At 38.1% G+C, this 71618-nt stretch overlaps 5 protein-coding genes and 1 long non-coding RNA gene across 12 annotated transcripts; 4 read left to right on the top strand and 2 right to left on the bottom strand.

Moving 5' to 3' along the window:
- The first annotated feature begins 20316 nt into the window (after positions 1-20316).
- Positions 20317-22795, top strand: LOC126778567 (uncharacterized). 2 transcript variants are annotated; one of them, XM_050502237.1, is made up of 4 exons: positions 20317-20451; positions 20948-21067; positions 21577-21950; positions 22284-22793. In XM_050502237.1, exons 2-4 carry the CDS (start codon positions 20998-21000, stop codon positions 22557-22559), a joined length of 720 nt encoding a protein of 239 aa, XP_050358194.1. In that variant the 5' UTR covers positions 20317-20451; positions 20948-20997; the 3' UTR covers positions 22560-22793. The 2 variants fall into 2 exon arrangements, with proteins under 2 accessions (XP_050358194.1, XP_050358195.1); XM_050502238.1 differs by having other exon boundaries at positions 20319-20451; positions 21011-21067; positions 22284-22795.
- Positions 22796-24017: 1222 nt separating this feature from the next.
- On the top strand, positions 24018-26483 carry LOC126778531 (uncharacterized). Its single transcript, XM_050502171.1, has 3 exons — positions 24018-24148; positions 24234-24991; positions 25183-26483. Exons 1-3 carry the CDS (start codon positions 24067-24069, stop codon positions 25363-25365), a joined length of 1023 nt encoding a protein of 340 aa, XP_050358128.1. The 5' UTR covers positions 24018-24066; the 3' UTR covers positions 25366-26483.
- On the bottom strand, positions 25807-39151 carry LOC126778438 (RNA-binding protein 25). 5 transcript variants are annotated; one of them, XR_007670141.1, is made up of 21 exons: positions 38835-39151; positions 37057-37234; positions 35724-35948; positions 35470-35631; positions 35297-35403; positions 33401-33738; positions 33208-33330; positions 33072-33131; positions 32164-32235; positions 30690-30914; positions 30434-30595; positions 30074-30356; positions 29880-29977; positions 29373-29571; positions 29245-29295; positions 29080-29176; positions 28827-28874; positions 28350-28555; positions 27957-28112; positions 26577-27878; positions 25807-26541 (listed from the first exon to the last, which is right to left on the bottom strand). XR_007670141.1 is itself a non-coding variant. In XM_050501974.1 (20 exons), exons 1-20 carry the CDS (start codon positions 38910-38912, stop codon positions 27786-27788), a joined length of 2961 nt encoding a protein of 986 aa, XP_050357931.1. In that variant the 5' UTR covers positions 38913-39151; the 3' UTR covers positions 25807-27785. The 5 variants fall into 5 exon arrangements, 4 of the variants coding, with proteins under 4 accessions (XP_050357931.1, XP_050357933.1, XP_050357932.1 ...); XM_050501974.1 differs by having other exon boundaries at positions 25807-27878; XM_050501976.1 differs by having other exon boundaries at positions 25807-27878; positions 32164-32232.
- On the top strand, positions 34262-34688 carry LOC126778630 (uncharacterized). Its single transcript, XR_007670178.1, has 2 exons — positions 34262-34388; positions 34485-34688. It is a non-coding gene; the product is annotated as an uncharacterized LOC126778630 (long non-coding RNA).
- Positions 39152-47180: 8029 nt separating the features above from the next.
- Positions 47181-54023, bottom strand: LOC126778545 (uncharacterized). 2 transcript variants are annotated; one of them, XM_050502209.1, is made up of 7 exons: positions 53732-54022; positions 51787-51982; positions 51331-51393; positions 50384-50508; positions 49581-49703; positions 48982-49061; positions 47181-48915 (listed from the first exon to the last, which is right to left on the bottom strand). In XM_050502209.1, exons 1-7 carry the CDS (start codon positions 53849-53851, stop codon positions 48711-48713), a joined length of 912 nt encoding a protein of 303 aa, XP_050358166.1. In that variant the 5' UTR covers positions 53852-54022; the 3' UTR covers positions 47181-48710. The 2 variants fall into 2 exon arrangements, with proteins under 2 accessions (XP_050358166.1, XP_050358167.1); XM_050502210.1 differs by lacking the exon at positions 51331-51393 and having other exon boundaries at positions 53732-54023.
- Positions 54024-54617: 594 nt separating this feature from the next.
- Positions 54618-60690, top strand: LOC126778463 (IWS1-like protein). Its single transcript, XM_050502034.1, has 12 exons — positions 54618-54805; positions 55561-55592; positions 55705-56614; positions 58371-58436; positions 58575-58716; positions 58961-59001; positions 59094-59223; positions 59289-59658; positions 59743-59905; positions 59991-60093; positions 60159-60270; positions 60339-60690. Exons 1-12 carry the CDS (start codon positions 54790-54792, stop codon positions 60462-60464), a joined length of 2211 nt encoding a protein of 736 aa, XP_050357991.1. The 5' UTR covers positions 54618-54789; the 3' UTR covers positions 60465-60690.
- Positions 60691-71618: the final 10928 nt, after the last annotated feature.

Genomic DNA, 71618 nt, shown 5'->3' with positions numbered 1-71618 from the left:
ACGCACAATAGGAGCAACAATGCTGTGAGAATTTCCCTTAAATCGCATTCTTTCGGGCGAAAAACATGACGAAATCTTTTCCGGTGCCTGTCATTTGTGAACACCTAATGGTATTTTAAAATAAATTTACTGTATCTCATATGATATATTACTATTTAAGCTTAGAACCAGCGAACGTGGTGTAAGCTCATTGAAAATCATTGACAATGGCTGACAGCGCGAGCTGGACAATGAAGCGATCTATAATACATCAGCGTTCGTATTGTTGCGAATAATTAACTGTTAACATCCCTAACGTTATGGCGTCTTACACTCTCGAACTGAGTTGGTACCTATGTAATGTCATCTTTATTAATGTTATTTAATAGAGCCAAAATGTTACACAGGTATAGTGGGTAGGAGGATACGTAGCTCTGAACATACGGCCAAAGATTCAGATTCAAATATACACCATAACTTTCAAATAGATACTCAATTCACCGATTAGAACCGAGTGTTTAAAACACAACCCAAGACTTCAAAACCATTGTATTTTCATAACAGGGACATGAAAATACAATGTACAAGATTAGTGTAATGTTCATTCTTCTTACAACCAATAACGCAATAAACAAGATTTAATTTTATCTTTTATTCGACCAAAATTTTTATATCAGTTACAAATATTAAGAAACGTTAAAATATTATTTCTACTTCAATACATTTTCTCACAAAACCTCATTGGATTTTTACTCACGTTATATAATATTTCTGTTGAAATACAGAAATCGCCAATCTTCGAACCAATCTCGGTCTTTGTTTCAAAACGTATCAAACGATTAAAAATAAGTTAAAAAAAGAAAAAGGTTCCGGCGTCTTCTGTCTCGCTCGTGCGCACTCGTCCGATAGTTTCAATTCCACGGAAATATTCTACTGCACTTCCTCCTCCATTTTCATCACGGGTTAATTAATCTGTTTTCACATAAAGTGTTAATCTGTACTTAATATTATGAACAGAGCCGAGATGTTCCAAGGCCTAGAACATGTGAATATTAATCGAAAAACGCTTTAAATTACCGTGCGCTAAATTTGTTTTTATAATTCATCTCGTCTATAGCAGTGAAGGAAAACGTCGTGAAAAAACTTGTATGTGCCGAATTAAACTTCTCTGCGCCAATCGAAATATAATATAAATCAGCTTTGGCTTTAACTCATTTCTGTGGATGATTGTACGAGTAGGCTTTGTAATTTCGTGTTACCCTAGCGAGCGAAAAAGTAACAATAATGTTGCGAACTGTAGACAAAGTGACAACAACGACACGTGACAGGCGTGTGATTAATGTGAATGATTAACATCACACTTGATTATGAGATTTTATTTTATCGCACACATATTTGTTTTGCAACAAAAAACAAATTTACATACCTATTTATATTATACCTAACAAATATTATTTGTTATATTCAGCAACGATTGATTTTAATTCGTGATAATAACGCCGTTCCATAATTTGGATCTGGTAGTGACTGCTATTAGTGAGGCCCAACCGCCGGTCACTTCGGCTCACACAAAACATAAATAACTTTAATACAAATGAATGGTAACGGAAGTTTAATGATCTCGTTGAGTCTGTTCTCCTATAAAATGGAATATCTGACCTTAATAACTGCAGGTCGAAAGACAATAAGTCTTTGTTCGGAGCTGGAAGTTTAGACTCGCAGACAATGAAATAGTTTAAAGACGAAACAACTATTTCTGCGAGATGTCCAGAGAATGCATGCTCGTGTATGTGTGCCCCGTACGAGTATAACACAGAGACTATCCTGAGCGTGTCTGTGTGTGTGTGTGTGTGTTTTCGCTGAACTTTCCACACATCTACACAATTCCAATTAATACTCGTAACTTACCAGAAATATCTTTAATTTTGTCAATCATAAAAAAGTCAATATAAGGAGAAAAATATTTTTTCAATTAATTATATTCAAAAGTTCGGCTCCGAAGCACATGCCTACCACATTAAAAGTAATTCCTTATTCAGGGGATAGTGAAAAACTTCGCGACGTTTAACGTTAAATAATATTATAAAGTGTTCTAAAAATATATTTAAAGTGGATTTATTTGATAGATCAAATCATAAAATATTTCGTGCTGTATCTTCGTGAGCTTCGAAACGTTATTTCCGATTTCAAAAGATCGTTCTCAATTTAGTTTTAATTTTAAGTCAGTTACGATACGAATCAATCGGAAATAGCTTTCGTATCCGAAGCTACTCGTAACAATTCATCAATAATTCTTACAACAATATCAAGTCAGCTAAGTGAGACTGTACACACTCTTATATATTTTTTAAATACTATATTTTATAATAAACACAATTATACAAATATTGAACATAAACATTTATGAATAAATATTTATATAATAATCCTTTCTAATATATAAATGCGAAAGTAAGTTTGTTTATTTGTTACGCTTTCGCGTCTTAACTACTCAAACTAATTGTTAGTTTATTTAAAAAAAAAATATTTTTTTGCATGTTTTTCTTTTTCATATTGTGTTAATAAAGAAAGCATAATCGATATACATATCAAAAGTTGATTTTTTCTCTTGGGATGTTATGTATGCCACCATTTAATATGCATATTGTTAGTCTTGCTATTAAATTAATAAATAAATACTAATTAATCAAATAAATATAAAATTTGGCATACACGTTATCAGGGGCACAGAACGATATAGAATACCTAATACCCCAGGGTTTTACATTACTCTAAACATTTTAGTAAAACATGATTATATCTGCAATACGCCAATGGTCGAGTTTCTGCCCCAACTCCAAAATATACGCGGCAGTTTTGATTTGATGTTGTTTTCGTTTCTAATTAAATCAAATATAATAGATTATACTTTGTTGTACAACAAAAGCGTAAAAATTAATTACAAATTAAAAACAAATACGAGTACATAAGCTGGTAAGGTAAAGGTAAGTAATATTTACAATTCTGCTAAAGGCTCAACAAATATAGTTCAATAAGTGTAATTTATGAATAACTACATCACTGCTTATTAATCTTTTCGTTAATTTACGTTTTTTATTTTCTCCGGTTGTCTGTAGTTGACTTTATATCCGTTTCCGGGAAGCCCCTATATTTGAACTGACAACAACGGACAACGCGATCTGAGCACTAATATTTAAAGTTTTATATTTAAAATTAGGATCACATTTTTTTGCAATCTGTTTAAATCCTTTTAAGAAATCAAAGTTGAACTGTTCTTTATTTGAATAGTTATTTTACGATGTTAAATTAAATGCACATCATTTGAAATTTTAATTTTATGAGATATTCAGAGTTACAACGTTCAAGTTGTTCCATCAACTAGTTCCAACGTTTAGTTGCATAGCTCGTTCAAATGTATCGTGACGTGAATAAATAAACTTTAAACTTCATTTTATTCTAATTATCATCACTTCCATAATTCAGCCTCTTTATTCTTAAATCGGAAAGATTGGGACGTGACAGTTGTTCTAAGGGAAACACCCAAATAACAGAGGTATTTAATTTAAGGCGATGTGACTTTGAATAGCAATGCGATGATATAAAGAGTTTTATATTATAACTTTCACGGACATGAATGAACTCGATGATCTCAATTGAAGGTCAGGGGTTGAAATCGAAGCAAGCATCACTAAGTTTCACGTGCTTCTCGACATTACGAGAAAACTTGCATATTGTTCCATTCTTCTATTGTTCCTATCAATCAGCATTAGGTTAAGTCAGGGAGGTGTGGTGATAGGCAAAAAAAAGATAAATCGTTTTTTGTTTTTTTAAACACATTTTACTTTCACAATTTTCGGTCAATTTGAAATGACCATTTAGTAAAGTTCAAACCTTTATTCAAATTTAAAATAAATTCTGCGTTGGTTTGTAGCGTGGAGTCAGGGAATTTTAAAATAACAGAGCATTACCTAAGTCAAACACTAGAGAGGTTAGCCAGTTAACCGCCCGCGCCGCTGTATAAATACTTTTAGTACCTTCGAATTGGATCTCATTAGCATACTTGTTATAGCTCATCTCTGTTTTTTCACTGCGACTATTCCACACAACCACGGATATATGACAGCTGGGTGCTGGCGGCTGATGAACGTGTTCTTATAAAATAAAATAACCTTTTGTTTCCAATCACAATTTCGTCTTCAGAGACCGTGAGCACCACATATAACGTGAGCGAAACGCGTAAACGCATTTTTCTAGCGAGAAAAGCATAAAAAGGAGTTACACTGGCTCATTCCCCCTACCAACCGGATCACAATAATACTAAGTTTGGCTATTGTTTACTTATTTCTTTTACAAAAACATTCACTAAATTCGATCTTGGTGTATTTTTAAGAATTATTTCCGAAGTGGACATTAAAATAAAATCCGCTCGCTCTGTGTAAATCTCACGGTCCTCTCGAACGGTTCAGGCGCGATGGGGAACCCCTTTATATATACCTAGCGTTGTAGCGACAGAAGGACGTGATCACTATCGTTATAAAATCCAATAACAAGCAACATTGTTTTATCTGAACCGATTAAATAAGTTGATATTTATTTTCATTCCCATTAAAGTCGTTGAAAACTATTAAACATATATTGTCTCAGTATATTTAATTATCTAATTATTAATTAAATTATCTCTTTTACTCGTGGAGATCAAGTTGTGATAATATATTATCTAGTAACAGCTATGTATGTATGTCATAATCTTTAGTGTAAATAGCTGTCAGTAAGTAGCTTGTCTGCCGTCCTAAAATAAATAAACCTTAGTTTAATTTGTGAACTAAAAAAAACATCGAACATTTCTAAAATTTGGTGTGAAATAGTTCGTAAGTAGTATGCAGCGAGTGAGAGCGGTGAGCGGCGAGCGCCGACCCCGCGTCGGCTCCGTATAAATACATACATATTGTTCCTTCGGAGCCGCACCTCTATTACCATATTATTACATTTGCTGTTTTTCCACGGCCTGCGAGCTCTGATTTGATTACCATAGTGTTGCACTCTTATGAATATTAAACTTGCGAAATCTGCAACGTATTATCACAGCGGAGTCAAAGTGAATACGAAATCAACAGATACGAGGCAAGGGAGAAATGAATTAAATTCGACTGTTTTTTAATCGTGTTTGCGATTTTCACCTCCGGAGGGACGAAGGTTTTATCCGATTGTGATCTGAATCTGGAATCCATTACATTAGTATGATTTTATGGTAATGAAAAGCGATCCGGTGTCTGCAAACCGTATAGTTTGCTGCGCCATTCAATGCACTAAACTATTTCATTGAACCTCACTGAAAATTTTCTTTTTATCTTGATTTATGACTTCCATCGGGCTGGAAATATACATCCAACATCTCCATTATCTACAAGCGTTCACTTGCGTTATCCTGCGTAGGCGTAGACCTTTTACAGCGCAGCTGTGAGGAGCGAGCACGTTCAGAAACTGAGCTACATCTACATTGATAATCTCATCATATTAAAAGCTAACAATGTAAAATTTTTAATATAAAAAAATATATAAATAATATAAATCGTGTAATATAAAATAGTTGCGACCATTAAAAAATATAATAATAAAATGAAGTTTATGTATTTAGCAACTCTGTTCAGATCAAGTGCCTTAACGTTTAGTCTGTGGAGATTAATGTAATTATTATAAAAATATAAATATAAATAGCTGCACCAAAGCTCACGTGCGCACCGCACCTCCCTAGTTCAGTCAGATAATGACACCTTTTTCAGATCGTTGTTCCACCTGGCTAGAGGAGGCCGCAGCGCTTGCGGCTCTGCAGTCTGCGTTCTCCTCTCTCACGATCCAGTGATCGTGTTCTCTAACGGTCTTTGGTCCTTCATTATACAAAACCACCAACGCTTACACTTTTTTATTAATTGTCATTAATGTCCTCTTCCTCGGAATGAAATTTATTTCACGAAAATAATATTTTTGATTGTATGTAGTATACAATCAAAATTATCACATATTTAAGAGAATTATATTAATATTATAATTTTATTAACAATATCAACGGATCTTTATTATGAATATGAACTGTCTGCATGAATAAAAACACCACTCGTGTCTGAATAGCGATGGAAACTATATTAACTCTTGAAGTTAAAGTAATAAAGTTCAAATTAAAACACACAGTTTTTTCACAATCGTAATCAGTCTTGATAATTGTATTAGAAGTAAAGCTAAGAAAACAAAGCACGTTTTTTATAATATTAACTTATCAAATAATGTTTTTCCGTAGTTGTACAAATTGTCTGACTTACTTTAAATAACATAAGGGTTAATAGATTTATTTTTTCTTTGCTGACGGTACAAACATCTGAGGGTTTTACTACACTTTTTCCTTCAAATTACTTACGTGCGTTCGTGGACCAGCACATGACCGCTGTGTTCAACTTCACGTGCGACACGAGATTCGTTGTACATTTAACATTTATTAGAGTTTCCTGAAGTTAAACTTCCACGTTTCTAAATGTAACGTTAAAAATAATACGTTTCAAGCAAAATTAAACATAAACACGTTTGATTTCTGTCACTATCAGTTATCGAGTTGGCGAGCGGTTCTTAGAAGCTCCCATTAATCGATATAACTGTGTTGATGAAACGAAATAGTATTTACTAGCGTATACAAAAGTAAAGTTCACAGAACGTATCGTACGCCGTAACCGTAACGGATGAAATGGACCCGCGCCGCGTTTACGCTCCGCGGGCTAGCCTAACGACTCTCACCTAAGCGAGCCGTAAATGGTAAAACTATTGCCCGCCTTCTTGCCCCTTTGCGAGCCGCTCGAGCTTGCCAAATTAAAACATTCAAATATTTGATAGAAACCAAAGTAATGTATATTTTTCAAGTCCCCTCGGTGCTGTTCGCGACGCGAACTTAAAACATTTTAATAAGTACATACATTATTTTACAAAAACTAAATACTTCAAATCCTTATTTCTATTTATTTTTTTATTTTAGAAATGTATTTTGTTTGTGTTATTACTTTAGATTTTAATTTACATGAAAAATTTGTTGAGCTTTTTATTACGTCGTTTTTTAATATTATAACATTAAATGTAAAGCGACCACCGGCTCGGAATGAACTCGGAAATTTTACCGAGAAGAGTCGGCAAGAAACTCGATACATCCCAATTTAATTACATAAGTACATTAATTACATACAATTAAATTATTATATCTCCTGTGTGATCAATGAATACTAACTTCACGCTTTTTGTAACGTATATATTGCTTTGTTCATTAATGTTATTTTTTAATATTAGATTGATATTTATTAATAGGTAAAGCTCTTTATTAAGAAGCTTAATTTACTTAATATGTCTTCTTCCAAATCACAATTTGTTTATGACGATAATAAAAATATTTATATGTAATACAAATATTTATATATGTACATTTATTTCCCTGAAGAGCGTTGTGTCCAATTACACAATTATACGATGTAGTGCAGGAGGGTTTTATAGGCACTCCTATTAATAATATGTTTGTTGATGTTAAGTTTTAGATAGAAAGAAAAGATAATTTTTTTTTAATAAAGTAATATAACGGTAATATTTGCAGTACAGTAACAGCCTGTTAATGTTCCACTGCTGGGCTGAGGCCTCCTCTCCATTTTGAGGAGAAGGTTTGGAGCTTATTCCACCACGCTGCTCCAATGCGGGTTGGTATATTACACATTTGGCAGAATTTCAATGAAATTAGACACAAGCAGGTTTCCTCACGAAATTAAGCACATGAATATTCAGTGGTGCTTGCCCGGGCTTGAACCCACGATCATTGATTAAGATTCACGCGTTCTTACCACTAGGCCATCTCGACGACACTGCGAAGTTCATAGCTGTGCTGCAGTTGTCAACGTCTAGCGGTCAATGCATGTCTGAGTTACCCTACGAGGGATTCCATTAGCAAACAACAATGTCACAAACAACACTAACAACACTAGTTTGACAAATTAAGTAAGCCAGTGTAATTACACGCTTCACATATGACCACTCTTTGGTAAATAATGTCCTCCGCACTGGTTTTGGCCTCGGCGACCAATCTCAAGAGATTAGCCAATTGCGCAGGAGATATATCTAGCCACTAGACCAGCGAGACAGTCAGTCGGTATCTCATTGATAATATAATACTTAAAATCGTATCATGAATTCCTTCTTCAATCGCCATCATGCTAGAATACTATCAATTACCGTAATATTCTTATGAAGCCGCCAACAAAAACAGAACACGCCCGTACTTACACAGAGTTCTTGTATAATTAACCCAAGGGTCAAAACGACCTTCAAGATAATATCATCCCTCGTGTACAAGTCCGGATATCTTAAGATATAACAACCAACCCCCAAGCAAAACCAACCCCAAAGTAATAAACATTATGTATTAATCCTTACGTAGTGAATTTTTATCATTCTTTATTAATATATAATTATTATTATTATATTCTCTATTTTTATTACATTAGAATCATATTCAGAAATTGTATGAACTCGTATATATACAAAATATTTTCCTAAGTAACAAATATCGTTTAAAATTTTCAATTGACTCTTGAAACACTTATTTTCCGAGATTTAAAAGCAATTTCTTTAGCATTTCCACATTCTAGTAAAACAAATAAAAGTATGAAAGTATACGTGTGGCGCGTGTGATCGCGGGCGGCGGACGTAATGGCGGTTTAATGACTGCATGTCGTGTGGTACAAGGCGAGGCGGCTAGCGGACGTTTTTTTTATAATTTGAGTTTCCTGAAGTTTAGTTCGGTTTCAGGGCGGATAACGAAAAAATCTTTATTAACTAGCCTGTGATAACACTGATAAAATAGCACGTAACGTGAAGAACTTAGTATTTATATAAGTCACGTTCATGTGTATTTTATGTACACTTAATTGTTAACAAAAAACTATAAAAAAAAATTATTGCTTAGATGGCCGAGTGGCTAGAACAGATGAAACGAAACCAAAGAGTCAGGTTTGAAGTCCGGATAAGTACCACTGAGTTTTAATATGCTTAATTTGTGTTTATAACTCAATTTAAATTCTGTCAAATCCACCTACCTACCCGTATTCTAGTAGAGTAGTGGAAAAAGTTAAAAATCTTTTCCTCGAGTTAAGAGAACTCCTTAACCCAGCTGTGGGAAATTTACGGCTGTTACTTTATTTAATTTTTTTAATTAAAAAAAATTGAAAATATTTCTGTTCGTTCGTGACTCGGCCCGCAAACCCTGAGGTGTTTCTTAGAACACTTCAATGTAACGATCAAAAGTTTTTGCGCCGACAACTTCTATTACATTTGGCTTTACCTACGATTACTTATCATATTTAATGGTTGAATAAAAAAAAGGCGACTGACTGAACTAACACACTCGGAAATCATGGTTTTTATATATATTATAATCAAACGATCAGCCATCGCGTGGTTGGACGTCATCGACGGGTCGCCGTTAATATTAATTACGTTTAAATTACAAAATGTCTCCACTAATGTGCCGATTACCGATACGATCCATATTAAAACTGTAAGAGTGAAGAGTCGGTATTATTCTATTTAGCAGATGTTTGCGGGCGGGTAAATAGGCATTTGCAGTGTAAAAATACCCAACGTACTGTAGAGTACATATTACCACCCACTGATTAGATATTCTGCCGCTAAGCAGCAATACCAAGTATTGTTGCGTTTCAGTTTGAAGGGTGGGTAAGCCCGTGTAACTACAGGAACAAGGGAAATAACATCTGCTCCCAAGGTTGGTGGCGCTTACCTCGTCAATGACTATTGGCGGTGGTTATCACTTACCATCAGGTGGCCTTTTTGCTCGTCCGCCTACCTATAACATAAAAAAAATGTAAAGTTTAGGAGGAATCAAATGTAACGAAATATCTTACCACAAGATCGCTTATTAATTTAGAAGTATAACGCCTATCGGAATCATTTTATTGCCATTATTTAGAGGATAGAAGCCATTACTCGATATTGCATATATCGCGGCTTATATGGCGCTGTAGACGTGCGCAGCACGATACAAGCGGAACTAAGTTCACTGTCGCGCGCTGTGTTTATTTAGGTATTACTCAGCAGTACATTGATCGATTCGAGGACTGATCGCGTTGGAAACTTGGCAGAGCTGTGAAACATAAACATCATACTTATGACCGATAGAAGTTATAGAACTTAAAAAAATAACGGCTGCTGTAATATAACGCTACCAGATCGCAAGGGAAAGAGACTCCGGCCATAGACGACCTGCTTCCACCTCGGCGTGTTTGTCTGAACAGAGTTACAAAGATACTGCATCTACGAGTGTGGCTGAAGCGACGTAACCCAGTTTGCAATGGAAGCAGAGAATGAGACCAGCTCATCGATATCCACCTGCAGGCGCCTGGCTACACCCGACAGTAATAAGACATGGCCATAGTTGGAGTAGATTACACGTGTGCCTGATTTCAGCGTCTTGCAATTTCTAGCGGCAGCGTTTCCTGGCGGCGAACTTTTAACCCAGCTGTATCTGCTTGGCCACATCTACTTAAATAGTAAATTATAATAAATAATATTATCATGATCATTACATAGGATTTGATTTAAATTTACATTATTAATTTTTATTATTTTAGTCAAATTTTAAAATAGTCCCTCCCGATTCCCACCCGACGCAAAGCTGCCCATAATGCAGGCCGCATTTCCGCGCAGTACGGCAAAAAAAAAAGGAAATTATTAATATATTTAAAACTAGTTTAAAGAAACTGTAACGTAACGTTACGTTTGTATTTGATTATATTTATATCTGAGCTTGTACCGAGTATTCTCAGTATAACACAATATTTAGCACGCATAAGACGTTCTAAGTAATCCCTATTCCATTTCTTCGGGACGAAGAAATGGAATAGCGATTACGAGTGAAATGGGTCACCGGAGGCACTCTCCTTACACGTCATCACACTCCGCGATCTCTCTTTTTCGCAGAAGGAGGTCATCTCTGATTCAAGCACCTCTCGCTACTGAACATGGTGTTTATCACACTCAGCATCGATAGGTCTCTGCCTACGATGGCCGTCAAGGATTGACGCTGAGGCCCCCATGCGGCACACTTCGCCTGGATGTGACGCTGTGTTACGGCTGCGACCTTGATACAACCACCCGAGGTTGTTTTGTTATAAGAACAGGAAGGCAAACGTTAACGTTATTGGACCGATTGCTGGTAAGTGACTACTTTTGCTCATTCGTAATGTATCATATATGAACCAATCTGGATAACGCAAATTCGAAACCTACCATGGAATCTGAGATACCATGTTCCTCGAACCTGTAATCACACTGGCTCCAGTTTGTGACTGTATGTATGTTGGTGTTTCACTGTAGTGCTACTTATTGCCTTTGTACTATTGTAGTAGTTTCTGATTGATAAACGATAACGTTCTGTCTTTTTGCAAAGCTTAATATGGTGCACACAGCGCCGGCTGAATGTATTTAATGTAATGCTTAACCAATATTTAGAAAAAAGTATTTTAGCTATATCGAATACAATGCTAGTTATATTTCATAAATATAATGTAACGCAAACTACGCAATAGTGCTCGCATAATAGGACACGTGACACGCAGTGACTCTGGCGACACAGGAACGCTCTCTGTACGAGTACGTCGCGGCGTCTCTACATCACGTCTGTGACAACTCGCGATACGTCTCGCGAGGTTTGATTCTCAAACTATAACCTGTATTTCAAATATAAATCAAAACATTCAGGTAATTTAAAATAAATTTGTTTTAAATCCAATTGTATCGATTTTTTTAAAATACATATGAACCTAAAGTGTATTGTACCAAGAAAAGTAAACAAAGAATGTTTAAGATAAAGTTTAATTAGGTGGTAGAGCTTTGTGCAAGGCAGTCTGGGTAGGTACCATCTAGTAACAGCCTGTTAATATCCCACTGCTGGGCCAAGGCCTCCTCTCTCCCTTTTGAGGAGAAGGTTTGGAGCTTATTCCACCACGCTGCTCCAATGCGGGTTGGTAGAATACACATGTGGCAGAATTTCGATGAAATTAGACACATGCAGGTTTCCTTACGATGTTTTCCTTCACCGTCAAGCACGAGATGAATTATAAACTCAAATTAAGCACATGAAAATTCAGTGGTGCTTGCCCGGGTTTGAACCCACGATCGTCGGTACTTAGGTACCATCTACTCATCAGATATTCTACCGGTAAACAGTTCGTATCTCTTCCAACGCTGATCGCTTTATGCGCTGGTGACGTATTATATGTGTTTTTTTTTTTTTTTTCATTACGCAAGCATCGTCTCTAATTTCAAATAGTGCAAAAACCGTTATAAGTTATTAACTGTATAGTATCACCGATAATAATTATTCGATATCACCGTAACATAAAACCGAAGTCGCAAGTACTCGACACTCGCGGAGCGATTCAAGAAGGAACACTTATTTACATAAGTTATTAGAACAATTATGTCGTACTTCAGGGAGCTGGAAATCACTTGAATATTGAAATTGGCTCAATAAATATTCAAGTGGAGTGCGTTGAAACGTTTTTAATCATCTTAATCGCTGTCCCAGAGGCTTATTCGGATAAGGTCAGGTATAGACGAGGCGAAACAATGTGAGCCAACTTCAAAATATAATATAAAAAATGTCCAAGTGATAATTTCCTTTTGACGTAATTCAGCCACGCCAACCATTCTCAGAGAGTTTAACCAACATTGAAAAAATGACTGTCCTCTCTATTCTCTCACTCTTCGATGCGATCCGATGGGACAACAAATCCGATACAAGCAAGAGCAAAACCAACGGCTTTACCTGTGTTTTCCAAATAAAACAGCGGTCGTAACAGCCAAATAGAAGACAACTGCGATCAACTGCTTTAAAATTAATCTTGTTTCATACTTGACCTTCTATGACGAATCCTGTTCATCTCTTATTCACAAATAAATATATATTATTTAAGAAAAGAATAAAATTGCACTTCAATACCTTTGAAACAATTTTCAAACGTAATGACATATCGATTTCTAAGAGCTGAGTAATAAAAGCGATCGCCCGATTTCGAAGAAACGAACCAATGGTTTATTTGCATTCATTAGTGCTCGCTCGTACGTGCTCGCCCAGTCTCTCCGTCTACGCTCGGCGCGGTGGAGCTAATGATTTGAGTGCCCCCTTCCCCGCCGCGGTAAAATCATTTATTGTTATTGGGGAAGGTTTGGAGCGATGGCAATTTGGTAAATGTCCCCATTCAGTGATCAACCGCAGTTTGTTACGAGCCAGCATTCAAATTAGAACCGTGTTTTGCCGCCGTTACATTAGCTTTGATTACGTTTTTTAACACGTCTCATTAATTACAGCCTCTGAAGCGCATCGGTTATCTTTGCTAATATTTTAGTAATAGACTAAATCAAACTGTTCGCTGTTCGAGTACGCTCGTATAAAAACTTAGAATCGTAATTTAACAAGATTTAATTAAGTGTAGAGATACGTTCCGGTATGTAGATTTTACTGAGGAAATCGTCATTTATTCATTTATAAGTGTGAATGGTCCGTACACAAAATATATCCTCATTCTTCCGTACCGTACCGTAACCGTAACAGCCTGTGAATGTCCCACTGCTGGGCTAAAGGCCTCCTCTCCTCTTTTTGAGGAGAAGGTTTGGAGCTTATTCCACCACGCTGCTCCAATGCGGGTTGGTAGATCTCTTTTTTCCATAGCATATTTAATTAAAAAAATATATCTATAATTAAAATAATTTCCTTTATTTAATATCAATTTTAAGATTAGATCTGCTAGATTCAAAAACGCTTTATTGTAAAGCTTATTGGAATAAAAACATTTGATTTGATTCGAATACTTACATTATATAATTGTATTTATTCATAATACAATTCAAATATTATTTCCAAAAAATGAACTAAAAAATGAACGAGGCGTCTCACGGCACTCAGAACTGCCGATATCGGGATGGATAATACGCTTTGACATGCAAAGTAATTTCTTAAACAGGTACGGTACGGTATCGTTATCGCGTCGCCACGTCGCCGTCTCGTCCGCGCCGCGCCGACTTATAACGCGTTCCTATTAGGGTCCGTTCACACAGACCGGCTCGGAGAGGAGAGCAGATTTTTATCACGTTGGAAACAGTGTTTTGAGTGATTGTAGTAAAGTTTATTTTTGCATTTGCACCTTTTTTGTCATTAAAAATGCCTGAACGCGCTTCGTGTGAAGTAATAAAAGGAGCCGACCGGCTCCGCTTGCGTGCTCTTTCTCGCTCGCACCCGCTTTCAGATCTCTTCCAGCCGGTCGATGTGAAATAGTTGGCGGCTCCGCTCCGGCCAATTCCAAGCGTATACGACCCGGTCTGTGTGAAAAGAAAAAAGCAGGCCGATGCTCTCCGAGCCGGTCTGTGTGAACGGACCCTTAGACTGATCGCTTAAGACATATTTATAGGCGGTAAAACACGGGCATCACAGCCGGAATTCATTCTCCTTTAATATAGACATCATTTTCCAGCAATAGAGCATTTACAAGAAGTTACTTTTACAAGATTTAAAGGCCTGCAACGCACCTACAGGCTCTCCGGTGTTACGGGTGGTCATAGGCGGTTGTAATCACTTTCTATTAGATGAGTCTCCTGCCCGGTTTCCCCCTCTTACCTACAGTTATTGTAATTAATGGGAAAAGACAGATTGATTGCATTGACAATTTTCAAATTTCTTACAGGTTCATATTTCTTACAGGTTACTTGCTTGGTCTAGTGGCTAGATATAAGGCCGCAGATCTCGAGGTCCTGAGTTGAAACGCCAGTTCGGGCCGATAAAACTTTATTTGGTTTTTCTGTCAAATTCTCAGTAACAGCCCGGAGTCTGGAGGTTCGAAGTGTGTAAATTCCCGTGCCTCAAAAATCACATAGAGCCATTGGTTCAGCACCTGAACTCATTGCGATCGTGTCAAATTGCCACCCGGATCATGAGAGTGAGGGAATAAAGGGTTTATTTGTGTTGGCTCACACACTTGTGCACTATAATGTCCCTGCGCAGTTGGCTAATCTCTCTCAAGATAGGCCGTCGTAGTCAAAATTTCATTTTACATTTCACTATAACCATCATTTGTTACAGCTTCAATATAGGTGGTTTTGATCACTTACCATATTCAGGCGAAACATACACCAGCCTGTTTAACTGTTTTTAATTTAAAATAACTATGTTGCGTTACATATCTCTTGTATTGACCAAAGCAACAGCAGCAGTATAGACTATAAACATCACGCGATGTAACGCATTATATTTCATAGACCAAAAATCTATGTAAATTAATTCAAATTGCCTCAACTAAAGGTCAATTACATTTCGTAAATAAGAGGATTCCAATTCCATCAAAAGTCGTTCTATTAATATGATTGTGGTTGATCAAAGTACACCCAAACTGTATCGTTACCTCTATACACTAGACGAGTGTCAGTTACCGCTCCCCGCACCCCGCTTGCGCCTCACTTACCCTCAATACTCACTGACCTTCATCCACAAACGCCTTTGAAGTTCACAAGCGTTCTACTGAGTCGATGACGAACACTATCGAAATTATGATTTCTCGTCTGAACGCCTGCTGTTAGGCCCTCTGACGTTTGCTTTGTGTTGTGTAACGTTGTCTATTAATTAGATAACGACCAACGTTACGGAACGTTATTTTGAAATTCCAAAATATATATAAAATAACGCTTAACAAATTAATTTGGACGTTTTAATTTGAAAATAATTTTTCTTTTAAAAATAATTATATAAAAATATTTATTCCACTTATAAAAACATTTTTGAACCATGTTCAAAAGTGTTTGTGGAATAAATATCAAAGTATAATATAAAAATATCAAAATAACGTATATCACTCAAATTCTACTTGAGTGATATACGTTATTTTTACAACAATGTTTTAAGAACACGCTGTTAACCGTAGGTGGAACGCTTTCTGTAAATCGTAGCCAGGCATACACGCCACAAGCTTGCTTAGTGCCGTACCACCGGAAATAAAATTATGATATCGTTTCAGCAAACAACCCAGCTATTGTATCAAGTGTGTAATATTTTGCTGTAAAATAAACTATTTTTAATTATTTTTTTTGAAGTCAAAAATCTTTATTCAATATGAAAGCGTTACACCAACCTAAAGATTTACATAAACCTACCACCCCATTGCACAATGGCAATGAATGTGCTTTGTTCGGTATAGATATTCAATAAAGCTAAGCTTAACTCAAATCAAAATCAAAATATACTTTCTTCAGATACATTGTTGAATACAAGCCATTGATTTCCATTTAAGAGATTAATTAAATATAAAGTTACCGAAAAGAACCAACAAGGAAGTCCGTAGTTACTCTTTTTCATCAATATTATCATCCGGGAAACTATCAATAATTATAGAACAGTATTTTTAAAAACATTAAAGCGAACTGTAAGCGAACGATGAATATAAAACGCATCCTGAGCAGTTCAGCTAATACTAACACAATAAATCCTAACTGGGTATTGAGACGCTCACGTCAGACGTCACGCGACCAACAATGCGCTAACACGCGCGTGTTGCACATACACCGGTAATTGTTCGCAATGACCTCGTATTCAACCGCTCCGGGCATTGTCGGAGTAATTTGGGTCTTGGGACTGAGGGTAATACAAATGAACAGCGCTCTGCTCTTTATAATTACAAAGACGAGTCTATTGTTAATAATTACGGACGAGAACACCGGGCTCGTAAATTATTTCAGTTGGCAGAGGCGAGATGGACCGATATGTAGAAAATATATTACTAATGTACATTGAAAACAGGATGCCCAATTGTTGGGCAAATGCCTCCTTTCCTCGTAAGAAACAGCTTGTAACTTATTCAAACATGTTGCTCAGATACGCAGTTGTGAATACACGAAGTTATGAATACACGTCGTTTTTCCGTTTTACCGTCGAACACGATATGTATTATAATTACGAATTATGGACATAAAAACAGTGGTGCAGTTCCGAATTTGAACTAGTCACCACTAAGTAAGATACGTACCTCCATTCTCGGTCCCTATATCTACATAAACAATGAATACCGACTTTGGTTCTCTCGTTTTTACCGTCGTTGAGACTTCGATGCTCTCAAAAAACTTCCTCGCATAACTTTCCATTTCAACTAAAGCTAAATTATTCGAGTTAAGAAAGCCTCGCCCTATACAATTTATTAGGGTTCTCGTATTTTATTTACTGAACCCTAAAAACTAAAATCTCTAAACTGGGGTAGAAAGCGAGAGCCTGCAGACAATTATACTCCTCGTTACCTTGGATTTGGAACGTCTTTTGTTTGCTCAGAAAGAATAGGACTTGAAATTAGCTACTTGGCAATATTGTTCCTGTCTTAGAAAAAGCATGTGAATATAACGAACCTCACACAAACTGCTCTCACTTAAATTCAAAATTGCTTTGCCATTCAAATAGTCATCACAAGCATGTTGGTAAAAATTTGTCAGACATTTTGGTAACTACTGTTTTATTTCACGAGTCTCTTAGTTTTCCACCCGTATTCCGCCACTATGGGTGGACTTAAGATAAAATTATAACAATAAAAATAATAATAATAATCTAAATCGGTTCACAGTTAGCTTTCTATATATTTAACTTAGAATAAGGGCCGAGATGGCCCAGTGGTAAGAACGCGTGAATCTTAACCGATGATCGTGGGTTCAAACCCGGGCAAGCACCACTGAATTTTCATGTGCTTAATTTGTGATTATAATTCATCTCGTGCTTTACGGTGAAGGAAAACATCGTGAGGAAACCTGCATGTGTCTAATTTCACTGAAATTCTGCCACATGTGTATTCCACCAATCCGCATTGGAGCAGCGTGGTGGAATAAGCTCCAAACCTTCTCCTCAAAAAGAGGAGAGGAGGCCTTTAGCCCAGCAGTGGGACAATTACAGGCTGTTACGGTTACGGAAGGGCCGTTTGTATACGAGTGGTTCAATTTTTTTTTTTCATGAAATAGGCAGGCGGACTGCCTGTGTGCCACCTGGTAATAAGTGTTCACCGCCGCTCATAGACACGAATGCGCCACCAACCTTGGTAACTAAGATGTTCAAGGCTCATTCTTGTGCCTGTAGTTACACTGGCTCACAAATCCTTCAAACCGGAACACAATGTTACTAAGTATTGCTGCAATTCAAAGTATTGAGACTCGGACAAAGCCCTACCACCGAGTAAATGATCATAATCATAAAGATAAAGGAAAGATACCACAAAATCAACTTCAACATAAGTATACTACACTTTATTCAAGTCGGCTCTTACGAATATTTTTATTTCGTCATTTTACAAATAAATGAAACGTAAAAACTACCTAAAAGAACTGGCCAGTAGAATTTTATCAGTAGTTACTCTTGTCATTAGTCATATATAAATAAATTATAGAATATTATTGATTTACTTTCATTGCTCAAATAATATGAAAAATAATATGTATAAAACTAAATTACCTAAGTACGTTCGAAACATGTCGCTGATATATTTTTTCTTTATTTGAAAGACAAAGCCTTGTCATGTAATTGCTTGTTATCTCAAGACGAAGTCTTTAATCATTCGGCTTAATCCCATATAAGAGACCTACTCGCTGCACTCGGCTGGCGTCCTGCCATGCGCTCGATTATTTAAAATCACCTTTTAATCAATTTCCAAATATTGCAACAAGAGACCGTTGAAATATATTACGTACTAAACCTATTTGTTCTCAATTAATTAGTGTGATCGTGTAATTTATCCTCGAACAAGCTGCTGAGTACTCGGCGTCGTTTTTGGGAATATTACCCACCCACACAAACTAACACAGTTACATACGTACATACACAACCATCGACTGTTAAGTTTACAGTCAGCAAGCACAAATACTTTTGTAAATATAGATGACGCTATATTATATTAAGGCAAATAGGCGGAATATGCAGGGAATGAAAACAGTCATCATACAAGATTTATTAAAAACAATTCTGTGAATACAGCGCGCTGTATGCAAATAAAAAAAAGTAACTCACATGAAAACCACTTTTAGAACTTCTTAGGGCGTATGGACAGACGGCTCCAGTTTTATTATGTGTATAGATTTCGAACATGAGACCGTTTATCCATTACAGATACAATATTTCTTTGCTAATCCACAAAAACTAACACCCCTCATTTATCTGGTCCCGCGCCCAAATGTTGTCCATTTGTAAAGCAATTTTTATCCCCCAACCTTCCCCCGCCCGCCCCGCGGCCCCGCACGCCCTCACTGTCCCAGAGGAGACAAGCGCTGTGTCACTTGAATGATATACGCGAACAATTCAGACAATCGCATTCGTTCTATTTTAACTTACAAATAACGGGACGCAATAGAATATATTGCACAAAATAGTTTCCGGTCACTAATCAAAGCTTATTAAAAGCATATCGAACTACGAGTAGTTCCCTTAGCCTCCCCTGAGTGTGACGAGCATATGGGCCACCTGATGGTAAGTGGTCACCAAACGCCCTTAGACATTGGCATTGTAAGAAATGTCAACCATCGCTTACATAGCCAATGCGCCACCAACCTTGGGAACTAAGACGTTATGTCCTTTGTGCCTGTAATTACACTGGCTCACTCACCCTTCAAACCGGAACACAACAATAACAAGTACTGCTGTTTTGTGATAGAATATCTAATGAGTAGGTGGTACCTACCCAGACGAGCTTGCACAAAGCCCTACCACCAGTGTATACGAGTGACGATAGGATTTTACCGAATGATAGTTTTAGTAAGAACATATAATAAACAAATAACTAAAAAAAATAAATGAAATAGGTACTGTGTTAATACATAATACATTCCTCACGTCATACAATTAATTCGAACATTCAAATGTTACATATACAAAGTTGTAATTGTAAGTTGTAAAAATACAATATTTATTATACTAAGGGAGAAATACCCTAAAACTTACTTACACAATGGTATAAACGCAACTTATGATTTTTAAAAATATTGTCTTGCCGCCTTTAAACGACACGCAAAGTGCAAACACTGAATTGAAATCAACGAGTAAGGTTTGATGTGATGGGGACTGGTGTGATGCAAACCGGCCGAAATTATACACAGCGCTTACTCGTACAGGCACATGCTGATCTCACCAGACGAAGTCGCGGGATCGGCACTGGCGACTGACGTGGTATAAAAGTTTAATATTTATTTATAGCACGAAATAAAATATTTGCGGCTTATCGCTTGTTTATTGTTCTGTATTAAAATGAAATCAGAGTGTTCTTTGTTTATTTTCGAGGCTCGCGCTTCGCCTGATAATATTATCAACGTAAAGGGAATATGTGAATATATATTATAAAAACATTGATTTTATTTATAAATATTAACAAAATTAACAAGGTAATATCGCCTGTAATTTAACATTAAAACTTACAATTTCATAAACCCACAGTTTTAATTCGTGTATTCTACTTACTCTTTTCTCAAGTATATTATATATATACAAAAGAAGAAAAAAAACTATAAACACAAATAACTTGCTTGCTTATTAAAGGTATACCGTAACCGTAACAGCCTGTGAATGTCCCACTGCTGGGCTAAAGGCCTCCTCTCCTCTTTTTGAGGAGAAGGTTTGGAGCTTATTCCACCACGCTGCTCCAATGCGGGTTGGTGGAATACACATGTGGCTGAATTTCAGTGAAATTAGACACATGCAGGTTTCCTCACGATGTTTTCCTTCACCGTAAAGCACGAGATGAATTATAATCGCAAATTAAGCACATGAAAATTCAGTGGTGCTTGCCCGGGTTTGAAACCACGATCATCGGTTAGGATACCCGCGTTCTTACCACTGGGCCATCTCGGCTTTTACCACTGGGCCATCTCGGCTTTTTAGGTATAAATTATGGAAATGTGACGATGATGGTGATCGATTGACGACGTACCATGTTGTTAGTAGTATCTACGGCGATGGTGACTCTGGTACTGGTGGTAACCGCTCGTGGTGACAATGAAGGTAATTATTATATTAACGATGTAAATGACCTTTTTCTCATAATCATTTTAGATATTCTTTCTTATAAGATATATCCAAATGTAGTAGTGTTCTTCTTAATATTCCCGGTGTAGTATGTAACTGCCTCATTTATCGAGTTGTTCGCCTATAATGCTGCAGATCCCGAAGTTCTGGATTCAAATCCTAGGTCATGCCATTAAAGGTATATTGTATTTTTTTGTCATAATCTTGTCAATAGTAGCTAGAGTTTGGAAGTTGACGGTGTTTACACTGTCCTGCCTAACATAGGACGTATAGTCATAGCGCTTGCGCCTAAATCCTTTTTCGGTCGTGTCGAATTTTCATCTAACAGGATTCCATTAGGAGACTTATGTACTATAATTTCTCGTGTAGAAGAATGGCCACCAAGACTGACACTGGTGTTAATGATATTGATTTTTATTGTGTTGCTCTCCTTATAATCATAATTATAAAACTTAGGAAAATCATTTTATATAAATATGTTACAGAGGTTCACGTGCTTGAAAATAAACCAAAATTATTAATAAAATCATTACGCCGTCAGCTGATGTATGACAACTCCGATTATACATTAGAAGACACTAATAGTACAGAAAAAAATGATTCTTATGAAGGAAAACATAAAAAAGAAACTAGAAAAAACTTTTATGTGTCAGATCTTCCTATTAATGGACAAGAAGATGAAGAAAACAACTTTACTTCTAAAGTCAACGAATTTAAGAAAGATAATAACAAAAACATAGAACTTGTTGTATCAAAGAAAGATCTTTTGTATTACGTTGACGATGAAAAATTACCTTGGCAGAAACAAGACGAGAAGTATTATCGAACAGAATCAACAGTCAAGTACAAGTTGTTAAAGGTTGTTCACATTTAAATTGTTAATCCATTTTATTATATAGATAACTCTCAAAACTCACACGATACTATAAAAGTACCAGTAAAATTTGTCTATCGTTATCGCCGACTTCTTTTATTGGATCTCGAACGAGATAACGAAATCTTGTTCGAGATCCAATAAAAGAAGCGTGTAGTACTGAAATGAAACCTTCAGATAGATTTAACTTTTAATAATCACTTTTTTTTTAAATACCAATATCATATACATATATAAATTTCAGTCCTCGACATAACTCACATCACAGTCACATTCATTATAGACTTTTGAAAAATAATTCATTAACATTATTTTTAGGCAAAACATCAATATCGTCGCTCTGGCCAAGCAAGACTTATTCAAAAAGAAGATAAGGAAGGTGTAGCCATAGTTAATCTCGATAAAGGACCATTCCCCGAACTCCGTCTTCCTAACTCAAGAAGACAATACATGCACGACCATGGTGAAGTTATGACCGAGGACGAAGAGGTTCCTCCACCTGTCGTTGATACCAGTGATCCCGAAGCGGCTGCTGACGAAGTGGGAAATGTAACAGTAACAGAAATTACTGACAGTACAACAATTTATAACTAATAACTACACTCATTGCCTTCTAGTTAGCCCTTACTTTTCACGACTGCCTTAATGGAAAGTTGTCTTCAATTAGATAATTAAGGATTTATTTAAATAAATAAAATACTTTAAGTTAAAAAAATACGTTGCTCATGTCCAATATAATATGCATTAATCTATTTTATTGTTTGATAATCTTTTTTTTTATATTTCGACAGTTCTTTCCTTTTTTTTAAATACAATTAATTAAAAAATAATAAAGTGAGGTAGTGTTTGTGGCATGTTTTTTAAAACAAACAATAAAAGTTCAACATGAGGGTAAGTTTTCGTTTCACAGTTACCAAGCTGGAATAATGTTCCTTGACCAGATGTTATAACCTTATGGCTCATTTATTGTCAAAAGCACAATCAAACATAACACTTCTCTTTGCCTCTCACGCACCATGTTTCCGAGGAGCTCTCGGACGTTGATAGTTGACTTTTTTTTCGCTGAAAAAATGCATTTACGCGTAAATGGTATTTGAGACTCGCTGGCACTGAAGGTGCCGGAATACCCGAATAATAAAAAACCAGCGGTACACTCCCCCCGCCGTTTGCGCCGCTGGACCTAGTTTTTTTCTCTGTATCCCGGGAACTCAACTAGTATTAGAGGCTCGCATAGGCAGGCTAACCGTCAGGGCGTCACGGTAGTATGCGCAAATGATCCTGTGACGCCTCCGAAGATCCGGAGAGGTTCCGCTGGTTTTTTAGTCAGTATTTCGATCCACTGGACATTCTAGGCGCCGGCTAGTCATACATATCCCCAATTTCATTTGTGGAACAGACGTAAATGCGTTTTATCCAGCGAAATAAATCTTAAAAAAAGTGATGCAATTATTGTCCTGTAAGTAAGCAAAATAAGTACTCGTAATGGGTGTCGTGAATGATCTCACCAAATCAGTGCTTTACTCATTGCGTTGATGTAATATATATTGTAATTATATCGAGAAGTTAATTACATACAAACATGTATGGCAATATAAATAATTTAGAATAACTATCGTTTAAATATTATTGTTGTTTCAATACTTTCCGCTCATTACAATCCACTGCTGCCATACGCTTCCCCCAAGACTTTAACGCAAAGCTTCCGGTTCTCCATTTACGGCATCCAGTCAGATCCCTTATCCATCCTTGTAATGGCCATTACCAGAATAGGGTTTTATAAAAATTTTTGAAGAACGTGAAATTCGTGGTTTGATTGGCTCTGGCCGTGGTGTGAAGATAACGATGACAGTTCAGGAATAAAAATATGCCGTACAAACCTATTAGAAGAGAAGTAATATTTCATATAAAAAGCTTGACCTGAAAATCTCCGAACAAATCAGTGGCGCGCGTCGACAAAAGCGGTTTATCGTCCAACGGATATTGTTAAAGCGCTCGTTTGCCTTGCCCTGCGTTTTATTGTACTCTGTTCGCTAACAATAAAATTTTATTACTCGGACTTATTTCCTAGAAAGTTATTTTTTATATTTTAATATCGAGCAACATGCTCGTTTTCAATTTCCTTATCGTAACAATTGCTATATATTGTGAGATTAAATCTGTTACTCTTGATAATCTAAAACTCGGTTTGTATTATATGCTCGCCCTCTATACTATAGATGTTGTTTTTTACTTATTCGAATTACGCACTAATTACTAACAATATTTCAGATGAAAATAATGCACCAACAAGTAATATTAACTTCGTAGAAGCAATTAAAAAAGATCTTAAACGTAACAACGACGACTACAAGGAAATGATTCAAAAAAGTGCGATACCGAATAATAAGAAAGCAAAAGTTATTACAGATAACGAAACTAAGAATAGAGCATCGGCAAATATGGATAAGAAAGGCTATAGAAGAAAAAATGGCGGGTCATACCAAGAATATGAGTATGAGGATACAATCAAACTTTTTAGTAAATCGTCATTCATATTTAAAAGTAACAATAAAAGCATAACGCCCTACACAGTACGTTTTCCGCAGAAAATTAATAGAAATCACTCGAGATTTGACAAACGCCACAATTTAATATTATCCATACCGAACCGAACACCGAATACATACCAAGCCATAAAAAACTTCTCTCCCACTTCTTCCATAAGGAAATTAAATTTTCAACCACCAAGTGAAATTCCGAAGTTTATTAATAAAAATAAAATAGACAAATTTAAAAGGTTTATGAAAAAAAATCAAGGTTTGTTAAAAAATTTCGTAAGTAGTAATCAAGCAGCACTGAGGCAGACTCCATTCAAGGAGGTATCTATGCACATGGATAATCTTGAATTGCTCAAACCGAAGCTTTCACGCAAGGGGATAAAAAATATTCAAAGACACGGAGGCAAAAACGACGGCGAGCTACCCAGCCCCGAGTTGCTGGACATGGCCCCAGCTATAGGTGGCCGCATACATAAGAGACGGGTCAAGGTATGAATCCTTTCTAACGTACTTGAGTAAATTAGGGAACGGGTCCGTCCTTACAGTATAGGAATACTACACTTGATAATTTGGACTAATAAGTGTACAAATAGGTACTACATGTATTTGTAATTTTACTAAACTTGGCTCATCAATCCAATCGACGGTCCTAAAATATAAAAGTCGTGTTTTAAACCTAGGGTCAGCTGTGCCACCGGCACGTGCTGTTGCCCGAGGGCCCTAAGTACGACAGTAGGGGGCGCTGGTACTTGCCGGCGCACGAGCTGATCGCCAAACATCCCTTTAACGCCACGCACCAGCCCGTGATGCTGCTTCCGCGCTGCTGCAACTGCTGCAAGAAGTCTGTTCTAGGATGCGAATAAAAGCTCATTTGTATATTATTTTGATTTAACAAGAAAACTTAACAATTAGTGATAATTATATTTGCCTTGACGTATAATCACGTTGTAAAGTTTCCAAGCTTTACTTTCCAAGAAAAAAGGTTAAGTTAAAATGCCAGAATGTATTATACTCTCTCGTTCTAATGTTTAAGAAGTAGCGAATAGCGATACTAATTATTGATTAAATTAATTTTAAAACGAGACATTGCGTCTTAATTATTACGATTATTTGCTACTTAAAATAACTACAATTTTCTAGTCAATAATTATTGTAAAAGTACAATATTTTTTTCTACCGGTATAAAAAATAAGCTTTACATTACCTCCTAGGTTTGTCGAGTCGTTTTGACGTCAAAATTAAGAGAACTTACTTCAAGTTTTCCTGACATTAGTAAAAGAAAGAAACAAAAATAAAACACCACATATTGACAATATTATATTATTACTCGCTACAGTATTACCTCGTAATTGTTACGACTCAACACGAACTGGCGTCTGGCACACACGCATACATCTCCTCACTCACACACTCACACACGCACACACGCACACGCGCACACACTGTTGTATTACATCGTAATAATTTACAAAACAAGTTGCGCATTCGTTAGTGTGAAACAACAACACTGCAGTATCACATAGTATATACAAAGTCGTAACTATCTCCGTGTATCGTATTAACAAGTTTCAAATCTTACCTCTCGCTTTATTACAGCGCAAACTTTCTGCGACATTTACTGATAAAAAACTGTGACTTTTCTCGTTTCATTCCAGTTAATACAAGATGTAAACAATATGCCGAAAATACAAATAGCTTTGTGTGATAAAGGCATGTTTCGTAATCATTTCTGCTACAGTAGCTCACAATTTACAATCATTTAGCTAAGATTATCTAAATCGTCAATTTATGGCGAAAAGATCGAATGATGTTTAGACTGTATACAATAAAGAGACGGATAATATTTTTAATACATTTATAACTGGTCATTACAATCCAATTTATACTAACCGTAAACAAATTAAAATGTTCAATTTATAGCTCGATAATGGCTTTCATTTGTTTACGTCATCATTAATAAAAAATATAACAATGAATTTGATTCCTTGTTTACATTTTGTTTACACACTGGACCCTCGCGGAACACGGAATGATCTCGTCTCACTCGACGTACGTCGCACTAGCGGCTCTCTACTGCGAACGACCTCCGTCGGATCAATACGACATGCTATTTATTGACTTTGTAACAAAACTATTTTTTATTTGTTGCATTTATTATATAATATAAACTTATATTAAGCGCTTATAAAAGTAATCACTGCCCGTCTCTCCAAATAAATCGTCAAGCGACGTAACATGATTCATATTAGGACCTGACAGTGGGCGAGCCTGATAACCACAGCCGACACGCGGTGGTGTTGCCTATAGTATAACCGTAGTTCACCTTTTTTTGTGATTACAATTATAATATTTAGCGACACTGAGCATTCGGAATATTGTACAATTCGAAGGACATGCATGCACACCAATTAGCTCGTGAAATTGACTGTACAATTGTTGATATTGAATTTTCTACTAAATATATATAAAAATAGATGTTAGTATATCTTTTTGCTTATAAACTTAGAGTTTGACCGATGACCACGGAAGTTGGCACATATAGAAGATTAATTAATGTAGGAGGAGGTAACACTGTCCACTTTGTCGTAAGTCGACGCTAGACGGCGCTGTAGTACACCATCTTGGTACCGTTCAACAGATCGCCACGACTATTGGTACATGTCACGTCATCATCACCATCACCATCACCAGTCAGATCCCAATCGAATTGATTTGACAAAACGACGTTAGACAAAGACAATACTTATTCGAACACAGAATCTATTTCAAGTGTTGAGGCTGTAGTGGTTTGGAACTCGTTCTTATTCCTTCTGAACATTTTAACGATTATGAATATAGGAACACTGCGTGTTGGAATTACAAATACAATAGTTTATAAAATATTTTAAACTGTACAATTTCTGGATCGAACATTAATAATGCTGATTTTTATCGATATTCTAAATGTATCGAGCTTAGTATAAAATAGTAAGTACGCCATTCTTATCAACATCCGACTAAATTATCATTATGAAAACAATCGACAAATATTGGAAATTAGAGAACAAGGGAACGTCGTCGTTGCGTTGTTTTGAAAGAGGAAAATATCGGTGGAACGTGGTGTTATTTTATGATTTACAGTTTTATAACGTAAGTGGTCGGTACAAAATTATATTTATTGCTTACAAAAAATAAAGATATATCTTGAGAACTAATAGTGTCGTCGAACGCGATCTCTCGCACCCGCTGCAACAGTAGAGACGTCAGCTCGGAGTCACTTCCCGAGCCCGTCGCGCGTCGCTCCCTACTTGTGCAGGCCGGCGCGCTTGGCCTCCAGCTCGTATATGAGCAGGCGCCACATTTTCACCACGAACACCTCCGCCTCCTCGTCCAGCACCTGCGACAGACAGCCGGTGAGTCCTGCAGCCCGTCACCGGTTCCGTTACCCCCCCCCGTCCCCCTCCCTCCTGCTCACCATCTGCACGTCGTCGAGGATGCCCTGCGGCGCGGAGCCGGCCAGCACTTTGCTGCAGATGAAGTCCACGAGCGTCGGCTCGGGCTCGCCGATGTACTCGATGATCTTCTTGTTGATCCAAGGACGGATCTTCTTCTCCATCAAAGTGTTGTCGATCTGGAAAGCGACGCGTGATAATATTATCGCTTCTGGCACGTTGTAATTGTGTTGATCGTTTAATTTTAAATTCTCGGTGAAAATATAAACCATAAAATAAAATATAAAATATAGACCATAAAATTAAAACGCAAACTCATCAGGCACTGCTTTGCTGCCTCTGCACTGATAGCAACGCATTGTTACCTGGCCTCGGTCAACAATAAGTTATTAATGTGTGTAATGTGAGCGTCGTACCTGGTCAGTGTCGAGCTGGTATTGGAACAGTTGCTCCTTCTGGGTGGGAATTTTATCGATGAGGCTTTTGATGTGCTTCCGCTTCTCCTCTGCGCACTTGCTGTCCTTCTCGCCCTTATCTTTCTCTTTATCCCCTTTCTCGCTCTTTTCACCTTTCTCACCTCGATCGCTGCTCTCACTTTTCTTCTTTTCTTTTTTATCTTTACCTGAAATATTTCAGCACGAGTAGGTCAGTTTAACACCAAAGGATATTTTAAGAAATCATTAATTTTAATAAGTACTATTACCCTTTTTATAAATTCCGAGTACAGATAAACTAGAAAATAATAATCTATAAAGAAATCGGACTATCTATATCTACACTATGTATTGTAATTACTGCTCCGGCTCACAAACCCCTCACAACGAGAGTGAGTGAGAGGTGAGCGAGTGAGAGGCAGTAACCGTTATACCGTTATGTAACGTGGCAATACTCACGCGTGGGTTCGTCGTCGTCGACGAAAGCTGCGTGCACGCGTCGCTCGGCTACGGACAAACTCAGATGTATTTTTATAATTTACGTTTACACGTTTGTCAAACGTGTTAAATATAGTTGGACGATTATACGATGGGTAATATATGTTGTTGAGTTATCTGATAAGATTACAAAGGCGTCACCGAAGCCTAACCTTCGCATTATTAGACAAAGACTAAAACAGATAACATAAGACAAATTTTTACAAGGCGGTACCTCTGTGCCCGTCGGCGGGACTGCTGCGGGACGGACTGTGTCGAGCGCGGAAGCTTATGCTGATCGGTGAACTACCGGCACTCGCGCCCTCCGGCATCTGCAGAGACACACACTTTACTACGGACCCGGGCACGGGCACGGGCGGGGCCGGCGGCGGACACTTACGTGGTAGCGCTCGTCGGAGGGCGGGCGCGGCGGTGTGCTGCCGCCGTCGCTCTGAAACATAAGGCAGGGCGTTAGTCCAGCGCGCGGTGCCCTCGGCGCGGCGGCTGCAGGAGGCTGGCGTTACTCACGAGCGCGGGCGGGCGCGGCGGGGTGTCGGGCGCGCGGCGGCGGTGCCGGCGGTGTCGGCGTCGCGCGGGCGCGTCGGGCGCGTCGGGTGCGGGCGGTGTCAAAGACCCGCCGCCCGACTCCGCCTCCGCCTCCGCCTCCGCCTCTGCGGAGCCCGACCCGAGCTCGTCGGCGTCCATACCGGCCGTGTCCGCGCCACCGCTGTAACGGAACATTATTGGATTTGTGCATTTGACATTGACTACAATAATTACATTTACGATTGAGTATCGAATATCAAATTACACAACAGAATAGGTTCGATTAGAGAGACACTGGAAGAAAAATTAAAATTTTTATTTAATATAGAAATAGAATCTTGCAAACATAAAAATTGACTGTCAAAAATATATCACGGGTCCGCATAGGCCGTAGAATCTATTTTATCCTCATTAATTTTTTTTATAAATAATTTTCAATATACGACAAATGCGACGATAAGCGTAAAGTGAATAGGCGAATGAGATCACCTGTCATCCGAATCGATGGGTTCAGCCTCGGTGGGGAGCTCGCGCGACGCCTGAGCACGCAAGTATCGCTCGCGTTCACGAGCCAGCCGCTCGCGAGCCTGGGAGCAGAGCGAGACAGGTGAGGGCGTGTGGTCGGGGGGCCCGGCGGGGGGCCCGGCGGGGGGCCCGGCGGGCGGGGTGGGGGCGGGCCGCACCTCCCGGCGCGCGTCCTCCCGCTGGCGCGCGCGCTGCAGCTCTCGCTCGCGCTGCTGGTCGCGCTGCAGCGTGGCGTCCACCAGCAGGCGCGGGCGGTACAGCTCGTCGCGCTCGCGGCGCGCGCGCTCGTAGTCGGCGTGCGCGGCGGGGTCGTCGGCCGCTCGCGCGCCGAAGATGCTCCGGCGCAGCTGCTCCAGCTCCTCCTGCTCGCGCGCGCGCTCGCGGGCGTCGCCCTCCGCCTCGCGCACGCGCGCGCCCAGGCGGCGCTGCAGCTCCTTGCCCCTGCGGACGGCGGCCGGTCAGTGCTGGGGAGGGGGCGGGCGGGGCGCGGGGCGCGGGGCGCGGGGAGCGACACTCACTTGTAGTACTTGTGGTCGTCCCGCTCGTCGTCGTAGTCCTCGAGGAACTGCTTGAGGCGCTTGGCCTCTCGCTCGCGCTCCTCCTCTCGACAGCGCTCGCGCTCTCTCTCTCGCTCGTACTCCTTCGCCTTGCGTCGCTCGCGACTCTCCCAGTTCCGCAACCTGGAACGCAATAGTCACAATGCAATATATTTGATTCTTTATAGTTCGAAATTAATCTTGTAGGACGCCATGTCTGTCGTATATCGAATCTTACCGCTCCTGATACGCCGCCTCCTTCTCCCTGGCCTTCTTTTCGAGTCTCTTCTTATCCCTCGCCTCCTCCTCGATCTCCTTCTCCTTTCGCGCATCTGCCTCGGTGCGACCACGCGACCTCTCGCGTTCTCTATCTCTGTCCCGCTCTCGCTCCCTGTCTCTGTCTCGTTCTCGTTCTCGTTCGCGTGAACGTTCACGATCGCGTTCACGCTCTCTTTCCCTTTCCCTGTATCAGAAACGATAATACATTCATGAATTTGTACATGAGGCAGATACTAATAAAAAACTAAAACTGACACTTTCGTCGGTTTCAATTTTCAACAAAAAATATTTAATTATATTAAAACGCAATTTTTTTTTGATATTTTATGTAAGGAATCTTTCGGACATTTAGTTTTGTAGAAACAATATATATTTCAAATTTAAACAATGAGAGCAGCATAACAATAAAGTGTTTACTTGGAACTTGATCACTTAAGTTAGAATGAATTGTCTATTATATTTAAGCTTCAGCCTGTTTCATACCCAGAGCTCGCGGCGCGCAAGGCGTCTCGGATCTCATACCGCGTGCGAATGTACGGGTGTAGCGTTACGTACACTGCGCACATCGCACGTCGCACAACAAGTCACATCGCGCACATACACTTTTTGGTCATGCTGGTTTAGTACGACTGTCCACGATATTTTTTTTTATGCTCTGTTAATTTTGTATCGCAGGATAAAAAATATGTCACATTCAAAATAGAAAAATCTAAAACGCTTCTAAAAGCCACTGATATCAAATCTATTATATAGCTTTTATATCTAATTCAATTCATCGATTACATTATTATCATATCGAGTTTAAACGACGAACCAAAAGTGATGTAATGACGTAAAAACTTTAATTTTTAAAAACAGGTATAACAAGGCATGTGACGCGGCGTAAGCCACAGCGGTAACACTATAAAATATCGTTGTATAATAATGCCTACGCCGTTCATGGATGGCGATAAGAATCGCACTTAAATTGCAACAAACGCTTGCAGTATTGGCTCTCTGATTGGCTAGTTGGCTTAGTTGCCTACGCAATGATTGTTATCGACGTTTTATAACGAAAACTGTAAAACCATACTATGTTTTGATAAAGTATTTAATACAAAAATATTAAAATTGTACGTAACTATTTCGTATATATTTTACAATAGTTAAACCGATACCAATGTATATTTGGCGATTCTTTAGATTCGAACTATTAAATGGTAGTCTCATTTTCCATTGTTCTAAACTCAACTCCGCAGCAAACGTACAAGCGGAATTAGTAAAAGATACACCGTTACATTACGAGTAATCATTTAATAACTATCAAGGAAGTGAAATGATGGAGCATTTAGCTTCGCGCTGTGGTTAAAGACTTCGGCACCTCTCAACAACAATCTCGAAGAAATCATTCCGATGTAATGAGAGCCATTTACAATTTTACACACAATACTAACTTCTCTTGTCTCCCTCGTCTGTTCCCCGCGGGCGTCCTGCGGGGTGGCGCGCCTACATCTACTTCTTGTCTGCTAACATGATAACCATGTGTGGTTTTTTTTTAATTTTTTTTTATAGAATTGGGAAGGTGGACGAGCACATGGGCCACCTGATGGTAAGTGGTCACCAACGCTCATAGACATTGGCATTGTAAGAATTGTTAACCATCGCTTACATCACCAATGCGCCACCAACCTTGGGAACTAAGATGTTATGTCCCTTGTGCCTGTAATTACACTGGCTCACTCACCCTTCAAACCGGAACACAACAATACCAAGTACTGCTGTTTCAACATTGTGTTTTTCCCCGTCCTGTAGTCATCCCGAGCCCGATTTCCTATCACTATTTTTTGATAAACTATTTGCATACCATCTAGTCACACCGTAATACTTTTTCATATAATTTCCCTCTTCGCTCTTTGTTCGTTTTTGGTTTTAACATCGGGCGTCTCATTCTATGTGTATTGACCGCTCGTTGCGTTGAGTAAAATTGCATCGAATATTTTCATTATTTCTACACACGTAACACTAATTTTGAATGTGTTGGTCTAAATATAGTGGAATGGGTATTTTCAATGTAATTATTTCGTTTGCGGAAGGCGTTAATACATCTCCCTCACAGACTTGTCGTTACTAGTATCGCTAGATTGAATTTTAAATCTCGATACAATACATACACGATACACGAGGACGTAGGTGGCGCTGTCTGTTATCGCTCATCTTTGATTCCTTTTACTCTTTAATATAAGATCATACATGTATATGTTTAAGTAAACCTTTAATCATTTATACCTGTTATAATCTCAACTAAGCACACACACATACATCGTGTGCGGTGTGGTGCGTCAGGTGACATGTAAACACTCACCTCTCCCTCTCTCGCTCTCTCTCGCGAGCTTCACGTTCCCTCTCCCGCTCGCGGAGCTCTCTGCAGATTTAAAAATGTATGATGTAAAGATTGAGAAAGTAACATAATTATCTATTTGCAAATGAACTACGGTCACCTCTCCCTCTCGCGTTCCCTCTCCCTCTCCCGCTCCCTCTCACGCTCCCGCTCCCGCTCTCGGTCGCGTTCTTCTCGTTCCCGCTCTCGCTCCTTTTCTCGCTCTTCGCGCCGATCCTTGCTTCTGGGCGAAATATTTTTTTAATAAAAGTACATATTTAAATAAAAAAGTTAATTAATTTATCGAATACTACCTCGAATGACTCCTGCGTCGCGTTCTACCGTCTTTGTCTCTCTCGCGATCTCTCTCCCTCTCCTTCTCTCGTTCTCGCTCCCGCTCTCCCCTTTCTCGTTCTCCTCTTTCCCGCTCGCCTCTCTCCCGCTCTCCACGCTCACGCTCCCGCTCCCGCTCACGTTCTCGCTCCCTATCCCTGTCCCTGTCCCTATCCCTCTCTCTGTCTCTGTCCCTGTCGCGCTCCCTCTCGCGGTCGCGATCCTTGTCCCTGTCCTTCTCCTTCTCCTTGTCCTTATCGCGGTCCGACTTCTCGTCCTTAGGGTCCCGCTTGCGTCGCACCACCACATCCGCCTCCTCCTGCGCAAGGCCGGTCGCGACATTTACAACCATCCTTACTAAAGTGTCTCGACTCAAATGAATAATCATGGCAAACTAACGCTCCACTTCGATAACGAACATTCAATTCGTAGCTCACCCGAAGGAATCTACCACGATTCCGAATACGGTTACGTACCGCCGTCCTCGCTACAGCGGCTCGAGCGAGCCCGAGCGGCGGAGCGAACGTTACTGTACTGAACGTTACTGAATCGCTCAGAACCCGTTACTGGAAGAGATCAGATCTAATGCTATAAAGTAAAGTCGCGTCCGCACTAGCGTCGGGGCTAGACTTACGCGAGTCCGGCGTCGCGACGTCCGGCGCTGCGCTGCTCCGTCCGGCGCCGGCCGGCGCGCCACTCACCGGGGCGCGGCCGGGCCGTCGGTCGAAACCTCTCCCGTCGAGCGACTACTTATTGCTCAAGACTTCGAGGACATCGAGTGGAGTGAACATGTCGAGAGGTTTCGATCGAGCGTCGGCCGAATTACAAAATATAATAGAAATGTTCGTTAGATATATATGTCGTGTGCCTAGTGTATCGACGTTGAATGGTAGACTGAAAACGATATGAAAATCCAGACTATGTCTTGTGTGTGTGTGTGTGTGTGTGTGTGTGTGTGTGTGTGTGTGTGTGTGTGTGTGTGTGTGTGTGTGTGTGTGTGTGTGTGTGTGTGTGTGTGTGCGTGTGTGTGTGTGTGTGCGTGTGTGTGTGTGTGTGTATGATGAGAGATCGATAAGCGCGCGTGTTCCGGTGCACTGAACGTTTCAATCGAACAGTCCCCACTTCATATATCGCTACAAATCGATGTGAGACTACGACACCGTCAGGCGGTCGCATTAAAACGTTCAGCGACGAAGCTGTTAGAATTAAATCATTAAATAAAATGTGAATGCTGGCTACATGATATGAATGTAACAGTATAAGGATAATGTTATAGATGAAAAATAATCAGTCTTTGTACTTATATATATATATATATATACATACAATCGATAGAAAATAATAAATAGCCTCCGTCGCCTCCGTCACTCGCGCGGCCTCGTCGCACGCTCGGCTCGTGGTGCTCGCGAGTGCGAGAGAGAGCGATAGAGCGATAGAGCGACAGAGCGAGAGAGCGAGCGCGCGTGCGTCGAGGCCGCGCGGGGAGGCGGGGGCGAGACTCACCCGCCGCGCGCGCGCCCGCCGCCGGCCGCACCTACCGCAAAGCGAGCCTTAGCACCTCGCCCCCCGCCGCGCGCCACCTAGCCCGCCCCGCCCCGCCCGTCGGACATTCCTCGGTGGAAGCCGAGCGACTATCGAGCACTTCTGCCATTTAAGAGGATCTCAAATTTTAGGAGCAGTTAGAACTTTCTAGCCCTTCGATTTTTTTTTACTGATAAAAAGAGTACCCTATCTATGAACTCCCAACGTTACACACGCGGGCGGGCGGGGACCGTGCGTCGCGCGTGAACCGTGAGCGGGGGAGGGGGTGAAGATCGGTGAGGGGGACGGGGAAGGGATCGAACATCGGAGGGTCGAGGTCCAGGGAATGGCGTTACCTTCATACTCTCGCGGAACTTGCCGATTTCCCGGTGGATGACGTCGCGCTTCTCCTCCGATATGTCGGCCTCCTCCAGCACGCGCGCCGTCTTCGAGATCGCCTCCTCTGCAACGAGAGACACTCGTTTATCGAACCCTCGCATACGACCGGCGAAAGCGAGCCGGGCCTCACCCTTCTGCAGCAGCTCGTAGTTGTTGATGTCGTCCTGGTAGTCGCGGTAGAGCTGCACCAGGCGGCGCTCAGCCGCCTCGTCCAGCGCGCGCTGCGTGGCGTCCAGCCAACCCTCGCCCTCCGTACCCGGCGCCTGCTCGCCCAGCCGCGAGCGCTGCTCCGCTGCAGCACACGACACATGTACACACGACACACGTACACACGACACGCGCAAACGAGGCGCGGGGCGCGGGGCGCGGGGCGGCGATACTCACTCTTGTAGGTGTCGACGAGCGCCTGCATCTTGCCGTCGGTGCGCGCCAGCAGCTTCTTGTCGGCCAGCGGTCGCTCGTGCAGCAGGCGCACGCAGCGCAGCGCGGCCTCGGGCCCGGCGAACTCGCAGAAGCCGAACGTGCTGACGCGCTTCCACGACACCACGGCGCCGCACGCGCCCAGCACGGCGCGGATCATGGCGTCCGGCGCGCGGCTCGAGATGTTGCCTGCACGCAAGCAATCTCCACTACAGTCGACTGCTTAGCTTCACGCTTTTACACTTCATTATTTGTCTACTTGTCAAACCGAGACAAATCGAATGTCAAATCTTGGACTGCCTCGTTGGTCTAGTGGCTAGATGCAAGGCCGCAGACCCGGAGGTCCTGGGTTCAATTCCCAGGTCGGGCCAGAAAAAGTTATTGAATTTTTTGTCAGAAAATTCTCAGAAGGGTAAATTTTAGGTCTTTTTCTGTTTTTTATGTTTATTGAATCTACGTTATTACGTTGATGGTACTTTCACCCTACCATCGGAAGGGTTATGTTTTTCGCGCGTATCTTGTATGTGTGTATTCTTTATTACCTCGTATCTTCCAACGGCTGGATGGACTTCGACTGTTTAGGTATCGTTATATTCATCTTAAAAACCCAAATGTCCTTAGATAGGTGTTTGAATAAAAAAACAAAGTGGCGGATTTTAAGCGCGGAAATAGGAATCCGTTAATAAAAAAATAACTATATCATAACCAAACCTACTTAGTAGGGTATCAAAATAAAAGGGAACTAAAAGAGGAAGTTATATTTAAATTTAATTAGGAATAATAAATTTGTTTTAAGTTTTTGCAAATTATGTAACATGTGAAAGGTTTTTCAATGCATTTTCTAAAATCAATGTAATAATAAAATAATTAATTACAAAAATCCGAAACCGAACTGCAAAAAAGACAATTTAAAAGTAGAGCATTACCATAAGTTTTTTCAAAGAACCATAAATTTTTAGGTTTACAATTTGCAATTGGGTCCCGCCTGCTACTAAGCTTAATTTAGGTATTTAATTTCGGCTTTCCGCTCATAAAAAAGAGTTTTTTAGTTTGTTTATAGTTTATTTGTTTCAGTCTTTTTAATGCATTACTTATAATTTTTTTTTTTATTGCAGTGGGGTTTTTGATTTTTTTAATAAATTATTTTATTATATTGTATAGTTTGCGTATAACACATTATTAACTTTTAACACAATTGCTTCATTGTTTCAAAATGAGCTTATATTATTTATTGTTCAACTTTTCGTACGAATTTATGTAATATCAATCAATGTGACCGAGGACTGTCACTAGTTACCTATGAACACCGTGACCGGCGGCCCGTCGTCTTTGGCGCCGTTGGCGGGGCGCGCCTGCGTGCCGCGCGGCGGCTTGGCGCCGGGCGCGGGCGGCGCGGGCGGCGCGGGCGCGGGCAGCAGCGCCGAGCGCGCGCCGCCCGGCACCGCGCCGCCGGCTCCGTACGCTCCGACCATTACCTTCAGAGACAATTACATTATTTATCTACATTAAAAATAAATTACCTCTTAGTTTTTCATTGTACTTAAACCAAAGCTTTAGTCAGACTTCTATGAAACAAGACAAGTATATTCAATTGGACAATTATAAATATGCTCAATAATCAAAATTATCATTATAAATTATATTTTTAAGATCTGAATCTTTTCTGTCGACATGAGACGTATGAAAGTGATACCGGTTAGTATAACTGAAACTGAGGATTACAATGTGTTTTGTTTGTGATGAATGTCTCAAATGATAATTAATCATGATGTTAACCAATTCTACAATAACGAAACTAAATCAAATCACTTTTTCAATAAATCACTATCATATATTTTATAACAAACCATATCAGTCAATTTTTTGCATATTTATACATTTATTTGTACTCTGGATACTCAAATTTGCATTCCACACTTGAAGTTGAACATCTTATTTGAACATACAAGATCGAAATTTAAATCAGTTATGACATTACAGTTGTGATATGACACACCACGATTAAAAAAACACCCATGAACACGCATCTTTATATTTATTGAAAAAGGTAACAATGAAGATAAAAATGAGATCTATTTGATTATTGATGATGCACAAATATTATAAGAAGGGAATTTATAACAAATATAAGAATTAAAAACTTTATATTACTAAAGCAAATATGTAAAAACTATTTTGTAACTTTCAAGAGTCTTAAAATAGCAAATTTGTATACCCTCATGATTAAACAAAATTAAAAGGATTTATTTTAGTGAAAGTTAAGAAAGGCGGATTTACAGAGCATCATAATTATCCTAATTTACATTTGTCAGTTAACGGTGCTGATCTACCCAGACCGGATATACTTATTGTCAATTAATACATTAGCCACTAAATGGATATGTTGTATAATGATGATGATGATAATGGATATATTGTATTGATATGTTTTATTTAAAGAAGGATTTAAATATAAAAATATCTATACTCCATAACATGAAAAAATAACACATACTTTTAATTAACAAAAATATGAACTAGCCAACTGGTTGTCAGTAGCCTCTGGCATTAGCATTGTAACACATATAGTGACACTGCATTTCATGGAATCAAAATGTTCTGTCTGCTATTTAAGGGAGATGTAACCAACTGGAACATAGCAATACAAACTGTAAATGTTCGGCAGGAGACTAGCTGATGGCTAGCTGGTATCTATATGAGCCCACGCTTATACCCTCACCAAAAATAATGGATTAGTTTATTTTTATCGCACTCACCATAACCATTTAATTACCATGAACTTTTTTAACCGAAATCTTCCTATGTGATAGCATTATTCTAGTCGTCAAATATGAAACATGTAAATCTTATATTTGACATAGCAATTAAATGATGATTTCGTTTATTTATAGAGGCTCACAGAATGTTCTAAGCATTGACAATGTCAATGTCAGAGTAGACCTACCTACCGCTACAGTTCACACCTTCTGCTTGTCTGACTCCTTGTTTTGTTAACACGATAACCTTTATCGTTACAATACAAATGTAAAATGTAAGAACTTAGGTTAAGTAGTTAATTTTTAGTAATAAACTTACGTGAGTTGCCATTGGCATAGTGACCACACCGGGTGCAATTCCGTAAGGCACCATAGGCGGGCGAGGTGGAAAAGACATCGCACCTCCAACCCGAGTGGCAAATAATCAGAAACTCATCAACTCTCAACAATTTATAACGTAACACGCGTACACTCCAAATTTTTGAGTCATATAAACCAAAAGATAACTAGTAGCACTGATAAATCATGTAACTTATTTTTATAATATTATAAATAAAACCACTAAATAATTAAAATCTTTAGTAAAATAACGCTTCAGTTTCACCGACATCGACATTACAAATCAAATCGGCCATGTTTTTCATACAGTACACAGATAATGATAGCAAAGTATATAAGTAAAATTAGAACAGATAAAAAACACTATTGAGTTTTGACATATTGCGTAGAGTTTTAACAAGTAATCTATAGAAACTTATTTATATTCTTTTATTTATTATTATAAGTGTACCAGAAGTCTAGTAAAAAATAAGACTTTAAATGGGATATTCAAACGGACATATTTTCAGAAACCCACTGAATTTCAAACTGAAAAAAGACAAACTTCCATACAAATCTTTATCACCAATTTCACCAACTTGAACGATAAATTTTTAAAAACGCCGTAAAAGCTTTTTTTTATTCATATACAGAACCCCAAAAATATAAGAAAAATATAAATTGTAAAAATGTAAAAATAATAACAATTCCGAGCGTCTACATTAAAAGTAGGGATTTTGATTGGCGCGTAAAAACCTGTTCTGCGTCTTACTCCCGCGCTTAATTCCCCACTATCGACGATGCGCGGCTGATTCTACAAATACTCGTTAGGCGCGGCGTTGCGTTCAGTCAGTTCGAGCGGCGCGTGGAGAGAAGACTTGTTTCAACAAGTCAGCAAGTTGAGTTGTTTTCGTTGAAGAAGTGAAACCAATTGAAGCGAAGATTATTATATGACGATAATAAATATAAAAACAGTTCTTTTAATAGCTTGCCATTACGCCATACTATGTCTTTGCATGTTGCTTCTTGTTTCAAATAAACAGTTCTTTTCAGAGCTATTCGTTGTTTCAAAGGATGACGTCATATAATGCGGCATGCGTGGCGTGTTTATTCTTGGTGCTATGCGTACTGCTACAGGTCCTTTCTTCGCTCGGAGGATTATACATTATACATATATATGACATAACGATTTTGTGTAAAGGAATATTTACATTCGTCAACCGATTTACAATTACATTATACTCAATTTATTTATTTATTTATTATTTTTCTAATTGTGTTTGTTAGTTATCTATAAAATACAGGCATTTGATGTAGATGTCGTTCTGTGTAGTCCAGCCGTTTACGACTTGAACCGCAGAATGTAAGATAAGCTGATAATTTGTACTAACTTTTATTTTGACACTAGCTGACCCAGCGAACGTTGTTCTGTCATATAAATTATATCTACTCAATATTTTGGTTTTTAAATAAAAAGTAACGAATTTATTGCAAGTGTGTGGGACAGAAAAAGGAAAGGAGCGCTGTAGAAGATGACCGCCGATAAAAACAAAGAAACGTTCATTTTCTCAATTCAATGTATTTCATTAATGTAATGAGCATATTCATTGTTTGATTTAAAGTTAAATGTAAAGTGAAAAAAGCAATATACTTTTATCCTAAAGTAGGTAATTAATCTCGAAGAGCAATTGAGTTTATGATATTTTTTGTCAGTCCGTCTTTAGCCAACACAAATAAGCTCAATGATTTCCACTCGAGAACATGCCACGTATAATTGTCCGTGTGATACGCATGGTGTGCCCAAATCAAAGCCACAAACGGACATCGTTTGGCCTTGCAACTTATTGATTGTCATTATACATATATGCATAAAGCACCGCATTGCGAATTTTTTTATGAGTTTATTTATTATTGTTTTCTTAGGTTATGTCTACGGATTTCGTGCGTGGCTCATCGTACATTCGTCCCACATTATAAGACAGAACTTTTGAAAAAGGTGGTCCGTTATTTGTTTTCTTTTTAATATTGGTAAATGGTCCAACGCCCTTCATGCCGGAACACAACAATACTAAATATTGCTGTCTGACGGTAGAAAATGTGATAAACGTAGTATATACGAATGGAATATAGTCTGCGCTGGCTATTTCGCCATCGCATCGTTGGGTCTCGCCGTAATTGTTCTTCTTTCGTGAAAATTTTAATTTTGCCGTGATTCCAAAGATATTAATTTAAATTAATCCTTTTATAATTCCAGTGAGGCAACAGCGTCTTTTTATTGCCTTTCAATAGATTTAATTATTAGCAACTAACGGTTTCTATTAAAACAGACATATTGAATTACGTCTAAATATTTTTTTAAATATAGTTTAATATTTTAACCAACTCGAGATGATTTATATTACACTAACTATATAAACAAACATAGTCTGTTCAAAGGTGACGCTGCTAACATAGTTCAAATGGAATTAAGTTTTACTTATATATATTATATTAATTCTAAAGGAATTTTTTTTTAATATTGTCAAAGTAATTTAAACCCATTAACACTAAATTAAACACCAAAAATGTCTTTAAAAGTTTCGAACAATCAAAACAGAGTATACTATAAATTAAATATTGTTATAATTGCTTGATAAATATGGTAATTGATTGAATGAAGTGTGGATGAAGTTCGATGAGGCGGACGTACTGCCATCTGTCATTCAACACCGTAGACAGATAAACAAATAGACCAAGGGGTCTTGAAACCGCGATTGAGACAGAGATAGTTTGTTAATGTTTGCGTATAATGTTGCCATAGTAACTGCATTACCTGTTTTGGAAAATAAATAATTTCAGGATCTAATTAAAACAAAATAAGTTTATTAAATTTTACTTTTAAATATTTATTATACCTTTTTTTTTTAATTAAAATATTTTTTGTTTTCCAACTACACCTAAAAACTGTTGTATTGTTTGTTTTTGTTTATCAATAGTACTTCAGCATCTTTATATGGTACTGGATTAGCATTCTCCTTAGAAGTTGAAACCTAAAACACTCAATTAAATTATTACTAAAGAATGGTTGCCACATATATTTCTATATTAACCTTTTGACTCGGAATCTAATAATATTATAAATTCATGAAGAATGTTAAATCATGTTGTCGTTAGGAAATTATAAAAAGGAGATCGAGTAAAGTAAAGCACTTTAGGTTATTATTGGACTCCATATTTATTTGTTTACATTGTCGACGAGTCGATGTTTTTTATCGAAAATCGGGACTTTTTTTAGCTGATGCTGACAGCACTTACATGATAAATAATTATAGGTTATGAATGTTAAAAACTGGAATTTCCTATTATCTTCAGGATTTTAATACAATACAAGGTTCCGTCATGAAGTAAGTAACAACCTGTTAATATCCCACTGCTGGGCTAAGGCCTCCTCTCCCTTTTGAGGAGAAGGTTGTGGAGCTTATTCCACCACGCTGTTCCAATGCGGGTTGGTAGAATACACATGTGGCAGAATTTCAATGAAATTAGACACATGCAGGTTTCCTCACGATGTTTTCCTTCACCGTTAAGCACGAGATGAATTATAATCACAAATTAAGCACATGAAAATACAATGGTGCCTGCCCGGGTTTGAACCCACGATCATCGGATAAGATTCACGCGTTCTAACCACTGGGCCATCTCGGCTTAAATATTTAATAATAATAATAATTTATATATATATATTATATAAATGAGTTGATTTGTTGTTCTTTATTTTTGTGTACCGCCTTGTATATGTGTGTTGTATATATATGTATGTGTGTTAAATTCTTAAGCCGTATATAGTTTATTTATTTTCATAATATCATGCCTGTTATTAAATACATAATATATAGCGAAAGGAACTCCATTCCAACCGGATGTTCTACGACTCATCTCGTTTTATTTAATAAAAACTTTGTATATAAACCAATGATTGAAATAAAAAGCTATTTAGCTACAGACTAGCTAGTACCGATTTACAATTCTTGGCAGCGACGAATCTTAAAATTAATTTATTTACAACGAAATAAAAAGCGTGCAACTCAGTACACGTTACAGACATAAGCTGAAACATTTCGCATCAGAAACGTTACACGTAAACGTTGCAAACACCTTAACAAAATGCATTTAAAATAATCAGCCCAACGTTACTTTAAAAATGTTTAGTTAAAGAAATACTTGTCCGGTAAACAAAAGCTTAAACTATGTCAAACATATAAAAAAAAGTAAATATTAATAAAATTTAAATCGAAATTCTTATTTGTGATGTAATGTAAATTAAAATATTCGAATAAGTATATAATTATTATTTAATTAAAATTGGGTATTTTTTTTTTTTGTATTTCTATGGAAATATTAATAATAGAACAATTTTTTTTTTTCCGTTCCGTCCATCTATGGCATAAATAAACATAACTGAGTAACTATATTTAGGGACAAAATAGTCGTACTTACGAGGCATGCCTTTTAAGTTTTGTCGTTTGAAGAAAAAAACACAACTAGAACCTTATAGTAGTTTTTATTGTTTTTCAAAGTATTCACCACGTAGCTTAATACACTTTTCCATTCGCTCAAACCAGTTATTATAACATATATTCCACTCTAAAGTGGGGGTGTTCAAAATGGCTGACTTGAAAGCGTCGACTGCTTCTTCACCGGACTGGAACCTTTGACAACGAAGACTTTTCTTAATTTTAGGAAATGTAAAGAAATCGTTAGGGCTTAGTTCAGGACTGTATGGAGGATGGTCAAGAATTTTTACTTTTTCCTGTTTCAAATACTCAATCGTTTGACGAGCGCTGTGTGAGCTTGCGTTGTCGTGGTGCAGGATGATGCGTCGCTTTGAGTTAGATTTTCGAAGTTCGGCGATGACTTGTAGTAAACAAACTGTGGTATACCACTCTGCGTTAACTGTTCTACGATCTTCAAGTGCAATAGTCGCAACATGGCCGGTTTTTCCAACGAACGTGGCCACCATCTTCTTTGAAGTGCTTTGAGAACGAACAACTTTAGTCGGCTTTGGCTTGTCTTGAAAGACCCAGATTGTAGATTGTTGTTTGGAATCAGGATCGTAGGAATAGACCCAAGATTCGTCACCACTGATGATGTCGTAGACGTGATTTGACTCTCCTCGGTTGAACCTTTGAAGAGTTTTCTTACACCATCTGACGCGGGTCGCCTTGTGATCGTTGGAAAGCAGATGCGGTATCCAACGGCAAACTAGCTTTCTCACACCAAGCGCTTCATGCAAGATCTTCTGAATGGTTGTCCCTGAAATGGCTAATAGAGCCTCTATCTCTCGATACGTCACATGACGATCTTCGAGAATTAGTTATCACACAGCAATGATGTTATTTTCAGTGAAGGCGGATTTTGGGCGTCCTTCGCGAGATTTGTCACTAATACTAGTATGTCCACGCTGGAATTCTAAATACCAGCGTTCGACAGTCCGCAGACATCCCCATGTCTGCGGACTTCATCACTGAACACAGATGTTAGCTCTTCAAAACACTGAAGCCGTGTCAGGCCTCTTCTAAAGTTGTAGAAAATTATTGCACGAACATTTTCCTTAGAAAGATTAATTTTCGTACGTAACCTGACAGATTCCAATCGACGCTGTGACTAAACAATAGCATTAATCCTAATACTTTCAACTGTTTTGAGATTCAAAATTATTATTAAACACATTCGAATATAGAACACTTCCAAATTCAAACTTGCTGGGAAATATGGAAACGACAGAACTTAAAAGGCATGCCTTGTACGCGTAAAAACACACGACCGCAATTTTCTTCTTGTTATCACTTTAACATGAAATAATACGACAATGCACCATTGTATAATCTTCGATATGATATAAGGATTGTTTCTCGGCCTTTTCACTGGATAAGAATCGTTTTCTAACGTAAAAGTAAGCAAAAAATTGCACCAAAAACACAATGAACGCACCAATTGTCAAGTTTGTTTCGCTACTCAAGTAGCACACACACCAAAACTGGTTACGCGATAAGAAACAAAAGATTTGATAATTCTATCTCTGTCTAAACCATTTGTAACGTAATTTTTGTTCTCTTTCTTGCGTAAGTGAGAAGGAAATCGTCATTGCGTCTATTAGTTTCTCTGTCTACGTTCAACACTATGAATAATTTCTAATTTACAAACGACGGTTAAATTATTTGGATATTGTTTTGAATTTGGGGTTATATGTATTTTTGACGCTTAATCTAAATAAAATACCAAATAAAAAAAAAAGTCAAAAAAATAAAAATTCTGTGTAATGGTAACTAAAAATGAATATACTTTACGACCTATTTTCATACCTCCCAAATATACATAACAAATTTCACACAATCGGTCGAACCGTTTCGGAGGAGTTCGACCACAAACACCGTGACACGAGATTTTTGTATATTAGAATATAAATGTAACCGCAAAAGTCGCAATAAATATCATGTGAAGGTCTAAGGTCGCAAGACACTATTTTTACGCTGTTCTATACTATAAAAACCCGCAAAATTTAATTTATAGTTAACAAAGCGACTAATTTATATTGTATTGTATTTAATAATATTAAACACAAGGCATAGACACCGTCAATGAAACAAATATATTTTTTATACAACAGCAAAAATTGATAATCGATACTGAAAACCAATTACAATTGGGGTATTTTACTGTACATCAGAAAAAATCTAATCTAATTGAGATATCAAGGCAAAAAGCAGTCATTAAATTTTTTAGTTCATAAAATAACAAAATAAATGTTTCAAGTTTTTTAATCTGTTTTTGAACACTATGAAATAGTAATTGCCCTGTTATTACGTCATTCGGCTGTGTAAGCTAAAAAGTCTCAACTATCAACTGATCAACGTATATAGGCTCTGTATTTTTGTTATTTTCGTAACCAACGTTACAAGATTTGCTTACACAGCGAACTGACGTCATGACCACAGAGCAATGCGGCGTCCACTGCAGGGTTCACAACCAAAAGCTAGCCAGTTATCGTACCAAGGCCCTTAAAATTATCGTACAACAATATAATGATTATAAAATACAATAATATTATACAAAATCACAACAATATATTTAAAATAATTTGTAATTACAGTTGAAATCAGCAGTACACAAAAAAAAAAGTCGTGGCACAATTTTTTTCGTTTTGACTCCGCGAAATATTGTAACTGTCATCATTCCGCATCAAACCAAGATATGAAGCGGCTGCCATTGTTCCCAAGAAAGAAATGAGCCAATAGATGGCGCTGACAATTAAAAACTGTTATTGGTTCGTGTAATTATCAAATTTTACATCATAATGGAAATTATTGTACAATCCACGCACGATAGTAGTGTACTATCGTACATCGTACGTAGGTATGAAATTATCGTACTTGTACGATAATTATCGTACGGTTGTGAACCCTGGTCCACTGCGTCCAGCGTTTTCGTCAAATTACTTGCTAAAATTGAAATAATTAATTGATATAATTTTGCCACTTATCGATTAAATAAAAAAAATATGTTTTTTTGCAGTGGCTTATTAACAAACACTACAGCCAATAATCGAATCAATCGTCAAAACCGTTCCGCACTCACCGGATCCATTTCGCAAAAAGTGAATAACCAAACGGACAGGGTACAATAATATCGATATAATAACAAATTATTCGAATGATTTACAAAGTCTAATCGACTCGACTGGAATTATTCACAGTTGCCATTGACGACTGAACAATGAACAAAATAAATAATTAATATTTTAACAATTTATAAAATAAATTAAAGGCCATTGTCAATCACATTTTTTGCAACACACGATTTCAAAAAAAATACGGAACTGAAATTGGAAACAAACAACCAATCAATCAAATAACTAACTTACATAATCGATGTACGACAAAATGGGTTGTTTCTCTAACCAATCTTTAAGACGAATGTGAAGCGGCACATCTATTCTCTAGCGACACCCACCACGAACTTCAGAGTACAAACGCGAAAATCTCAGAGCCAACCTCAGCTTTGCTCGCTTAGTTTGATCTTATTTTAAGTTTAACTTAAAGTCATACTAATAGGAAAGAGATAAAAATATATTAAATTATTATATATAATGTAAAAACTTCATTAGAATATACATGCAACTACAAGCTCGGAAAAACCGAGTGGAGCGCGCTCCGCCAGGGATCGGTGGCGGGAAGGGAAGCGGGACGGGAGGGGCATGTCCAGCACGCTACTGCGATTGGTTGAATGCTGATAACAACTCAAGTTCAAGTTAGACGGGAGATAGACGGACTTTGATTTTTACATACATAAAGATTTTAAAAACTTTTTTTTAATATTTTATTAATTATAATACATATTTGTACAATTGTTATAAAGATTTTTCGTAAAAAATATACGTTATTTACAATATAGCTATGCTATACTACAACAATAATAATAATTATATACATAAGTTTTCTAATACTATGAGATAGAACACATACATACGTACTTACTGGTGGTAGGGCTTTGTACAAGCTCTTCTGGGTAGGTACCACCCACTCATCAGATATTCTACCGCAAAACAGCAGTACTTGTTATTGTTGTGTTCCTATTTGAAGGGTGAGTGAGCCAGTGTAATTACAGGCACAAGGGACATAACATCTTAGTTCCCAATGTTGGTGCCGCATTGGCTATGTAAGCGATGGTTGACATTTCTTACAATACCAATGTCTAAGGGCGTTTGGTGACTTACCATCAGGTAGTCCATATGCTCGTCCGCCTTCCTATTCTATTAAAAAAAAAGTACATGCCACATGAAATGTATACTATACAGTTTCAATTTAATAAAATTTGCAATTTTCGCTTATAAATTGAAATAATAGCTATTACTACGGCTCGCACATAAAAGCGTTTATTAAATCGCTGACAGTTGTACGATACGATATTACTCTTACTTACTTACTTACTTTAAGGCAGTTCATCACAGCGACTTATTACCTAAACATAATATTATGTCTTGTCTACAAACATGAGCAACATGAGCGGTATAAGTACAATCTACATATAGCTGTGCTCTTGTTTGCGCAACGCGATAGAAAGATTACTTTACAAAAAGACTCGCTTAAAATGATTTACACAGAAAACATCAAAATGTACAGAAACGACTCAGTATTTGACATGTCACGTGACCAAAGAATTATATAGAAAGAAATGTGTAAGGGTTTTGTCCGCCGCGTTTTGTCGGTGCAGATGACTTACGTTTAACGCGCTGTAAAAATGAGATTCAATCGCAGCGAGCAAATCTTAACACACGTTAGAAATTTAGTAGTGCCGTAAACGCGCGCCCTCTGCCTGTTTAAATAGTATACCGGATGTACACGCAGGTGCGGCAATGCAGACGCACTGTTTTTTTTTTATTGAAAATTTGGCAAATGCTTGAGGATGATGAAAGAAATGGTTGGGATGAAGATCCCAAGCATTTTTTTTGGTAATTTATTATTTTGAATATTCGGCCAATGCGGTATTCCATATAACTGGATGATTATTTTTTGCGTCATAAACTGGTCGGTATCGAATGATGCCAATTCGCTAGAAACACTCGCAGCAAACAGTAATATATTAAGGCAATCACGGGCGGTGGCGGCGAGGTGGAGCTCGCTCGGTACGCGCGTTTGAATCGATTTAATATCCGCGAGAGGAGCGTTCGCCAAAAGTTCGTCGTCTGCGCCGAAAAAATACGCCGTGTGAAAACGCCCTAAAGGGTTCTGGAGCTGTTGCGATTCGTCCATACAGGTAACAACTTGTGCGAGACTGAAGGACGGGCTAGCGGGACATCGGCACCCATCTCCGTCGCGCACGCCCTATCGGGCTCGAACGGCTAGAGCTCCTTCTTGTCGGCGTCGGTGCCCTCTCGGATCTGCGAGTCGCGGCGCCGGCCCAGCAGCCTGGCGCCCACGAACCCGAGCGCGGAGCCCACGAGCAGCGCAGCCGCACCCGCCTTGGCGCCCAGCACCAGCCCCACGGGCCCGCCCGCCAGCGCGCCCGCCAGCGCGCCGCCCGCGCCCCACGCGCCCGCGCGCAGCCTGCGGGCAGCGGCGTTAGCGACGGGAGCTGCGGCGCGGGCGGCGCGGGCAGCCCCGGGTACCTACCTCTCGCCGAGCGCCAGCTGCTCCCGCGCCGCCTGCACGTTGTCGGCGCCGCGCTGCGTACTCGCCGCCACCGCGCCGACCTACACGAGTCGGCACACTTTTAACGACTGAATAAATATCGGTTCTGATGGGGTGGGCCGCTAATATCGTCGACAGTCTGCCAAATCCTTTTGTTGCAATGTTACCAAATCACATTACAATCGGAACTTTACTGGTGGTAGAGCTATGTGCACGTTCGTCAGGGTAGGTAACACCCATTCATCAGATATTCTACCGCAAAACAGCGGTACCTGGTATTGTTGTGTTCCAGTTTGAAGGGTGAGTGAGCCAGTGCAATTACGGGCACAAGGGACATAACATCTTAGCTCCCAAGGTTGGTGGCGCGTTGGCGATGTAAGCGATCGTTAAAATTTCTTACAATGCCAATGTCTATGGGCGTTGGGGACCACTTACCATCAGGTCGCCCATACGCTCGTCCGCCTTCCTATTCTATAAAAAAAAAACAAAAAAGGAATAATCAAACGGAACATTTTGGTATTTGGGTTCACAGATCCATAGGGTATTCATTGTTCAATACAATACGAAGGGGATGCGGCGACCTGGTCGCGCTGCGCGAGCGCGGCGGCCTGCACGTGCTGCCACGCGTCGTGCAGCGCGCGCACCTCGGCCTGCAGCTCGCCCCACCCGCGCAGCACGGCCTCACGCTCGCGCAGCTGCAGCTCCTGCGCACACCCCCTGACCACCTTAGATACTCATCGATAGCGAGGCACTACCTCCGGCTCTAAAAAAAACCCGGACGTGGAAATAATAATTATGGTCAGTCATTATTTACCGTTATTAGTACCTAGTTTTTCCGACAGCACTTTCGTATCATACCCAGCGTGTCGGAAATTGATCAACTGACACTTTTATGAGACGACTCATGGAGTAATCGCAGTATTTCGAAATCAGAAGTCTTACATAGATAGTGAGTACCTTTTTTGTAACACTGGAACAACGCATTACGCTTTTCCCCCACAGGAACAGTGTGTGTGTGGGGGGGGGGTCCAAATTTGTAGTATATGAGTGTACGCAGTGAAAATATTGATAATTACAAAGGAAGGACAGGAAATAAAAAAATAACAAAAGAAAATGAAATACCAAATAAAACGGCGAAGTAACCACGGATATTTATAACGCTGCACGATGAGCTCAATCAGCTGCATTATATGTTTATTGATAATTAATTTCACAAAGAAACGACCGGCTTTGCATAATATCGAAGCGTACAGTTGCGTGATTTTAATAATAATTTCCATTTTAGGAACAACAAACAGTAGACCGATTATTCTGTTAGTGTCAATGCCAAATCTTAATCCGATAACATTTAATAAAAAAAAAGACGTCAATGTAGTGTTGAGACCTGCTGGTCCACCTGCAGCTGCACGAGCGGCGCGGGCTCCAGCACACCCACCGAGTCGCCGGACCGCGCGCTGCCCGCCGCGCTCGGCGTCGGCGCCGCGTCGGGTATCGCCATCGGCGACGACTCTGATTAAAACCAATTTATACCATTGGGCGATACACGAACAAATCATGATTACAACGGAATGCTCGCCACCTCACTAACACATTTTTAGGAAGCTGGCGACTCAAAGGCATATTCGAAATAAAATCTTCCTTTTACAAATTCTAAAAGAGTCGAGGCATTAGTTTTTAGGTAAAGTGAATGCCATTAAAACCCCACAATCCTTCGCCAACCAGAAATTAATCAAAATGATAAACTACATAAGTTAAACTATTTGAGCACCATTAGCGCTTCTTTGTTTCGTAAGCCAAACCGTATTATTAGATATATCTTGATTTTCTAATGGAAATTCAAATTAAATGATAAAAATAAGCATGCCTTTTGAGTAATATTAGGAGGTGTCATGATTTTTTTTAAGCTTGCCAGTATCGGTCCCGTGGTAGAGCGGGGGGACAGTCGGTGATAGATGCGAGAAATTATTTCGTAGACAAACCTGTGACTAGTTTTCATTGTTCTAACGTGTTTATTTCTAGACAAGGTGATAAAAAGGCATGATCTAGTTAGATTACAGAATGAGTCTAACAACGGCGCATGCGGCGAGTTCCAAGGTTCGCCAAAAGTCGATTTCACTCTACCCTTATCAACGCCTAAGGTCGGTGTTGAAGGCTGACTTTTAGTTGACATTTTGCTGGTGTGATTTCGTACGTGTACTACGTGTACAATTCGACAATGGTAGTAGAGTGACCAAACAAAGAAAGTTACTTGATCATCATATTAGTATAGATGTTTGTTAGTACGGATGATGTACATAAAACCTTAATCAAGCTCTTTAAAGCTATTCTCACCGCTGCAACGCGACCGTGTCTGCGCCGACCTTACGAGTGCTATACAACTGCGCTCTATCACACCTACAATAAATTACATGAACAACTTCTAAGCAATTTTTTTAACCACACCGAGCAAGTACCAACGAGTTTTGTCATATCCAACACTATGTCATGTTGTCCCAAGTCTCAAGCTAATGTCCTCAAGGAAAAATACTGTAAAATTGTAATTATATTAATCATATATTGAAATACAACCTTCAAAATGCAAGTTTAATGTGATTGACAGTAAATAGGATCATATTTTTAGTTATTTAAATAATTTTATTTTGTATATTTCAAGAATCTGAACTGCTATGCTCTAAAGTATCTAATGATTATAAAAATATTTGGAGCTGTCACTCACGGGTTTTTCAATACACCATACCATATGCATGGCACCAGATCCCTATATTTAATGAAGAACACGTATCATACCCAAATAATCCATGATAGCCCTTAGAGTGAGATCCCTGGAGCGTTGCGTGAGGCGGTCGAAGTGCGGCACGTCCTGCGCGCGCACCTGGCGACGCAGCGCGTCCATCTCGCCGAGCAGTGCTCGTAGCTGCGCCGCCACGCGCCGCGCGTGCACCTGCTCCGAGCGCACGCGGCCATACTCTTCTGCTTCTTCGTACTGAAACCGGTGGGACGGCAGATAGATAAAAAATATTATTCATCAGTTATGTACTATGAAAAAAAAAAATATTTTTTTATCATACAATAAAAGCCGAGATGGCCTAGTGGTTAGAACGCGTGAATCTTAACCGATGATCATGGGTTCAAACCCGGGTAAGCACCACTGAATTTTCATGTGCTTAATTTGTGATTAAAATTCATCTCGTGCTTGACGGTGAAGGAAAACATCGTGAGGAAACCTGCATGTGTCTAATTTCATTGAAATTATGTCACATGTGTATTCTACCAACCCGCATTGGAGCAGCGTGGTGGAATAAGCTCTAAAACCTTCTCCTCAAAAAGGGAGAGGAGGCCTTAGCCCAGCAGTGGGACATTAACAGGCTGTTACTGTTATTATACATAACTATTCAAATAAACAATATTTATTCGGTTTTTTCGTTTGATCACATTATGTACATTTAAATATAGTATTTAAATATATTATTAGTGTGTAAAAACTAGACGTCAACAGGCAATTCACTCATAAAAACCATTCAAAGTCTATCATTTTCTCACCATAAAGAGTATCGGCCAATGTTCTTCTTGCCAGATTAAAAATATAGATTGTTATTGATTAATATAAAAAATGACAGATACACTCCAGTAGTATTTAATAATAATTCGTATTACATCGAATTTTATATATTACAATCTCACTTAGTCTTAAAAGTGAAAAAATTACACTGTAAACTAGTGTAATACTATATAACACATACTAAGTACTTATTAACCAAAAAACAAAAGGAGGCATTAGTTACTTAAGATTTTAGTAACAACCTGTGAATGCCACTGCTGGGCTAAAGCCTCTTACTCTTTTTTGAGGAGAAGGTTTGAAGCTTATTCCACAATGCTGTGCCAATGCGAATTGGTGAAACATATGGCAGAATTTCAGTGAAATTAGACACATGTAGTTTTCCTCGCTATGTTTTCTTTCACCGTCAAGAATGAGATACATTTTAAAAACAAATTAAGCACATGAAAATTCAGAGGTGCTTGCAAGGTTTGAACCCACAATCAAAGTTTAAGATTCACATGTTCTAACCACTGGGCCAACTTGGTTCGGTTATTAAGATTAAAATGATAATTTATACTTTTCAGTTTCTTTTTCCATTGGTTTAATTTTATATTTAATATAATATAAGTACAAATCAACTTTACTTATATGACCAAAAAGATATATTTTTTTTAATTTTAATACTTTTCACATTCTACAATATATGTTTGTTTTTGTAAACACTCATTTAAACTAATGGGTATCACCATTACTCTAATTATCTAGTAAATGTAAAGGTTAGGCAACATTTTTTAATGGTTTAAATCCATACTTAATAATTTGTATTGATCCAACCATCAATTATTGTATTATAGAGATAAACAAAAGAATATTTATTATTTAATTAATAATCTGTTATTGTTAGTGTATATTGTAGATATTTATTTGCATGCAATTGATTATAATCTGAAATATAAAGTTAAGCGCATAGGATATGAATCTTATAGGTCGAAAAATATTGTATAATATGTCACGTATTATGAAATGGCAATGAAATGTAAAATATTCGCCTACAACCTTGCTTGAAAAACGTTATTTATAGACCTCTAGTGACGTCAAAGAACGTGGCTATTGCGCGCTATTTTCTATGATTGTCCTAAATCGTCACAAATAAGTAAGTATTTATTGTTTATTTATAATAGATAGTTTTTTTACCTTTATAATATTAGCTTTGTGCTGTCGAAGTAAGTCCAGATGATGAGGAATCGCTACTTCGTTGAACTTCGTCAAAGATAGTTCAACACGTTTTAACGGTAACTTATTATCTTCATCCATTGTTAATATTCACTAAGTGTTAAAGTATTTAAAAACAAAAATATACAAATTAGACGTTCAATCAAAAATACATTGTTTTGACATACTGACGGTAAGTGGTAACTGACGTTTGACACACAATATAACACTGATTGACGTTCACAATTACAACTTATTTGGTCAACCAACAATATTAATATTTTGATCGTCATAGTGTACATATACCGTAAACAGAGAAACTAAGTTTCTACGGTTAGGAATCTCAGTGTCTACGGTATATATACGATATATAAACTATGTAAGTTGTGATATTGTTGAATATTCTGCGCTCACCTGGCTTAGATAAATGCAAAGTAACAGAAAATAATAAAAGTTCATTGTTAGGTACAACATGAGGAGATTAAACGTGGGTTCTTTAAGGCACCAGTGATATAGCCTCCTCGCCATTTTACGCTCTTACTTTACAAAGCCTTATGATAATAACATTTTTTTAGTTGATTTAATAAGTCGATTCTAATAAATAATTATCAATTATTTATATGATTAATATGCTAAGCTGCATGTTTTCATTCTCACTGCTATCTCATACGGTCATACCAGGCTCTGATGAAGTATTAAAATGTATTGAATGTATTAAAATGTTTTTGATTTATATTACAATAACAATTATTATAAATATATCGAACAAGTCGATTATCTCACTTTTAATTTTTATTTTTTTAACAATCTTCCATTGCTAATTAACATCATGATTGATGATGTAACCATAGACAAATTTGAGAATCTTTCATCGTGCGACTTAAGTACATGTAGAATTTCTCAAAAATATTGAACGTTAGCCAAATAAAAGTATAATGTGCAGCTTATAAATGTTTTGTTTAATTTATATTAATGTATATTTTACTCGGATTACAGTGCATTATTAATTCATGGTTGATAACAAACAAAATTAACTAAATATGGACGTCGATACTGGTAAGTTAGACTTGTATATTGTTAACATCATTATTAACTTACTGCAACAGGATATATTTGCCAATAACATCTCATTACAGTATTGTAATACAATCGTATTACCTAATATTATAAATTAAGTATTTTATTGAATCATTTACAATATTTTACGGGGTCCGATTATGGATATTGCCGATGTTGAATTTTTTTAAAACTCATGTACGACAGTCGTTTTGTTAATTTTGGTTCGAATTTTTACTTGTCAGTTATTATACACTAGGAAATGTATGTCGTAGTACTATTCGTCTTTCTGTTTATTGCATCGCGCCGTTATCATGTTAGGTTAGACAAAATCTTTTACGTTCAATTTTTTCAATGATATACAATGTTTGTGTTGTGTGTAATTGTGTATATATTCTGTTCCCAAGATTATTTCGATCGTAAACTTTCGGTTTATATTTTACATCTGTATTGAACATATCCAATCTACCCTCATATATAAGTTACACTAAAATAGTATACATATAAATGTAATCTTTTTTGGCTATTATTGATTGAAGTTTTTTTTTAAATTTCTTGGTTTCACATATTCGTTCACTACCTACATTTTTTATTTAAAATCCAATCAGATTGCCTGTGTCTATTTTTTACATTACTATATGTATTCTGAATCATAGTGTCTGTTATGTTATGTAGAAGAATATGAAAGGGCCATTGATATTACAAATACAAGGTAGAGAGTTGTTAAATTATAGGAAACATTTTCTTTGTTATAGATGGTAGAAGATCTCGATCGCGCAGCAGATCTGTAAGTATTTAACAACTATTATTTAATTATTAATTAATAATATGTCTGTTTTTTTTTTATGATTTATAAAATAATTTAAATATAACTCAAAATCTCTTACAAAAATTAACAGGTGGCATCAGACTCAAAAATGTCACACGATGGCTCAACACGATCAAAGTCTGGCTCAAGATCTCGCAGTCAGTCACGATCACGCTCAAGGTCCCGTTCTAAATCCTCATCTCGTTCAAGAAGTGGCTCGGCAGCTTCCTCACGTTCTCGGTCTGGTTCCCCCAAGTCTGGCAGATCAAGAAGTGGTTCCCGATCTAGAAGTGGATCTCCTAAGTCAGTGAGGTCAAGAAGTGGTTCCGCTAGATCTAGAAGTGGTTCTCCAAGGAAATCGAGATCTAGAAGTGGATCACCACGGAAATCAAGATCTAGAAGTGGTTCACCTAGAAAATCAAGATCTAGAAGTGGTTCACCTAGGAAATCGAGATCAAGGAGTGGATCAGTAAGGAAATCAAGATCACGGAGTGGTTCAGCTGCATCAAAAGCAAGATCAAGAAGTGGATCGTTAGCTAAATCGCGTTCTCGTAGTGGATCAAGAGCTAAGTCTCGTTCCCGAAGTGGATCACGAGGAAAAACTAGATCCAGGAGCCGTTCGATGAGCAGGTCACCTGCTAAATCTAGATCTAGAAGTGGATCTATTAGAAAATCAAGATCACGTAGTGGGTCTATTAAAAATTCTAAATCTAGAAGCAGATCTCCTAGAAAATCTAGATCTAGAAGTGGCTCGGCGAGATCTCGTTCTCGTTCTAGAAGTGGTTCGGGAATTAAGTCTGCCTCAGCATCGCCAAGAAAATCCAGATCGAAGAGCCGGTCTCCTAAGGCAAATAAGAAGAAATCGCCACGCAAATCAAGATCCCGTAGTGGTTCGCCGAAGTCTTTTAAAAGCAAATCGCCAGAAACGCGAGAAAAAAGTTTGTCTGTCGAAAGAATGGATGTTGATAACGAAGACGGTAAAAAGCACCGCTCGCCTGCTGGTTAGTATGAATCACTGGAATTACATTTAAGTTTAACCGAACATTTCTTTGAAAAACAGTTAATAATTCGTCAAACAATTACTACATATTACTACATATAATTTATTACATATTATATGAACCATTAACTTATATCTGTAACTCTTATGAAGTTATGATATTAAATAGCTATTGCATAGACTTTTATTAAATATAGGCTTTTTTGAATTGTCATTTTAAAGGTAAATTATATTTAAAGCTACTAGTTTGCTATGTAGATTCTACTGAGGGAACATGAAACTCAGAAGTTACTCTTTATTATCAACTATTTACTTGTAATGAATTCAAGTTCGTTTATCATGTTTCCAATCTTTTGTAGAATAATATGCCTTTTGTAATGGAATTCCACCATTTATCTTTGCCACACAGTTTGCCCAATTAATATAAATTTTATATAAATTTCCTTTATGTTGAACATAAAGGAAATTTATATCATGCTTATATATAATTTGTGTCATGCTTAGTGTTTTTTTTTTTTTTTATAAAATAGGAAGGTGGACGAGCATATGGGCCACCTGATGGTAAGTGGTCACCAAACGCCCTTAGACATTGGCATTGTAAGAAATGTCAACCATCGCTTATAGCCAATGCGCCACCAACCTTGGGAACTAAGATTTTATGTCCCTTGTGCCTGTAATTACACTGGCTCACTCACCCTTCAAACCGGAACACAACAATATCAAGTATTGCTGTTTTGCGGTAGAATATCTGATGAGTGGGTGGTACCTACCCAGACGGGCTTGCACAAAGCCCTACCACCAGTTAGAAGTGTGTGGAAACAATTATATATATTGTATCTATTTTCAATATGATTTGGAGATAAACATATAAAACTATCGGCCTATGTCCTACATACTAAACCACTAATGCTATAGCTAACGATTGCTTGAAACAATCTTTTACAATAATATACATATATCCAGCTAATTATTATTTTAGCTATTAAGCTCATCTTAATATTAATTGAACAGCAACATGACTTCATTGAAAAAATATCATCAAAGTCCAATCTTTGTGAGTTTTCGCATGACTTAGCCTCCGCCATGAATGAGGGTTTTCTAATTGATACCAAATGCACTGATTTCATCAAAATTTTTGGTAAAATTTACTGCATTATCTTACTATAATATCCATTCTGGTACTCGTTCTTGCTTCTTCACTTAAGGTAAGGTAGCTCAAGATAGTGATGTATTTAATAACAACATCATTTTATATAAAAAACAAATGAGTTTGATGTTTTTTACATAATAATACATAAATAACTTTATTTTGATTTAGAAATTTATATAATTAAAACAAAAATTATGTTTCCAAAAAAACAAATATCTAAACGAACTTATTTTACTGATATATATCAATAAATAATCTCAATATGAAAACAACTATGCAACGACAGATGGTTTAAACTAATTTGCACTATAATGACACGAATTATACACCACTCAGACATTCTACCACAAAACAGCAAGTAATGATGTACTTAGTATTGTTGTGTTCTGGTTTGAAGGGTGAGTGAGCCAGTGTAATTACAGGCACGAGGGACATAACATCTTAGTTCCCAAGGTTGTATGCGCATTGGCGATGCAAGCGATGGTTAACATTTCTTACAATGCCAATGTCTATGAGCGGTAGTTTGCTCGTCCGCCTAACTATTGTATAAAAAAATAAACAATAATTTAACCAATAATTGTCACTCACTTCAAAGGGATAATTTTAGGGTCCCCGGCGAGGCGTTCCGGTTCCAAGTCACGATCGCGCTCCAGATCGCGAGCAAAATCAACCGGTAAGATTTGTAATCGAATATTCAATCATAATGGCATTCATATAATTATGTGAAATTACCAGCTAATGTGTTCGAAAAAACGATCATTCTCCAATTTCATGCACACATTAATATACTTGTTGTACAATACTGTTTCAGCGCGTCGGTCCCGCTCCGGCTCCAGGTCCAAGTCTAGATCTAGATCTCGCTCGAGGTCCAAGTCGCGTTCGCGCTCGAAGTCTCGTTCGAGATCCGGATCTCGGTCTCGATCGCGTTCCGGTTCCGCTAAATCCGGATCGAGGTACGTTGCTTGGGGTTAGCCCAATAATGTTCACGCCGATCACCAGACAGTTTACTTAATTTTTTTTATTTGAAATACCTGTCTGCGCTGGCGACATTTATGGAGTCAATTCCCCTGGAAGGTGAGATCTTGTTTGATGGTTGTTACTCGCCATGCCACAGAGAAGAGCTCCTCGACTTAGATTTTTTTTAAGTTTCGTTTAAAAACGAAAAGTGTTTCTGACCATCATAACTACCGGTTTCAGATCCCGCTCGCGCTCCGGCTCCGGCTCCCCGTCCCACAAAGGTACGGTCCTCCCCCCTGCGCCGGCCGCGGCCCCGGCCCGGTCCGGCCCGGCCCGGTCGCGTCGCGCCGCTCAAGGCCCGCTCTGTCCGCAGATGGCAAGCGGCGGCGCGCGGTGCGCCTGCAGTCCGACGACGAGGGCGAGGCGGCGCCGAGCGCGGCCGACGGCGACGCGCGCCCCCCCGCGGACTCGTCCGACGACGAGTTGGCGCCCGACTCCAAGAGGTAGGCCGCGCACTGCGGCGCCGCCCGCGCGTTCCTGACCCTCGCTGACCGTCGTGACGTTGCAGCGCGGAGGCGATGGGCGGCATGTCGGACTTCGAGGCGATGCTGGCGCGCAAACGGGAGGAGCGGCGCGGGCGGCGGCGGCGTCGCGACATCGACATCATCAACGACAACGACGACCTGATCGCGCAGCTGCTGCAGCAGATGCGGCAGGCGGCGGACGACGACCGCGAGCTGAACCGCCGCAACCAGCCCGCCGTGCGCAAGGTGTCGCTGCTCAAGCGCGCCATGTCGCAGCTCATCAAGCGCGACCTACAGCTGGCCTTCCTGGAGCACAACGTGCTCAACGTGCTCTGCGACTGGCTGGCGCCGATGCCCAACCGCGCGCTGCCCTGCCTCCTCATCCGCGAGAGCGTGCTCAAGCTGCTCATGGACGTGAGTTCGTCCCCGTTACTTTCAGATGTACACAGCGGGCATCGCCATGGTATCGAAGTACAATTATGTGTTTACGTTTTTCAGTTTCCATCGATCGACAAGTCGCTGCTAAAGCAATCGGGCATCGGTAAAGCGGTGATGTACCTATACAAGCACCCCAAGGAGACGAAGGCGAACAAGGAGCGCGCCGGCCGCCTCATCTCGGAGTGGGCTCGACCGATTTTCAACCTCTCCACTGATTTTAAAGGTTCGGCTCCCGGTGACGGGTCGGCGATGACGTCACTGTACCTCTTCGAATACTTCTGTTGCTAACCCGGACGATTGTCCCGCAGCGATGACTCGCGAGGAGCGGCAGGCGCGGGACGAGGCCATGGCGGGCGACCGGCGCCGCGACGACGCCGGCCCGAGCCACAAGCGAGCGCGGGACGACGAGAGGTAACCCCGCCCCGAGCGCTAGCCGCCCCCTGAGACCCGCCTGACTGACCCCCCCCCCCCCACAGACCGCTGCGGCCGGGCGACCCGGGCTGGGTGTCGCGCGCGCGGGTGCCGGCGCCCTCCAACAAGGACTATGTCGTGCGCCCCAAGTCCACCTGCGAGGTCGACATGTCGCGCGTGAGTGCACTCTACTGCGTTTGCTTCGTTTGAATGATCGATATTCGACGTTTCGCTCCTACTTCCAGATGAGCAAGAAGAAGATGACTCGCTACGAGAAGCAGATGAAGAAGTTCCTGGACCAGAAACGCATGAAGGGCGGAACGCGACGCGCCGTCGAAATATCGATCGAGGGCCGGAAGATGGCGCTCTAGTCGTCGTGTGTGACTGTCGTCGATGAATATGACTATTGAAGCTCAAGATTCCGTGCCGACCGTTTCGCGTCGGCGCGGGCGAGTGACGTCGTGTGGACGAGTCAATATCCTTGTATGATAAACTTAGTACGTCGCACAAATACCACGCCGAGTGCTGTCACTCGCGAGGTCTCGTTGTGATGTTGTGTAAGTTATTATAATTAAAATAAAGTGGACTGACTGCTAAGTGTTATTTCTTTAATCTCCCGTGCATATAGAATATGACGGCGTAAACGTTTCAGGGCTTTAAGTATCGATACGTATCATCAACTCGCCGTTTACATCAAAATAAATAAAATCGATATAGATGTTTTTAAGTAGGATTTCTTGCGAACGCTAATTACTGAGCGGGGTTGGCTCAGATTTTTGATTCTATTGAGAAAAACCTGCAAGTATTTCAGTAATAAAAAGGCGTTAATTATATGAAGGCGTAACTAGATCAATAAATGAAGCTTATTAGCAATTTGTAATGTTATTGCTGCAACCATCCTTCTGGTAATCTCAATGGTCATTTTTTTCTTTTGAAACAGTTCACGAAGGATAAGGCACTCTTCGCACTAGATGCAAATGCATAATATTTATACAGGTGTGCATCTCAAAAACACGATAACTTATTAATAAGATAATTAAAAATAGCTTTGGTCTCATTGTGCCAAGCCAGCAGTCATAACTTGTAAAATAAAAATGGACTAGTTAGCTTTTTAAAAGCGCTTTAGCTATTTAATTATCGTCTTGGCTTTCACTGATTTTAAATTAAGATGCCATACGTTACGTTTTATAAATCTGTCTTTTAATATAATTTGTCAATATTTTGCAAAGTGCCTTTTTAACGCATTGAACTATAAGTACATTGTTCGGACGTAAACTATGTTTTAAGTTAGGCGCAATAAACCAGTGACAGAGAATGGGTGTTTTATTCAAATTAAAAAATATAAAGAAATTAGATACAGTCCTAATCAAGTCTTATAACCATCATAGTTTGGTCAATAATCGAGCCGCATAATACGGTGCATTGTTTCTCGGAAGCCGGCCGGCGAGCGATAAGGATTGCAGTAAACATTTTTTTTCATATGGACTTTTATGCGTTAGTGAAAATGAAAAAAGGTTTTTTTTTATATACAATTGTGAGCATCGGCGACACGTGTGACTTATCTAACATTAATTAATAAAAATATGCCGAGATGGCCCAGTGGTTCGAACACGTGAATCTTAACCGATGATCGTGGGTTCAAACCCGGGCAAGCACCACTGAATTTTCATGTGCTTAATTTGTGTTTATAATTCATCTCGTGCTTGACGATGAAGGAAAACATCGCGAGGAAACCTGCATGTGCCTAATTTCACTGAAATTCTGCCACATGTGTATTCCACCAACTCGCATTGGAGCAGCGTGGTGGAATAAGCTCCAAACCTTCTCAATAAAAGGAGAAGAGGCCTTAGCCCAACAGTGGGACATTCATAGACTGTTACTTTTATTCCTTTTGGTATTCAGTACTAGTAGTTTTTCCCAATCTTTATGCGTCTCTGAATCTAATTTCTGTGAAATTAAGAATATTAATATCGGATCCCACAAAACAATAGATATATCCAAATTTCGTAAACTACTTTAACATTCTTGTACACTATCGATTAAATATTTTAATTGATTTGCTGATTGAGTGTTAATTTTTTTTAAACAAAGTATTTTTTTCATAATGACGTCTACAATAAGTCTTATGTGAATATCTATTTTCAATGTTTCATAATGTTCAAGATCAAATGACATTATGCCAAATAATCATTTGGTTTATCATTTCGTCAATAGATGGCGTTACATGTATTTTACATCGCGCTATAGAAATGTTTTTTCTAAAGTACAATACAATTTTTGTAATTTCATAAAGTGAGAACAATTACACTATCTGACCAGCAGTACAAACTCGGTGGTTTTATTATGAAGTCTCACAGTACCAATACTACCGGGTAACAACCCTAACATTGGTCCTTCGAGCCGGATAGTGTTTTTTGTGAGCGGTGAAGCCGCTTCTCCCGTGTCTCCGCAGTGGATTGCTGCAGTAAGGAAACACGCATCAGAGGCCGCAGCAGCGGGACCCCCAGCCGTGCAGTGGTGGGCGGACGGAGCAACTGCAGCGGATTAGTTCAGTGTCGCCACCTACAGAGGGCGCCACTTACACCAGGTCAACAAATTGTGTTTGTGTGAAGTGCAATCCTGTGAGTACATTATTTTCAATATTTATTGGTGAATAATCAAAAGTGAATAAGTTAGCTTTCTTTTGAACTTTGAATTTCTAATAATATTTCAATTTGAAGAAATTTTGAACTTTGAAAATTTACGAAGAATTTTAAACTTAGAAAATTTATTGATTAATTTAGATTTACTTTATAATTTTAAGCATGTTAGTTAAGGACTTAGAATAATTTATAAAAAAACGAAGGAACGGGGAACCTATGCCCGATTTCGGAAAAAAAAAAAATTTCAAAACACTTGTAAAATTTTAGAGATTTGATTTAAAAAAAAATTAATACTTTTATTTTAAATTATCTTAATTCATAATTTGGATATTTTTAAAATGGAAGGTTTAATAAATGTTTTAAAAGATTCGCAAAATGTAATAAAGAAAGGTCTAATTAACTTTAAAAAATGTAGTAAAGATAGACTAACAGTAGAATATATTGAAACCAAGCAAGAATTGTTAGAAATGGATTGGTCTATATTTAAAGAGAATAATACGAAATTATATGAAAGATTTAAATTGGAGGACATAGAACAAATGGTAGGTGATATATATGATGATGTTGAGAATACTTATATAGTTTATAAAAGTTTTATGAAAACAACGCTTAACAAAATCTGTTCGACAAAGGGATCAGTACAAAATGAAAACACTTCAGGTATGTCGAAGCCAGTTACTCCTTTTGTTAAACTACCAAAGATCGCCATCCCTATATTTTCTGGTAAATACGGGGAATGGACAACATTTCACGATCTTTTTACATCTTTAGTGCACAAAAGTGATTCATTAGATAATGTACAAAAAATGCATTATTTGAAAAGTTACCTTTCTGGTGAAGCTGAACAGCTCATTCGCCACACTCCAATAACTTCCGCTAACTATAGTGAGTGCTGGGCTCAATTAGAAAAAAGATATAATAACAAGAAATATCTGACTAATTGTATTTTAAAAAGATTGTTTGGTCAAAAACGGATAAATGTCGAGTCAGCTTCATCGTTGAAAGAATTATTAGATACCACGTGTGATTGTTTACATGCACTTAGAAACTTAAATATTAACGTAAATACATGGGATATTATTATCATACACATTGTTACTCTCAAACTAGATAGTGAAACTCGTAAACAATGGGAGTTAAATGTTTGCGCCAGCGATTCCAATAACGATTTGCCAACCTTTGAACAATTCAAACTATTTATCGAAAATCGTTTTCGTGCGTTAGAATTTTTAGAACCAAAGGTATCGATGGCTCAGCAGGTAAATAAAAATTATAACTATAACAATTCTCATGGTGCAAAGGTAATGTTAGCCACTAAGTCATCAAGTATGCGCTGTGAATACTGCTCAGAACCGCACAAACTTTGTTTTTGCAAGAAGTTTACTAAACAGCCTGTTGAAAGTAGACGAGAGTTTGTGATGAAGAACCGAATATGCTTTAACTGTTTAGGTAGTAATCACACCGTATATGATTGCAAAAAGGTTACCACATGTAGAGTTTGTCGGAAGCGCCATCACTCTCTTCTTCATTTTAATCCTCAATCAGAGCAAACCACATCAGTGAAGCCTACGATAGAAAATGTTAATTCCTCAACTAGTTCTACTCCGATAGTTTCGTGCTTGTCGACAGGAAGGGTGTCAAAGCCAAGACAGGTTTTATTAGCCACTGCGCTAATCAAAGTCGAGTCGAAGAATGGCGAATATCATCCCGTCCGTGCCTTACTTGATCAGGGCTCCCAAGCTTGTTTTATAACCGAAGCAGCAGTTCAATTTCTTAGTCTAAAAAAGACACCTATACAAGGAGTTATATCAGGACTTGGTGAAAATAGTTCAACCATTGCTAGGTCTATGGTACATTTAAATATAAGATCAAGAGTGAATTTCGACTTCGTGTATACGGTGAAAGCATACGTGTTAAACAAAATAACATCCTACTTACCTGAACGTAGCGTCAACACTAACTTAAATTGGCTAAGTGTCACAAACCTGTGTCTTGCAGATCCAGGATTCCACACCTCCAATAAAATTGATATTTTATTAGGTGCTGACGTTTACAGCCACATCATTACTGAGGGGATAATAAAAAATCCTGCCTGCAATTTAATCGCCCAAAATACTACCTTAGGATGGGTCATCTCGGGTGTTGTAGATAACGAAGATAAAGAGAGGTCAAAAGTTATCAATGTATTACATGCTCAGGTAGATAAAGAAGATGATATTTTAAAAAGATTTTGGGAAATAGAAGAACAAACTAGTACAAAGCAAATACTTACACCGGAAGAGAAAGCATGTGAAGAGTTCTATAGTCTAACTACTAGAAGAGATGAAAGTGGGAGATATATTGTAAGGTTACCTTTTCGTGAAGAGAATACACTATGCATGTCTGGAAATTCACGAGATATAGCTGAAAAAAGATTTAGGTCATTAGAAAAAAGATTAGGAAATAATAAAGAACTAAAAGAAAAATACGTATAGGTTATACAAGAATATTTATCATTAGGACACATGAGACCAGTAGCAAAAGATGATATGAAGAAAGATAAAGCTTTTTACTTACCTCATCATGCGGTTGTACGCGACGATAAAACTACTACAAAAGTTCGAGTAGTTTTTAATGCATCTCAGAAGAACAGTAACGGAGTTTCTTTAAATGATAATCTTATGGTAGGACCGAAATTGCAAGCTGACTTAAGGCACACCATATTAAGATGGCGATTGTATCCCATAGCACTGGTAGCAGATATAATTAAAATGTATCGTCAAGTCAGAATTGCTGAAGGAGATGCAATGTTCCAACGCATACTTTGGCGTGATTGTCCGGAAAAAGAAATTGTTGACTATGAACTAACGACAGTCACCTTTGGTACAGCTTCTGCACCTTATCAAGCCGTTCGGACGTTACACCAAGTTGCTTTTGATGAAGGAGACAACTATCCACTTGCAAAAGATAAAGTACTCAATTGTTTCTATATGGATGATCTTATGACAGGGTGTTACGAAGTGGATCAAGGATTAGAAATATATACACAAATAACAGAATTATTAGGTAAAGGTGGATTTAAATTGTAAAAATGGAATTCTAATAATCAGGAATTAATAGAAGAAATTAAGGAAATGGAGAATGAGAAAGATCAAGGACAATTATATATAAATAGAACAAACAAGGACATAATTTATATGGACAACATAGACAAGGTTAAAGAAATATCACACGAAGAAGTAAAAGAAGTAGAAATCAAGATAGATAGTACAATAAAAATATTAGGACTTACCTGGAACCGCAGCCAAGACACCTTCCAGTACTTAGTTAATCTTCCACCGCTGACGACTGCACCTGCAACTAAAAGATCAATAATTTCAAATATAGCACGGCTATTTGATCCTTTGGGTTGGATAGCCCCAAGTATAGTACTAGCAAAGGTATTCATACAAAAGTTATGGCTTACCGGCGTTAGTTGGGATGAAGAACTAAACGTGGAGTTAGTAAAGGAGTGGATTGACTATCGAGAGCAACTGTCACTACTTACCGACGTACGCATACCTCGTTGGATAGGCACAAGATTGAATCAGAAGCTGGAACTGCATGGATTTAGTGACGCTTCGAAGACAGCTTACTCAGCCGTGATTTATTTGAGGACCATTGACCTTGAAGGTAACATACACGTGACACTTATTGTTGCAAAAACCAGAGTAGCTCCTGTAAAACAAATTAGTATTCCACGGCTAGAGTTGTGTGGAGCAGTTCTTCTGTCACAACTTTTGATCGAAACATCTAATATCTTGAGTATTCCCAAAGATCAAATTAAAGCATGGACCGATTCCACAGTTGTACTAGCCTGGATAAACGACCACCCAAGTAGATGGAAGACGTTTGTAGCTAATCGAACATCTGAAATACTAACGAACATGAAAGCATCTCAATGGTTTCATGTTTCGACAAAGGACAACCCCGCAGACTGTGCATCTAGGGGAATATCGCCGAAATCACTTCTCACCTGTGATTTATGGTTTTCAGGACCATCATTCCTGAAAAAGGACAATATATCCTATAACAGACCAGATAATTTAGACAAATTAAACTTGGATTTAGAATAGTGCGTTAAATCTTATGTAACGGTTGTTCCAAATAATTCAATTTTCGAAAGGTATTCTACATTAAAAAGGTTAATAAAAGTTGTTGCATATTGTCGAAGATTCCTGAAAAATAACAAAATATATCGTGGAATGTATTTACAAAAGGTGGAATTAGATGCTGCGCTAGAATGTTGTATAAGACAAACACAAATAGAAATATTTACAGAGGAATATACACAATTACAGGATAAAGGCTATTTACAAATAAAATCAAGTGTATTGAAGTTACTTTGTCCTTACCTTGATAATAAAGGAATAATAAGAGTTAGAGGCAGATTGGAGAAAGCTCAGTTGAGTGAACAGACCAAACATCCGATTGTACTACCACGCTGTAGTCCAGTTACTCGACTTATAATAGTAGATGCTCATGTCAAAACGCTGCACGGAGGTCTTCAGTTGATGATAAATTTTTTGAGGACAGCCTACTGGATAATTGGAATTAGAAACTTAGCCAAACACCACATATACATTATGATGTTATTATATTAACAGAAACGTGGCTTAATAATAAAATAGAGAACCATGAAGTATTCGACAACCGTTATACAGTATACAGAAGAGATCGTGATAGTTTACCTTTACATTGTAAAAAAGATGGTGGTGGAGTTTTAGTGGCGGTCTCAAATGAACTGAAATCAATGCGACTCAGTTTTTGTGAAAGTCAGTGTGAAGATCTTTGGATAAATATTGAACGAGAAAATTGTCACGATGAGTGTAACTCAATTGCATTATGTGCAGTTTATTTGCCTCCTCCCGTTAGCCGTAATATGCTATCTAATTTTATCAATAATTTTAATAGTAGAATTGCAGAGAATAGACAAAATGTTATGCTCTTGGGTGATTTTAATTTAAGTAATATCAATTTGTTCGCTACTGATGATAATGTTATTTCTAATAGTTCCTTAGGAAATTTGCTAGTTGATTTTGCATCTCTCAATAATTTAGTTCAACATAATAACATTAGTAATAACAATAATAAAATATTAGACTTAATATTCAGTAATCATAATAACATAAAAATTAGTAAGTCTATTTTGCCAATAGTGCCTCCAGATCACCACCATCCTCCCTTAGATATATTAGTTTCTTATTCATCAAGAACTTCTTTAAAAAGTAATGTTATTGGTGATAAGAAGAACTATTTTAAAGCTGACTACGTAAGTATAATTTCAGAATTAAATAATATCAATTGGTTAAGCGAATTTTGTAATTGTAAGTCAATAAACCTAATGATCGATAAATTTTATAAAATTTTGAACAAATTGATCGAAAAATATGTACCAAAAAAGAAACAAAAAGGTAAACAATATCCTCCATGGTTCACTAAGGAAATGATAAATTTATATAAAGAGAAACAAGTTTTTTTAAATAAATACAAAATATATAAAAACCCACTTGATGAAATTTCATTACGTCTTTTGAGCAAACGTTGTGCAGATTTATCGAAAATTTGTTACAATAATTACATTAAAATTGTTGAAGAAAATATTAGTAGAAATCCTAAATATTTTTGGTCATACCTTAAGGGCAAACAAGATAATAGTACCGCACTCCCAGGCATAATGACTTACAAACAAAAAGTAATGAAATCGGGATCAGAAATTTGTAACGAATTTGCCTTGTATTTTGCTTCTGTTTACACACAATCTCAAAGTTCATATACATTACCATCTTATAGTAATCAATGTAAACATGACTTTGGAGCGTTCACTAATTTTGTAATATCGCGAAGACAGATTTATCAATACTTAAAAAGACTTGATACAACTAAAGGGACAGGTTATGATAATATCCCTCCTATATTTATTTCTAAATGTGCATGGGTACTAAGTTTCCCTTTATATTTATTATACAACGAATCACTTCGCTCAGGTGTTTTTCCCGATAAGTGGAAAATAGCTAGGATCGTACCAGTATATAAGTCCAAGGGTAGTGAGTGCATTGAGAATTATAGACCGATTTCCATACTTTCCACTTTTGCCAAAGTATTTGAAGCAATAGTTTACCCATATCTAGAATGTCATGTAAAGCAAATGAATAATAATAACCAGCACGGCTTTATAAAGGGTCGATCTACAACATCAAATCTTGTTTCGTACAGTGAATTCATTGTGCCAGCTATTGATAACCACAAGCAAGTTGACGCAATTTATACCGATTTAACCAAGGCTTTCGACAAAGTTTCGCACGATATTTTACTCTTAAAACTAAGCAAGTACGGATTCAATGGTAATATGCTTGAGTGGTTCAAATCATATTTATACAATAGACAACAATTTGTTGTCTTAAAAGGTTTTAGCTCGAGTCTATATAAAGCCTGCTCCGGGGTTCCTCAAGGGTCACACTTAGGACCTTGGCTCTTTAATATCTTCATTAATGATATTTGCGATACGGTACATTATAGTAGAGTATTTTTATTTGCGGACGATTTAAAATTAACAAAAGTAATAAACAACTTAGCTGACTCAGAGCTCTTACAGGTGGATATTAATGCTATATATAATTGGTGTAAAAATAATAAAATGGAATTAAACGTCAGTAAATGCAAGCATATAAAATTTACGCGAAAGCTCAATATAATCAAAACAATATATAGCATTGATAACATCAAGTTGGAGGAAGTTTTTGAAATAAGTGATTTGGGTGTCATTTTTGATGACAAGCTTACTTTTGTCCCGCACTTCAATAAAATAATTACGAAAAGTTCCAAAACGTTAGGATTTTTAATTAGAAATGGTAAACACTTCACGAATAACACGAAAAAAATAATCTATAACGCTTACGTGCGTAGTGTACTGGAGTACGGTAGTGTTGTGTGGAATCCTTGTTACAATGTACATCGTCTGCGTATAGAGAGAATACAGAAGCGATTTGTATATCATCTATCCAGAAACAAAAAAACCTCATACAATAAATCTAATAAAAATTACAGCAATCTCTTGAAAGACTTTAATATGGATAGTCTCTCTGTACGCAGACAATTATTAGATCTCTCTTTCCTATTTAAGATAATTCGTAACGAGATCGACTGTACTTGCTTACTTGAAAAGATATACTATCGTATTCCAAGGCGCAATGTTCGTAGTTTTCTGGGCACTTTTGATGTCAGAATATCAAAAACGAAATTAGGATGTAATGCACCAATGCCTAGATCATCACGGTTGTACAATGGTTTTTGTCAAGATCTAGATATTTTTAATGACTCTGCCATGATTTATCGTAGACGGGCGCTAGAATTGTTGAGAGATGCAAATAAATAATAAATAAATAAATAAATAATAAATAATGTTATCTTAATTTTATTTTGTATTAATTAGTATATTTTTAGTAATTTTTTTGTAACGTAAACTTTGCATGAATTTAATGAATTATTTAATTTTAATTTGTACCTATATCCATTTCAAACTATTTGTGTTATTAATTTTAATTTTATTAAGTGCATGTTTATTTTTTTATGATCTTTAATTTGTACCAATTTGGACTTTTTTTTTTTTTTAATCTTTCTACTCATGTTGCTATAATTATGTGTTAATGTATTTTTAAAACAAATATTGTAATTGTTGTGGCTACTTTAAAAAGCTTCACATGTTAGCTATTTTCACTAAATTGTTTTACGTTTGTCATTAAAACATGTAGTAGCTACTAGTGGTCCTTAAAATAAATAAAATAAAAAATAAAAAAAATATACAAGTGTGTTAAGTGTGCTAAGCAAAGAGCAAAGATAAATAATCAATTTATGGGTTCATTACCGTCCGTTAGATGTACTCCAGCTCGTCCATTTTTACATAGCGGTGTAGATTACGCGGGACCCATAAATCTTAGAACAACGAAGGGTCGTGGGCACCGTTCGTACAAAGGCTATATATGTCTTTTTATATGCATGGTTACTCGTGCTTTACATTTAGAAGTAGTCAGTGACATGAACACGCAGGCATTTTTGGCAGCTTTCAGACGTTTCGTGTCTAGACGAGGTCACTGTGCTAAGTTGTATAGCGATAACGGTACCACTTTTGTCGGTGCCGCAAGAGAGTTACAGGAATTAGTATCAATTAAACCTTCTATAGCAGAGCATTTAGAATCGAATGGTACGGAGTGGCACTTCATTCCTCCGCACAGTCCCAATTTCGGCGGACTGTGGGAAGCAGGGGTGAAATCAACAAAATTTCACTTAAAAAGAGTCATAGGTGACTCGACCCTTACATTCGAGGAAATGACCACGCTTTTGACCCAAGTGGAAGCTTGTTTGAATTCGCGACCCATGAGTGTTATTCATGTCGGTGATCCTGGTGAAGCATTACCTTTAACACCTGGACATTTCCTAATTGGCGAACCGTTACTGAATGTACCGGATAATCAATTTGAAAGTTCAAGGTTGAATCACTTATCGCGTTGGCAATTTGTTCAGAGAATGGTTCAATCGTTTTGGAAACGTTGGTCAAACGAATACCTGTCTAATTTGATGAACCGGTATAAGTCTTGTCAAGTTCCTGAACCATCAGTTGGTGACATAGTCCTGATAAAGGAAGATAATTTACCTCCAAGCCGTTGGTTGTTAGGTCGTATATTACATAAACATCCTGGTAGTGATAATATTACCCGTGTAGTCACAGTACGGACTAAGTCCAATACAATTAAAAGACCAACGTCTAAAATTTGCATTTTACCAATTACCGAAGAAAAGAATGTTTAATTTTTGTTTGTGTGATTAGATCATATTATATTCATTATATCATTATTATGTGTTTTAGTT

The sequence above is a fragment of the Nymphalis io genome, chromosome 26 (genome assembly GCF_905147045.1).
Source record: "Nymphalis io chromosome 26, ilAglIoxx1.1, whole genome shotgun sequence".
NCBI classification, from domain to species: Eukaryota; Metazoa; Arthropoda; class Insecta; order Lepidoptera; family Nymphalidae; genus Nymphalis; species Nymphalis io.
This window is presented reverse-complemented; position numbering and strand designations above follow the sequence as displayed.

Excerpts from the sequence above, each read along its gene's own strand:
- LOC126778567 (XM_050502237.1), top strand. The coding sequence starts at position 20,998 with ATGTTGTTAGTAGTATCTACGGCGATGGTGACTCTGGTACTGGTGGTA. Across the intron at positions 21,068-21,576 it reads CGCTCGTGGTGACAATGAAG|AGGTTCACGTGCTTGAAAAT; the intron begins GTAATTATTATA and ends AATATGTTACAG. Across the intron at positions 21,951-22,283 it reads TCAAGTACAAGTTGTTAAAG|GCAAAACATCAATATCGTCG; the intron begins GTTGTTCACATT and ends CATTATTTTTAG.
- LOC126778531 (XM_050502171.1), top strand. The coding sequence starts at position 24,067 with ATGCTCGTTTTCAATTTCCTTATCGTAACAATTGCTATATATTGTGAG. Across the intron at positions 24,149-24,233 it reads TCTTGATAATCTAAAACTCG|ATGAAAATAATGCACCAACA; the intron begins GTTTGTATTATA and ends ACAATATTTCAG. Across the intron at positions 24,992-25,182 it reads TACATAAGAGACGGGTCAAG|GGTCAGCTGTGCCACCGGCA; the intron begins GTATGAATCCTT and ends TTTTAAACCTAG.
- LOC126778438 (XM_050501974.1), bottom strand. The coding sequence starts at position 38,912 with ATGTCTTTTCCACCTCGCCCGCCTATGGTGCCTTACGGAATTGCACCC. Across the intron at positions 35,404-35,469 it reads CTACGAGCTGCTGCAGAAGG|AGGAGGCGATCTCGAAGACG; the intron begins GTGAGGCCCGGC and ends CTCTCGTTGCAG. Across the intron at positions 29,177-29,244 it reads CCTCCGACGAGCGCTACCAC|ATGCCGGAGGGCGCGAGTGC; the intron begins GTAAGTGTCCGC and ends GTGTCTCTGCAG.
- LOC126778545 (XM_050502209.1), bottom strand. The coding sequence starts at position 53,851 with ATGGATGAAGATAATAAGTTACCGTTAAAACGTGTTGAACTATCTTTG. Across the intron at positions 51,394-51,786 it reads GGCTATCATGGATTATTTGG|GTGTGATAGAGCGCAGTTGT; the intron begins GTATGATACGTG and ends AATTTATTGTAG. Across the intron at positions 49,704-50,383 it reads AGCTGCAGGTGGACCAGCAG|GAGCTGCAGCTGCGCGAGCG; the intron begins GTCTCAACACTA and ends GGGTGTGCGCAG.
- LOC126778463 (XM_050502034.1), top strand. Across the intron at positions 58,717-58,960 it reads TCCGCTAAATCCGGATCGAG|ATCCCGCTCGCGCTCCGGCT; the intron begins GTACGTTGCTTG and ends TACCGGTTTCAG. Across the intron at positions 59,659-59,742 it reads TGCTCAAGCTGCTCATGGAC|TTTCCATCGATCGACAAGTC; the intron begins GTGAGTTCGTCC and ends TACGTTTTTCAG.